Source organism: Nesoenas mayeri (assembly GCF_963082525.1).
Source record: "Nesoenas mayeri genome assembly, chromosome: 14".
In the NCBI taxonomy this organism is placed as follows: Eukaryota; Metazoa; Chordata; class Aves; order Columbiformes; family Columbidae; genus Nesoenas; species Nesoenas mayeri.
In genome coordinates, this window is record NC_137556.1 from 7,369,713 (window position 1) to 7,428,699 (window position 58,987).

Genomic DNA, 58,987 nt, shown 5'->3' on the forward strand with positions numbered 1-58,987 from the left:
GGGGACAGGCTCTGCGCCCAGGCCAGCGGCAGAGGGAGCTCGGTGCACGGCTCAGGACCCACCGCAGCCCAGGGACTGCAGCGCTGTTTCCCCTATGCTTAATCACCATTAAAGCTCATTAGAAAGACCACTGCCTGCTGGACCTGCTCGTGGCTTGTGGGCTGGGTGGCATCTACTGTGCTGGGGTGTAGCACAGCCGGGGGGCACAGAGCAGCCCTCCCAACCCCTGCTCCAGCCCTGGCCACCTTCTCCCTGCGCTTTCACTCAGCCCATCCCTTGGAGCGTTCCCTGCACATCTTGCTGTGGCTCTTGGGCTTTTGCATTTTACCCCTGTGTCAGGCTGTTTGGCAACAAGGTGAGGCTGAGGGGGATTGTCTTGAGCCACCTTCTGCGTTTTAAGATTCAGTCTCCTCTGCCCTGCTTGGCTCTTAAGGATTTGTGTATGTGAAAAATGCCAAGTCCTGTTTCTGGACAATTTCACGAAAGCTTTGGCAGCCTGTGCTGCCAGAAGCAGGCAGTGCCAGCACAGCTCTTTGTCCATTAGCCCCCTGGCAGCACCCTCCCTGCAGGAGGGCAGCTTGGGGCTCCTGGGGGACCAAATGGAGTGGATTAGGCTGCTGTGGGTCATGCCGGGGGTGCTGGCAACATTCCCCAGCTTGCTTGGACTAACTTTTGAGCCCGGAGGTGCTGGGGTGGGTTGGGGCTGGGCTGGTGGGGGCCATGTGTGGGAGGGAGGATGGCAGTGCTGGGGTGGATGGGATCGTTGTGTTTATTCCACTCAAGTCCACTCCAGGGTCAAGGCAGAGGCTGGAGATACCCTGATCTTGCGTAGCCCCCGGTGCTGGCTGGAACCTGTGTATTCCATCTATGGAGGCTCAGCTCTCTGGGCCTTGGAAAGGGCCAGGCACAAGGGCTTTCCAGCTGCCACAGCCGGGCACGGGAACACTTACAAAGCAAGTCCTTTACTGGTCATACCCCTCCACAGTGGGGACAGGACCGGGCACCTTGTCCTCCCACGGGTCCATGAAGGACGTTCCCCCTTAGGGTGTCAGCACCACTGCAGCATGCCAGAGCTGGGCTTTGCTTTACCACCCAGTTTTGGGGTTGTGAAATGCCTGTGCCAGGGCAGGAGAGGACTTTGGGGTCAGCCGGAGGGGAGGATGGTCCTCAGTTGGGCTTTAGCTGATGAGTTCTGCCCCCTCCCTGCTGAGCCCCTGGGCCAGACTTGGCCTCCTCAGCCACCTCCTGCCGTGTCCTCTCGCTGCGCCCCAGCCTCCCTGAAATAAAGAGTGCAGAAAAAAGAGCTGTTGGCTTGGAAAAGCTGCTGTGAGAAGGGCTGTAACCCCCTGCCAGGGCTGGCAGCCTCTGCGGGAAGGTCAGGCTGGTTTGATCACTGCAGGGGGGGCTGAAATCCATCGCCTCCCTGACCTGCCCTGAAACCACAGGCAAATAAGGCTGGGCAGCAGCAGGCAGCTGTCCCCGAGGTGTGATGGGGAGCGGATCTGCCAGGTGCTGGCACACAGTGAGCATGGCCAAGCTCCAGCACTGCCGTGTGCCGCGGGGGCCGCTGCAGCGGCACGGGCTGCTGGCGTTTTGCTGCCGCGCGTGCCAGTGCCATTGCCACCACCTCCTACACCTTCTCCTTGCCAAAGGCAGAGCTGGAGAGTGATGAAATCTGCTTATCCCAAATCCCTAGGCTGAGCAAGCTTGCGAGGAAGCGCGTCCTTCCTCCTCCTCCTCACCAGGCTGTGTGGGGTGGCTGTGGCGTGCCGTTCCCAGGCAGAGCCACAATTTGGGGTATAGTGTCCTCACCTGGCCCTGTCTGCGGGAAGGACTGTGGCAGGAAGGCTGGGGCAGCAGAGTCCCTGCCCGCAGCGTGTACGGCAGCTCCTGCGAGTGGGGAAAAAGTTGCTCTGAGGTGCTGTACATGCAGCGTTAGGTGGGCAAGGAAATACCACTGCTGTTAAATGCTGTCTGGAAAACGCGTTTCACTAATAAATGCAGACTAGAAGCCACAGGCATGGTGTGATTGCAGTGACCAACTGGGCCTGGCCCTGGGTTCGGGCAGGAGGGACGGGGATGAGAGAGCTGGCACCATGGGGGCAAAGCACCCATCTCTGCTCCAGCACCCAGGCTCTACCATCACAGGGCTGCTCTCACCACCTGCTCCCAGGCTGTATTTTCCTTGCAGGTTACCTTGTCATTTTATCCCCGGGTGTTCTCGGAACCACCCCAGTGCGCTTTTCCCATAGTGTGCCTGGGGCTGCGCAGCGTCCAGCAGCTCCTGCCCTGCGCCCCTGCTGCAACGTGTCTGTGTCTTTTTGCTATGCTTTGGGGAAGCCTTTGCTTCCTCGGGTCCCCCCACGTGCTGGAAGAGGGACAAGATTTTAAAATAAGATCCTTTTGTTTCCCAGGGCGGAAACAATGGAAAGGTCCCATCAGTCCCACAGTCACCCTGTGTTTGTGATGGAAAATTCCCCGTCGTCGTGGGGCGAGTCCTTCCCAGTGTCCTGCCGTTAGATGGCAGCATGGACAGGTTGGTCCCGGCCACCACCCCCTGCACAATGCCACATTTGGACTGCAATGGATGGACGATGCCAAGTTCCCTTGATTTTTGGGGTGCCAGGGGATCTCATTTCCCACAACCCCAGACCAGACCCTCTGCTCTTCTCGCACTCAGCCTCTCCAGGCAGCCCTCGGGCTGTGCATTTTGTCCAGCATCTCAGCAGTGCGGTGTGGTTTATCCCTCCGTCACTGTTCGCATCTCACCGCCTCACCTCTCATCTCAGGTGCGTGATGACCCTGGATGCTCGCAGTGGTCCCCAGCACGGGTACACTGCGATGGCGGGGAGCCCCACGGCTGCCCCATCTCTGCTCGTGGCCCCGGCACAGCCTCAGCTCCCTGTGGCACTGTGCCGTCCTGCCCCTCTGTGCGGTCCCCAGCTCTGCCTATCACCACGGCAAGTTTTAAAATTCTCCCTCCAGAAAGCTGCAGGGGTTTGAGCACCCACCAGGGATGGAAGGACACCATTGCTTTCTGTTCATTCTGCATGGAGGAGGGAGGTGGTCCAAGATGAGTGTGCTGAAGAGCGATGCATCTGGCACTCTCATGGTTAAAAGCTCGCTAATTGGGCCCAAGTGAGTTGAGTAAAATAACTTACATGGCTTTGAGCCCCACTGCCGGCTCTGAGAGGGGCAGGGTGACTTCTTCCACGGGTTTGGCAATGAGACCACTTGAGCTCACAAGAAGTTTTCGTGTCTTTTCGAAGCCATGAGCACATGGTTCTCATTCAAGCTCCCTCTTCACTGTCTGCCAGCATGCATAATTAATAAACCCCCGGGGTGCAGCGTGGGGCTGTGTTAATTTATCTGTTCAGCGCCCCTCGGGTGCGCAGGCAGCCGGCCGGGGCTGTGCTCACCGAGCTGCCGCTCTCCCCAAGCTTTGCCACCACCTCCATCTGCAGCGCCTTCACAGTCATTTGGCACTGAGCAGGAGCTGCTGTTGCTGGCAGTGGCAGCGGTGTGGGGGCAGCACCACTGGCACACGTGGAGTGGCACTGGCACCGTCCTGCTGCCAGTGCTGCAGTCGTGTGTGTCAGTTTCGGTGTACACCTGCCAGAGCAGGGGGTGTGCCACATGTAACAATCCTCGGGGGCAATGTGGCTGCTTCATGCTGCTGGCAGTGTGCATGGGTGGAAGGCATGAGTGGGAGCCCCAGGTGCTCCCCCAAATGAGTAGGGGTGCAAGCGTGTGCACACAGGAGTGAGGAAGTGCATGTGCTTTTTTGTGTGCCTGGGGCGTGCAGGAGGAGCGGGGCTGCAGGGAGTGCATGCAGGACTGTGTGCCTGAGTGTGTGCATACAGGTGTGAGGTATGGGCTTGGAAGGGCATGCAGGCATGAAGGTGCATGTGCAGGCAGATGTGAGATGTGCATGTACAAATGAGGTGTGTGCACAGCGGTGTGAGAGGGTATTTGTGTGCATTCCCTCTGGTCCCAGAGGTCGGGGTGTGCACCCGGGACATTTGCACACAGGGATGATGTGCGTGCACACAGATGTGATTGGAAGGTACAGAACTGCACGCAGGCATGCAGAGTGTGTGCTCACATGAGTGTGCGCACAGGTGTGGGGGTGCTTGTGTGTGCGTGGGGCAGGGATGATGCACACGCACGCACACAGGTGGGGGACACCCTTGCACCCAGCTGCCGGGATGATGCACACCATGCACGCAGGTGCGGGACACCCACGTAGGTGCGGGGGTGCAGACAGACACCCCACCGGTGCCCCGCGCCGCAGGTGCGCCCCCCGCCCCGCCCGCCGCCCCGCCCCGGCCCGGCCCGCCCCGCCCCGCCGCCCGCCCGGCGCCCCGCGGGTTCGGCGAAGGGCGGCGGGCGGCCCGAGGAAAAGGAAGCGGCCCCGGTGCTCCCCGCCCGCCGCCGCAGCTGGGGCGCGGCGGGAGCAGAGCTCGGGAGCGGGGCGTTCCGCTCCGCATCGCTCCGCGCCGCCCCGCACGGACCTGCCCGCAGCCCCGGAGATGAAGAGAGTTTGCACCCTGTCCCTCTGGCTCTGGCTCGGCTTTGTCTCGGAGGCAGGTGAGCGCTGCGGGCTGCCCGCTCTGCCGCCCGCCCCGCACCTGCGGGCGCGCTGGGGATGGGGCTGCTCCGGCGGGACGGACCGGGCGCTGCCGCCCGCATGTCCCCGCGACCCCGCACTGGCCGCCGCGTTGTCCCGCATCCCGGACAGGGACGTGCCGTGTCCCGGCACTCCACGCTCCGGGGTCCCCCATCCCCGACGGGGACCCCCATCCCCGACGGGGACCGGCGCTCCGCGGCCCGAGGTCCCCTATCCCCGACGGGGACCGACACAGCCCGTCGCGGCATCCGCCAAGACCGGCACAGTCTGCCCTGGGCTCCTCTATCCCCGACGGGGACACGCCGTGGTGTCCGCCCGGGTGTCCCCGACGGCTGTGACAGTGTCTGTGCAACGAGAGGACAGGACGGGAGGACCCTGCTGCCGTCCCTGTGGGGTCCGGGGCCGCGGGGGTAAGGCTGTGGGGAACCCACAGCGTGCCCATGTCACGAGTGTGCTTGCTGCAAGCCAGGAGAAACAGCACTGGGCTCTTGCAGGAGGAATTTCTCTGGGCAGGGAAGTGCCTGCCTGGGAGGGACAGATTGAAGGCCGGCTCGCTGCTCTGTTTATTTATTTTTTCATGCAGACAGTCATTAATTTGTGAGTGCCGGGCAGTGCGCTGGGGAGGAAGGCACGAGGAGGCGGTGGTCCCTGCGATGCTGTCCAGCCTGCCTCTCCCAGCCAGTCGCTGGTAGCTCTGGTCTGCCTGGGAAGTCACCCAAGGCAAGTCCTGGTGAAACGGCTTTTCCTCTCCGTGATGTTTCTGGGGCAAAAGGGTGTTGGGCAGTGAATCAAACCCCTTGGCCATGTCTTGGGTCAGGTGGATGAGGGGCCATGGCAGAGATGGGGCTGCAATGCGCTTCCAGAGACCGCAGGGCAGAGCAGAGCTGGGTGGGTGCTGCTAGGGTGGTGGGAATGGGGCACTGGCCCCACCAACTTCCCCCAGGGAAGCTCCTGCTTGCAGAAGTAAAGCGTTTACAGCCCAGATCAGAGTGAGACCGACAGAAAGTTAGTAACGCTGGAAGCTCGCAACGTGGGGAGATGAATTTTGGGAGCATAAATAGAATTTTCTGTAGCCTCAGCTCAGTGACTCACTGTCATCGGCAGCATTTGCTGCCGTCGTTGAAGTGAGCTCGCAGGAGGGCTGCAGGTCTGTCCGCTGAGGTGCAGTATGAACAGCATCACCGGCAGCAGCACCGTCAATCCGCTGTGCCCAAAATGCTGCTGACAGGGCTCTAGTGCTGTGGGGATGAAGGACCCACCGGGCTGCCAGACCTCAGGGGGAGCTCTGGGAGGCAGAGCAGAAAGTGACCTGCTGCCGGTGGCATCGCAGCGGGAGCTACAGCTGTTCAAAGCTCTCTTGTTAGCAATTTGCAAAGCATCATGTAGCTGTTCTCGGGTTCTTTCATCTCCTGGAGGTGCAGGGAGCTGTGCCTGGGAGGCTGTGGCCAGCGCGGCTGCGTGATGTGTGGGTCTCGTCAGCGCGGGGCTGGGCCGAGCTTTGAAGCTCTCCAGCACTGCCTGATTAGCGCAGCGATGAAGGGCAATGTGGAGCTCATCTGGGGGATTGTACCCTGGTGATTTGCTTCCTCTTCTTCCATTCTACCCGAGACCAATTTGTCCATGCATAAAGGACCCGCAAATTCCTCATTAACTATAATACCAACTGTGTGTAAATGTTTGCTCCCCTTGGAAGCAGGAATGGGAGCGTGAGGCTATTCTACCTGGGAAGGGTGAAATACTCATCTCAGGATCATGAAAGGTCTGTTCTGGCTGTGCATCCTGCTTGTTCTGCACCTGGTCCAATGTGTCAGCACTAAGCGGGGATGCCGTATGTAAGAGCACACAGGCTCTCCCTGCGTTCCAGCTCCACAGTGCTCCCAGGATGGAGTTGGGTAGCTGTCCTTTGCAGGCTGTGAGATGAGGGGAGAACGTGGAGATTCATCCCCAGCATCCCAGGCCAACTCGATTTAACCCTTTTTGGGTGGTGACGAGAGCATGCGCTCCCTGAGCCACCACACTCTGGGTGCAGAGCAGCACTGACTGCCCCACAGCCAAATAATCCCCTTGGGGACTCCAGCTTGCTGCTTTCAAGAGCACATGCACTCTGTGTGAGGGAAGGGTCTGTGCTTGTGTAGGACCTGAGCCGATTACGTTGGCTGCCGCTGCCTGCCCTCCTCTAAGATCAGACAGACCTCCCCGGCCGGGTGCTTGAACAGCCCCGTGCTGACCATGCCAGCAGCAACATTCGCCTCTGCAGCTGGGGAACTGAAGCAGTTGCTTTATTGCAAGTAATAAATGTGGCCCTATTCAGCAACACCCTTTCATGCAAAAGCCTGCAAGTGCACAACAAACCCCATTCTGGCTCAACCCAGTCACTTGTTAGTGATGAGGTAGAGCCAGGGCCCCCGAGGAGGAGGTGGGCGATGAGAGGGATGCAGCCCATGGTCCCTGGGGGCTGCCAGGCAGCAGGTAGCCATGGCCCTTGTGCCCAGCCGTCTGCCTGGGGACGATTTCACATTAATGGGCTGCAACTACCACCCCGGGATTTGGCTTGGGCACGCAAGCCCGTGGCTTACTGCCTGCACAAACAGTTTGTTGCTAAGCTCAATTTGACGTGTTGTTCAGAGGGACACTCCACCAGCAGCACAATGTCCCTGGCCAGCACGGGCCGGGCGGGAGGGGGTTTCCTCCGGCATGTCGCCCCCCACACTCCGCTGCCTTTTTCCAGCAGGCTTGCTCCATGTGGGATCGCTGTCCCCAGGGTGTCCCTTGGCCCCGCGTTGGTGCGGTGTTTTCCAGGGCAGGCGTGGGAAGGGCAGGTGCTCCCGATCGGGAACCGGCTGTTCCCAGCGTCCCAGGGCAGTTCCTGGGGAGCGAAAGGGAGAGCGGGATCCCACGGGAACAGCGGCAGGAGGGGACTGTGGCCAGGCAGCAGTTTTATCTGGTGCTGTACAGGGCATCTGTGGAGCAGAGGAGATTGCTTTGCAGAGTGGCTGCTGAGATGAAGTTGGGTCTTGATGGCCCTCCGGGTCTGCCCAGCTCTCAGCAGCTCTGGGGAGCACTATGGGCCTTGGAGACAGTGCCTATCTCACCCACCTTCTCCCCAATCACTTAAGCAGGTGCGGCAGAAGCATTTCCAAATGATCGTGGCATCTTTGCGTTCAGCCTGCTGGACTGCAACAGCCCCAAGCAACGTGGGCAGGGTAGGGGGCTCACTCACCTCTGTTTTGGGTAGAGTCTGTGTATTTAAACCCAGTGATGGGGGAAAGCTGTAGTAAGCCCGAGGTGGTGGGAATCCCGAGGGGTCCCACAGGTGTCGGGGGAAGCAGAAAGCCCTGTGAGGGCCGGACGCCGCAGGCTGCGCTGGGACGGGGAGCTGCAGCGGAGGAGCAGCGGTTGTGGTGGTTTCCGTGTGAGGAATGACTAAATGTCGCAGGGCTCTTCCGCTGGGGAAGACGGACTGGGGCATTGTGACCGAGGGCTGCAAAATCACAGCTCGCCCGGAGAAGGCAGTTCCTGGCGGGTTCCCGTGCTGGGAGGATGCGGAGCGTGGCAGGGGGCTGTGGGTTGTTGCACACCACTGTGCAGTGCTGGAGCTCATCGCCACAGGGCCTTGTGGGTGTCAGACCTTTGCCTGGGTCCAAAGGCAGCTGTGCACGGGAAAATATGTGGGTTTGCAAGGAAAAAATCCACAGGTGGTTAGTTAAAGCTGAAGGTCCCCTTTCCCACCGCAGACTGTGAGCCAGAGGTGCTCAGCACCGTGTTTCACCTTGACCTGCCCCAGGCAGCTCCTGCCAATCTCCACCCAGGCAAGGGGCAGCGGGGAGCCGGGCACGTGGCCCTGAGAGGGTCCCATGCCAGCTGGGTGCCGTGGTGGGGGACAGCAACCTGTCTGGTGTGTGCCAGTGTCTGCTGGGGGGGCAGAGGTGAGCCTTGCCCTGGGCCAGAGCTGGAATTATCTTTTGTCCTTCGTTAGGAAAAGAAATACTACTGCAGCTGCACTGGCATCTAGTGACTAGTTAAATTAATTCCAGGGTTTTTATTGCCGCTGGCTATCCCAGACCTTTGTTTCTTGTTTCATGTTGTTAAAAGCGAGGGTTAGCCCGGTCCCAGGGGGGCTTTTTCTCTCTGTTCAAAACAGTTGTGATGTTTTCAGCACACAGTATTATTGCCCATCTGTGGTGCCTCATTATTAACGCAAAATAGTGGCAGTGGGGTGGTGGCTTGTGGTCAACTTGGCAAGGAGGTGTGAGGCCTTGAGCCCAGCGTGACCACTTGTTTTGTTGAGTGGCCACGGGCAAATCGCTCCATCTCTAGGTGCAAGTTCAGCAAAAGGAGGGTGAAAACCTGGCCCCACGGCAGCCGGTGGCAACGCTCCCACTAAGTTTTATACGCTGAGGATATTAAGCTGGGAGTCTCTCCTGGAGTGATTTCCCTGCTGAGGTAGCAGAAACAGGTTTCAGCCAGTGACTTGTATTTCACCTTACAACTTCTCCCACGTGTGAACTGTTTTTCTTGCTGCTTTTCTGCCCCTTTCTTCCAGGGTGAGGATCTCCAGCGCAGGCTTTGCGGGCCAAGCCTGGAGGTGCCGTGGGACAGATGTCATGTGCTAATGAGGGAGGATTGGTTTCGGAGGTCAGGAAAATACTGCAAACTGGGGAAGCAGAGAACAGGGTGGTGGGGAAAGGCAGGAGCTGTGGTCTCCTCTTCTCTGAGCATGTAAGAACCTGGCAGCTGCCATTCCCCTGCTCTGCTTCTGTGCAGTGAAAGGCAGCAAGGACCCTGGGGCTGTTCCCAGGAAGGACCAAGAGAAAGGGCTGAGTAGGTTGCTGACGCTCTTGGTCTTTATCCCCCATTACTGATGGGCAGAGCTCTGGAGAAAGCAGAGAGAAAAAGGAGGTAAGATTTTACCTGCCTGCAGCAGCCAGTCTGCTGTTGGTTACAACTCTCAGCAGAGCCTGGAAAAGCCCAGATCCAGTTGCAGAGGGCTTAGTGAGAGGATAAGCTCAACCCTGCTCCCCGGTCTCAGCACATGCAGAGTGCGAAGTGCTCAGAGTAGTTCAGTGATGCTTTTGGGACCCATTGCTGCCCTGTGAGGTGCAGCCACTCACCGGCGTGCGGGCACAGAGGGGTTAAGCCTTCTCCTGGCTACAGCTCCACTCATTTGGGTGAACGCCAGCTGGTGCACTGAGTCCTCCAACCTCGCTCTGCGGTGCTGGTGCCAGTGGCACAGCAGCCATGTGCCATCCCACCACGGTGTCACTGCACGGCATGGCAAAGCCACCCACCTGGGCAGGCTCTGGGGGCTGGGGCAGCCCCCTGGGGAAGGGTTAAGCAAAGACGAGCGGTGCCAATGCCAGACTGGGTGTCCAGGTTCTCCCTTGGCGAAGGTCAGCGGTGGTTCATGGGAAAGGAAAAATTGGCAGCTGGGCCGGATGTCCCTGCATTTCCCCTCTTCCTGCAGCCGCCTGAACGACGTTCCTTATTTAGCTTTCCTGACGGACAGGAGGAATCTGATGGCGGAAACTGTCACTGCCTGATAACAGCTCAGGGACCCCTTTATGATGGGCGGCATGGCAGGGAACGGAGCAGCGCTCCTCTTTGCCGGGAGGGGATTGCCAGGCAGCCGGGGCTGCCCTTTGCACCGGGTTTTCAGGGGCGACCGCGGTAGGGCGGGAATGGCACTGGCAGCCCTTCCCTTTGTGCTGGTTTGTGTACAAATGCCCTCGGTACTATTTAAAAGACTCCTAAGGCCAAGAAACTATGGCATATATATATATATTACGCTAGCATTTTTTTTCTTACTTCTGGTGAGGCATGTGAGCTGGTGGAAAGGGCCATGGATGGGGAGCGGGGAGGCATGGAGCAAAGCTGCCCTGGTGAGGTTTAAGAGCAGGCGAGGTTTCCACTCACTGGCAGTGAGGACACGAAGGGCAGCTGAGCCTGGGATGCATCAGCAGGAGCTGGGAGTGATGACCAGTGCACACATCAGCACTGGCACTGACTCCCATACCAGGATGCTCCGACGGAGCAGATAAACGCTGCAAAAGGGATGTTATTTCATGGTTTATTGTCCCCAGCTTTCTCTCCATAGTAGATGGCATCTTGCTAGTGTCTGAGCCATTCTCATATATGTGCCTATGGTGACCAGCCCCAAAACCACAAAAGGTCCTGAAATACAGCTTATATTTCAATATATCCATTGATTTTTATCTTGCATCTGTGGAGGCCACCAGGCTGCTCCCATGCCAATAAGAGCATTGTTTCCATGGCAATTAATGTATTTTAAAAGGGCAGAATGTACGTCGAGACTGTATTTTTTAAAGAGCAAGCCCTAAGCAAGGCAGCCCTTACCGCTGGACACTCAGTTTTCCTCTGTGCAATGCACTATGCTTTACATTGGGATGCAAAGGCTGTGCTACAGCCTCACAGCCCTGACATCACCGGTCCTCTGCTGCTCAGAGAACCTTGTGTTCCCTGGGCTGGTTAGGGCTGTGTGCTCCAAGGTGCGTGTCCAACCGTGTCAGTTTTGTCTGAGCAATATTAAAACTCTTCCTGCAAGACTGAAGACCTCAGCAGGAACTCTCATGGGTTGTTTCTGTGCTCTCTGAGCAATCTCCTGTACAACCAGGTCACCTACCTCAGTATCCGTGAGTTGCAGGATTGGGGTTTAGGTCATCAAGCTATGCTGGTAGCTCAGGACCAAAAGCTTCTCATTTCAGCTAAGTTCGAACTCCTTTGTGTTTGCTTTCTGTCATAAAGCGGCAGAGGCAGGGAGAGTGGGAAGAAAGGAATTGTGTTTATTTACTGCTCTATCAGTACCATAGGTGTGTGCTGGACTGGTGGGCATGGCAAGGAAGTGGGAGTTCCTGCCCCAAACCTCAGTGCACATTTCAAATGACCATGCTGGGGTTTGGGTACCCATGGGGGATAACAGGGTTTGGTGTCCTCCTGGCTATTTGGAGACAGGAAAAACAGGAAAATTCATATTGCAAGTTATTTGTTTAAAATTAAGTGTGTTTCTTATGGTGTCACTTCCTAGTGTGACACACAGTCACCATTGCAGTGAGGTGAATTAACTTCCTGCTGTACCTTCCTGGACAGGATTCATCTTGCCCAGTCCCCATCACACAGAACTTTAGTGTATAGCATAAGGCACTTGCTCCATGGTCAGTGGGGGCAGAAAGGCTTTTTTGGAGACACTCCATCCCATTCTCAAAGAGATGCCAAAAGAGTTGCCTTTGGGGAGGTCCCCAAGTGATGGCAGAGACAGCTCCCAACCCACCCAGTGTCTGCACCCGTACATGTCCCCAGGGCTGGCAATGCCCCTCTGACAGGTTGCATTTCACCCCCCAATCCATCCTCTTCCTCACTGGCCACCCTGGCTCCCTCTGTCATGGCAGCTGTGTCAGGGGACGGGCACAGTCCTGCAGAGGGTAAAATGAAAGAACAGCATCAACCAAAACAACTGATGGCCCCAGTCTCGGGAGACGTGGCCAGGAGGCAGTGGGATCATGTGGAATGAGCAGCAGACAAAGGAAGGAAGTTTTTATTACTGGGCCAAATCCTGAAGTCCTTCAGTTGTATTTAGGCAAATGTCTCAATGACTTCAGTGAAGACTGGTCTGAGGAAAGAGAGAAAAAAGGGCTTCAGCATCTGGCCCCGGGTAATTGTGTCACGTGAGCAGCTTATAAAGAATTTCCAAGCTCGTGATGGCTTCCTGAGCAGTCAGCACTGGCCAGCAAGCAGCACATACAGCAGCCAGGCCTCCTGCCTGGGTCACCGTCCCCTTCCTTCCAGGTGAAGCAAAGCACCCGTCCCACCAGTGGGTTCACCATTCTGGCTGCTGTCAGAGCTTCATGGAGCTTGGCAGAGCCCACAGTGCCCGCCAGGTGCACCAAGTTGGGTAGTGGTTCCACAAGTTTGTGAAGGTCTGTCTGCATGTTCATGAGACCCAAGAGACCCACAGAGGGTTTTGAGGTCCTCCATCAGCCATTTGAGTTACAGAGGTACATGGACCCTTCATGTAGCAAAGAAGTCTATAAAATATTTGCTGGTTTCATGTATTCCTCTCCAAAAGCTACAAAAAGCACAAAGCTGCATCACAGAGCCTGGAAAAATTCTCCATCATTTTTCCCGTGTGTGAAAGGTCCCTGTTGGCTGGGGGATGTGTGTACATGTGTGCACAGACACACACGTGTGTGCTGACAGTCAGGCTCAGCTCTGGGCTTGCCTCTCTATCTGTGACTGTTGTTTGCCCATTTCTGAATTACTGGTGTCTGCTGAGATTAATGTTACATATAGTGACCTAAAAAAATAAATAGTGACAAAAGTAAGGGTCAAGTCAATATTTTCCATGGACAACAGTAATTCTTGATATTTACTAAGGCAAGAAGGTTGGGCACAAATTGTGGCTTATACTCAGATTTGGAAACTGCCAGCTCAGAATGGTGGCAGAAGCAAAATTGCATCCAGCAGAGGTGACAGCATCCAGCGCCCACAGAAATCCATCACTTGTATGTTGGGTTGTCCTAGCCTGAGCAGAGTCCCCAGTGAGGTGTAATCCGGTCTAAGTGGCCATCATCGCTTCATCACACTGCAGTGCCTGGCCCTTGGGAAGGAAAGGGCAGAAGTTTAACGGCGTGTCCCAAAAGCATGGTGGCCAGCTGTGGCGCAGGATGCTCCTGTGGGACGCACGTGATTCACAACAAGCCGCTGGATGGGCAGTGTGTGGTCCTCATGCTGGAATGAGACATGGGAGAAGCAACCACCTTGCCTGCAAACAGATTTACCCAGTGATGCCTTTGTAAAGCAATTTAGCTAATGTAGCTTGCATCTGGGCCTGATGACTCCTCATTTGGTTTCTTGGTTGTTGCCAAACTTATCAGGCTCAGCAGGTCCTGGGCTGCTGTAAATGCTGGCTCTGATGGTACTGCTGGTGCTGGGATGGGGTCAGGGCATACCCTGGCCTTCATCTCCTCTCTGTGCCATGATGTCCCAGTGCACAATGAAGGGGAGCCACAGCGTACCCCGTACTGCCCTGTTCTGGGCAAACAGGCTCAGACGCCAGTATGTGTCCACTTGGGTGACAGTATTGTGGTAGCATTTTGCTATTTGGTGCGGTAGATCTACCACATTTTCTTGCTCGTGTGCTATAAGGTTAAAGGAGGCAACCAGAAGGTATGGGTGGTAGTTTAATGTCCCCAGTTTGAACACATGAGCATGGGTTTTGATGTCCCCAAACCTCCTGTGTTGTAGGGACAGGAAACTTTCCAATGACACTGGTCACACCAGAATTGTGCTCATCCCAAGACATGATGCCCAACACTGTGGTGCCTATGTTGCATAATTTTGCCGCTCCACAACACTCATCATTTCACAACACCAGGTGTTTCAAAAAGATGGACATCATTTCAAAGCAAAATGATTTCAAATTGGGTCCATCTTTTTGAAACACGCTGTCTTTATGGCCTCTCCTCACTCTTGGCTGCTTAGACAAACAAAGTTTAATGCAGCCTGAGGCAGTTAATCCCTGGTTCTCAGCCTCCCAGCAATAACAAGGCCTGGGTGGCATTTCAAAGAATGCACTGGGGCAGAGGGGGAGCGCTGGGGTCTCTCTTTTATATGGTGGTGGAAATACAAGCCTGCCTTCACCGAAGATAAGTGGTGTTGGCCCCACTAAGCTCCTGCTCAGAGGTTGTAGCAGTGATGGAAGGCAAGAAACTCTGAACAGCATTGGCCCTGCAGTAACCTTTGCCAAAGAAAAACACTTCTTAACACAATAGTAGATTTAAAAATAAAAAAAAATAAACAGGGCCCCATGTGAACTTAGGAAACCTGTGCTGGCATGAAGAGAGATGCGTGCGGTGAAATGGCCTGAAGAGCACCTGGGAGGGTTCTGGCCCCGTACCCACGTTACTGGGAATGGCCCGGTGTCTGCCTTTGGCCCAGCGTGGTGCCGAACGGCCCCACTGCCAGGAGGCTTCTCCTGCCTTTGCGGTCCGAGCCAGCACATCTTCCCTTGGTTCATGCCTTGGCTTCCCCATGAGGCTGGGAAGGGTGTCCCCAGCCTCATCCACAGCTCTGAGCACTGAGTACCTTGCAGTGACCGAACAGGGACAGCCGAGGAAGCGGTGTGTTGTCTCTTTAGCACTATTTCCCTTTTAGTACTTGTGCTTCTTGAGTGGAAGTCATTAGCATGTGTAAACGCTTCCTTCCCATTGCGTCTGCTTGCGTGCTCTCCCCGCTGAGCTGCGTGGCAAGGGAAGCACCTTTGAATGGGAAAACAACAGTCAGCCTCTGAGTGTTAACAGGAGAGTATCTGGGTGTTTATGAAACTTGGTAACCCTCTTGTAAGCTATTTTTAAAAAGCAGCATAAGGTGTTTTAACTTACTGACCTTCAAATAGCACCAGAGTCCAATACTGCCATTTGGGCTTGGTGTTTCATTGTAGGAATTGTGCTATAATATACAAAGTGTGACATTTCCAACTCAGACTTTCTTGGAAGGGAATTAAATGAGTTTCATAGCTGTGTGAGGGGTGTTACGTGGAGGTGGAGAGAGAAATCAGTGCAGATGTTAAACAGCCAGCTAATCTCAAGTGACGTGAATGCCCTGATACACTCTGGCTCTCACAGATGATGATCATCATCTCCTGCTGCAGCGGGTACTGGCTTGCGGTCACAGCGCTGTGCCAAGAGAAACTGAGAGCGTGTGCGTTTGTAATTTGCCATCGATGCCCCGGGCAGCCCCATGGGGCCAACTTTCCTCACAGTGCCCCGAGTGTCTCCATCTTCAAGTCTCTTTGCCCAGCTGGGAGCAGATGGGGTCACTGACCCAGGGGTGAGAAGCAACCCAGCAAAGCCCTATGTGGGGGGACAGCTTAGCTGTGTTCTCTAGAGCCTGTCCCTCTTGAGGATCCTGCAGAGAGCAAAGTAAGATTTTTTTATTAACCACATCAGAGAAGAGTCTGGGTTTGGCCAGCTCTGGCTGCTTTCAAGGATGGCAGAAAGCCAAGCTGTGCAGTGTTTTCCAGGAGGGCTGAAATTTCTTATCTCCTACATTGCTGTAAATGTGTTTACCTCAGGGAACTGCACCTCCTCTCCTGCTCATGTGGATGCCAGGAGGGCTCTTAGATCTGCGGCGAGCACTCAGAGCTCTTCCAGCAGCCCGCTCTGCTTGCGCACGTCTGACCTCGTACCTGAGGTTTCCTTCCTCTGCCGCTACCTCTGATGACTAATTCTTCTTTGAAGAGCGTGTGCCTGTGATCTTCCTGCCTCCCCCTGTGCCCACCCCGTCAGAGGCAGCAGAAGGGGTCGTGCAGATGCGGGTGTGCACGTGCGGGTGTGCATGCGAGACGCTGCGCCGCGGAGGAGCGTCCGTGCTCTCCCGCTCCCCAGGCAGCCGCTCTCTCTCTCATGCCCAGGATCACTCTTCCCTTTGCTTTTTTTGGTTGTTATTATTATTAGGTTATACTTGGTGCTGTGACGATCATGAAGTTTAAATTCCTTCTGCACTGTGCTTGTGCTTTCTACTTTCTGGACCCACCCTCGTTTAATGTAGCTTTTTCATGTCACCGTGGTTCTGAGAGAAATCCATTTTCTTTGTTCCTTGTTATCTTTCATTAGAAGGAATAGAGATTCCTCCTTTCTTGCTGGAGTATTATTTTTCCAAGCTAAAGCAGCCCTGTTGCTGCTGCCCTACCCTCTGTGGCTCAGGCAGGGATGGAAATACAAAGAGGCTGCATGGTGCGCTCACAGGGAGCCTGGAGCAGATGGGGAATTGAATCCAGGTTTTCCAAGGCCAAGATCTAATTGCAAAACTCTTTTCCCCACTTACCCTGTTCATCAGCTTCTTTCTCACTCAGCAGCTGCAGATCAGCTTGAGGATGGGTTGTGCTGCGGGGAACAGGCACTGCCAGCCCCAGGGCAGCTGTTTGGTTTGAGGGCTCTGAGTTGATTACAAATCACAGCTAAGTAGCAAACATCTGGATGCAAATTCCAGGGACACGAGGATGGAGGAGCAGGTCTTTTCTGCTTGGCACAGTGCTTCCCAGTCCAGCTGCACGGCTCACAGACCCCTGAAGAAGCCCAGCATGGTCAGCTTGGCTGCAGCAACCTGGGCGGGAGGCAGGCAGGGTCCGAGGGTTTGCTCACACGGGGGAAACCTGCCCTGAATGGGGCACAGGAATTTCTTCAGTCTCCTGCTCAGCCTGTCCATAAGCCAGCGGTCTTGGGAAGAGCTAAACTTCAAAGGCCGGCAATTAAGCCCACACACATCAAGTAAAAAAACAAACCTGCTACTTGCTGCTTGCTTTCCAAATGCTGCTGCCCTTTCCTCTCCGTGCTCAGTGCCGACCCTCGGGCTCTGTCTGACTTCCCAGCCAGCTGCCTCTGCCTCCCCATCTCCCAGCGAGTGTTGGATGCTGAGGCCTCGCTTAGCTTGAACTCCATCTTCCCCAACAGCACATCTGTGGCTTGCTTTGACAGGAGCTTCACCTGAGCACAGCCTCTGGGAACAGCCCGTGGTGGAGATGTAGTTAATGATGTCCAAACTGAGAGTGTGCAGAGACATTGGTTTCCTCTCCACAGCTTCTTGGGCTTTTTCCTTCCTCTGTCTCCATGCAGCAAAGCCCTGGTGCTGTGGATGGAAGCCCCTGCTCAGGTGCTGGGGCTGGTCCTGGCTCTGCCCAGGCTGTCACTGGCCTTGGCTTGGGCAGCTTGAGATCTGAAAAAGGGGATGATGCCCTGGTGTGGGCAGGATGCTCCTGGCCTGATGCACCCACTCTGTTTTGGCAATTAGAAGTTTAGTGACTCCAAGACCTGGATGTCTCACTTGGATCACTGTAAGAGCTGGTGATGACTTGTGCTCTGGCTGCTTGTCCCTCTCTTTGGGAATCTCTCTGTGGTTATCCCACAGCGGCAAAGCCCACAGTTTAGCTGAGTTGCATGTAAAGGTGCTTTGTCATCTGCCTCAACCTTATCAGGTACAGCGTGAGAAGCAATGGATAATAATTTCCTTTAGTGGTTTACCTTGTGTCATTTCATAGGCTCTCACTTCTTCTCAGTGGCCAAAGATGTCTCTTCAGTGTCCCGTGGGTTTGTACCCTCTGCTGACACAGGAACTTCAGCACACTGAAGCCCCTGTGATTACACCTGGATATACACGGGGTAGGATTATACTCTGAATCCTGCAATGGTCAGGCAGCTTCTGAGCAGTTCCAAATAGGTTAACTGGAGGTAGCAGCAGTACAAGCTTTCCCCAAGCCACCTTCCGAGAGATCCCAGACACCCAGGTCCCAAGTGAGGGATCTCCCGGGTCCATTCTGGCCATCCCTTTGGATGGCAATGCCTGTTTGCCAGCTACCAGATTTGGTCCCACACTAATTTCACTCAAGCTGTGGACCATCCATTGCATCCCTTCAGGTTAGAGACGTGATGAACGGTGCTAATTTCTGTTACTGGCCCCCTAAAGCCATCCAATCCCTCTGCTCTTTCTACGCCACGTTAATCACATCCTGCAGGGGCAGAGAATGTGAGCAGGGCAAGATTTTGAGAGAAGTAAATTAAAATGGGAAGAGAAGCAACCTGACAGTCCTTAAGATGTGGGAGGATAATTTTAATTGAGTTTTGCAAGGGTTTAGCCATGCAGTTAATAGCGGACCCTGACAGAGGGGTGGCTGTGTATGCTAAGCAGGGCAGCTCACCCTGGGCTCCTGCAGAGCCGCGGCAGTGACAGAGCAGGAGCTGCCACAGGCATTTTGACAGATCTGAGGATTTCTGTTCCTTGGGAAGTGAATCCTGTGGACAGAATAGGTCCTATTCCTGTCTGAAGGCACTGGGCTCCCCCCTCCCTGTGCATCCCGCTGAGCCGGAGCTGTCCTCCGAAATGTCAGGGAGAGGAAGCAATCCTTGGCTTGTTAGTTTCTACAAGGAAATAAAACGCACAGATGGCTCGAGCATCCTCTATCTCAAAGGCAGGAAAAGGATTCTCCGGGCAAGATCAGGCAGCCAACAAACCCGGAGTGATTCAGGCAATGGGGGACCAAACAAAGCAGTGTCTGGCCAGCCCCTGGCCAACAGCAGAAGGTCTGGGAGGGTGTCCCAAAGAGGGGAAACGAGCTCTCTGATGTGTGGGAGCATCCCTCACCCCAGCGAGAGCAGCAAACAGCCAACTCCCCCGGGCCCAGGGAGGCTGCTGACAGCAGAGATCCTGGAGGAGGTCTGCAGGGTGGCCCCGGCTGACCCGCTGCCCCGGGCCGGACATGTGGCTACCTGACAGAGGCTAACTTTGGCTCAGGACTGAGCCTCTCGGGGAGGATGGAGTAGGGAGCGAGCACGGGGGGGTGTAGGGAGAGGAAAGACGGCAGGAGACAGAAATGCAAACATGGTCTGACAGCCGTGGGGCAGGGGGAGGGGAGGAGGAAAAAGCAGGGTAAACCTGGCAGGATGGAGCAGGAAACCGGGCTGGAGCAAGGCAGGGCGATGGTGAGATAGTGCTTCCTGTGCAGGGAGAAAGGCAGACAGATAAACACTCCCAGACAGGCGCTCGTTGACCCCTCTTTGGGATGCTTTGGGATGACGTGGTGGCAGGTCCCAAGGACATGGGTTGTCTGTGCCCAGTGCAGACCAGAGTCCCAAAAGCAGGGACTCTGCTGCTTCAGGGCAGCTGGCTTGTGAAATACCTTGATTTAAATCCCTCTCTGGAGGCACTAAGGGACTGGGACTGAAGGACATGAGGGTCACTTTGCTCCTCAGGACAGCCCAGCTCTCTTAAAAGTGGCTCCAGCTTTCACATTTGTGTCCCCTGATTAGGCTGCCGGCTAGAAGTCCAAAAGCTGAAGTAGCCCAGAGGGCTCATGACTTTCTTTGCCTCATTCCCCATCAGTGGGGGTGGTTATGAGATTTTTGTGCCTTGTCAGAAAATAACTAGTTAATAAAAGTTTATGAGCACTGGGAGGCTAAATGGACCTGTTGGTGTGCGTGCATTTTGACTCGACAAACCTTTTGGACCGAGGCTGTGGGGCTGTTTGGCCAGACCCACGGACGCTGGATACACGGACATGGTGCCACAAAGTGCCAGGGGCTGGGAGAGCGGAGCAGGTCACCTGTTCTCATGGTGCTGCCACTCTGGCTGTGGCTTCTTCTGCTTGTGTCAGGACCATGCTGCTGTTGCAGGGTTCACTGCTCATGCCTCTGCCCACCCCATCCCACTCCCCACATGGGTGGCCGGTAGGAGATGCTTTGGCTGGGGTCTTCCTTGGCCACAGGTGCTGAGCTGAAGGAGAGCCCTGATTTTTCTGTGTCCTTCAAATGCCCTGTCCCTTTGGACACGCATCCTTCCCCCCTACCTGGCATTGCTGCAGACCCGTGGCGTTTGAGGTGTCTCTGAGGCAGGTGCCAAGAAAACAGCATTTCCACCAGCTCTGGTAGCCCCTTCGTCAGCCCTCAGATTGGTCCCTGCCCAGGGGTCTCCTGCTTCCAGGCACCGACAAACCCACAAGTGTCTTGGGGCATAGTTAATGTCTCGTTAGGCTTTTGCTATTGGGCAGCAGGGATCAGACACCTCTGTGTTTGTGAGTATTGACTGAGTTGCTATATAATTATTATTCCCTTGCATTACCTGAAGGAGGACAGCTGGTTAGAGGAGCATCTGATGCTTTGGAAATATCCTCAGAAAATGGCGAAGGCACACTTTGATTTGATGACATAACAGGGCTTTGAGGTTCATGGATGAAATTCTCCAGACCAGGGGAGTGTTGTCTCACCATCAGCACTGCCTGTTGTGAGAGAGGAAAGGTGCTGCCTGGGCCTGAGTGAGCTGCTGCTGCGTGGGGCTCTGCTGTATGGCTGGGACAGCGATGCTGCCATAGTGTAAGGCAGGGTGCAGAGGAGCTCATCCTGCACGGGGGAGCACAACCCCCATGTTGAACCTCTTCTGGGTGAGGTTTGAAGCGATAGGCAACCCTGAGTTGAAGAAAAAGGAATATCTTTCATGAACCCCATAGAAGAAGGGACCTATTTCTTTTGCCCTTGTGCAAATGCATAGATTGTGGGGGGATTTCCAGCTTTCCATCATTATAAGTTTTAATTTATTCATCGCTTGCACCTCAGTCTGTTTCCATCTTGCCCACAGAGCCCTTTATCATACCACCTCTCTGTTTTTACCCTAGCCCCAGAGTGAGCATGGCCGGCTGTCACTCTGCCCTCGCAGCCCTCATCCCATGCAGAATCTGCTCCATTTCGGTGTGAATTCCCTGCGTGGTTTGGGGTTCGCCCTGCCCGCTGTCAGGCTGGAGAGAAAACACCCAGTTTTTCATCTCACCGTGGCCAGAGCCTGCCATTCATTTCTCAGCCTCGTGTGATATCTCACCTCTCTACGAAACAAGCCTTTTTGTGTGCTGGCGAGTACCAGGAGGAGGAAGAGGAGGAGCTGACAGCCTCGCGTTCAAATTCCCCCTGCTGTTCTGCCAGCTGCCTGCTTCTTGCATGACGTGACACTCGTGACATTCACACTTTGTCACTCCAGCCCACAGCTGGATGCTTGCCCCATGTGTGAGGATGAGTCGCTCTGCGGGAGAACTTCAGCCCCGTAGGTGGGAAGCTGGCCCAGCTCTGCCTCTGGTACATGGACCTCCCGTGTATCTGCGGGCAACTGGGGGTCCTGCAGCACCTGGCACTAGGGCAGGCAGGGAAGAGGTGACTGCAGCAGAGGGGGTAGATATCACCTGCAGTGCCTGGGTTAGTTCCTGCAGAGCAAGATGTAATGGTATACACGCAGTTTCACCAAGCAAATGCTGCTAATTCAGACAGACCCAACCTGGAAAGCGGGAGGAGAGGTCTGCAGAAAGGGCAGAGCAATGTTTGTCATCCCTCTCCCCCCGGTGCCAGCTATTGCTGCTTTTTTGCTTCAAAAGGGGTCATTCAGTGCCTGCTTCCCCAATAGTGAGGTACCGGAATTTTATTGTTAGCTGTCCAAGGGCAGGTTTTTCTCAAACAGTGACTATGGTGTGTGACTGCATCTCTAAGTGCATGCCCTGCCCCACTTGCAATGGCAGGGCCCCCCTACTGGCTTTCCAGCCTGCTGGGGCACCTTGGGGCAGCCAAAGCTTTGGGCTGGGGATAAAACCCAAAGGAAATGGGACACGTTTTGCAAGATGAGCCACATCAGGCTATATGGTAGCACTGGGTGCTGATCAATTCCAGGGCATTCAGAGTTGTGTCAAGCTCTGGCCAGGGACAGGCTCATCTGAGGTGCTTTGTGTTGCAGCCTCAGGATGTGGGTAAATTCAGGGGCTCCATTCTGGAGCCTTGGTCTGGGAATACAGTTATGCGGTAGAAATCTGCTAGAAATCACTCTGTAGAAAGTGTTCTCGAGTTCCTGCCTTGTTTTGTCAGGATGCTCATTGACTGGGAATCTTTGCCTGAACATGGCAAAATAGAGATGGGGAGGTTGCAGGGTCAGAGTAGCTTTGCTGGGGGAAAGGACAGGTTTTTTTCCCCTTCCAGCCTGTTTTTTGCCCCAGTATAGCACTGGCGTGAGCAGGCTGGACTGGGCTGGGTGTGCAAGGTGCAGGGAGACAAGCAGGAGTGTGCAGCCTCATCTGGACCAGGTTTGCTCTGTGCATGTTATTTTGCAGCTCTGGCCATAAAATCCCAAAGCAGTAAGTTTGGTGGCAGGAGCCTGAGCTGTGCCGGTTGGCTGGGGACACATGGTGGCCGTGGCCAGAGCGGTCCAGTCCAGTGCCAGGGAAGGAAGTCAGCAAGAAGGACAGAGTGTGAACAAAATCCCTCTCCGGAAAGGTGCCCCGTTAATCAGTCAGCAGGGCCAGCTCAGCAGAGAGGGAGGGAAGGGGAAGCGGAGAGGGGCTGAGGTGGTGTGTGGGGGCTCAGAGGGAGGATCCAGTGCAGGCTTTCCTGCGAGTGGGAGCAGACAGAGAGCGGGAGCCGTGCCATGCCATGCCATGCCATGCCATGCCATGCCATACCATACCATGCTTGCACCTCCACCCACACACAGCCTTTGCACGGGTTTTCAAAGCCACTGCTTGCTGTGGCGGTGCTGGCTCTGGCACAGGCGTTGCTCTGCAGTGGTTTAGCCGTCTGCAGCCACCACAAGGGAAAACCAGGCCCATGGTGAGACTTTCCCACAGCATGCTCAAGGTTGGGCACAAGGCTAGAGCCTGCGGGCTGCTCGGTCTCTGTGAGACACCCTGGGGTGGGTAGCGCGTTTTGGGGTGAGTGTGGCTTCCCCGCCATGCAGGGAGAGCCGTGGGATGTGGAACCCTAGCAGGCAGCTCTGCCGTGATGATAGCAGCAGTGATTTCGGGGTGCAGAAAGAGGTGGAGGGGGCTGGAGAAAATGAAGGAGCCGCCAGTGATAAGACCCTCGGTGCACCCTGTCCACTTTCAGAGCCACATGTTGAGAGATCAAGGCTAGGAAAACTGCTGGGAAACGCACTTCTCTGAAAATGGACAAGGTGTGAGTGGCTGTGGGATCCTGCTTCCTCTCCCCGCATCCCATCAATCCCCCTCTGTTTATTTTAATATCCTGCTGCCAACTTGCTTGGAAACCATCTTGAAAAAACAAAGCTCGCCGGGGCTGCCGCATGCCTTTTTAATTACATTAATGCTCTCCCCTCGCAAGGGCACAGTGTGGTGTGCACAAGAGGGTGAGGTCTGCTTGGAGGGCTGAGGAGATAAAGCATCCGTGGGGTTGGAGGTGGGGAAGGAGGCACTCAGAAGAGAGGAGACACTCTGTGCTCTGGAGACATCTCCCTCGCACCCTGGGATTTGCCAGAGACACAAACCATCTGTATGTCGGTTAGCAGAGATTTAATGGCCAAACCCAGCACCAAGTTGAGTGTTGGGGAGAGTAAGACACAGGAAAGAACCATAGAAAGGCATGTGCTGCCTCAGAGAGCGGAAGGGTAGGGGCAGCAATGGGGTGGATCTGGCTGGCAGGCACAGAGGGACAGAGGATATTTTGGGGAAAATCTGATGGCCTTGAAGATGCTTTCGCAGGCTGGGAATAGTGCTGTGCATCCCTTTGTTTGTCCTGAGTGCCATGGCTGGCTGTGAGCACCAGCACCCAGAGTGCCAGCCCCAGAATGAGGTGTCAGGGTGAGCAGTGGGTCCCCAGCATGAGCTAGCGCCTGACGCAGGGAGTCCCCGAAGTGCTGGCACGGAGGCTGGACGTCTGTGAGGGCCGGCCCGGTGCTGGCTGCCGGCAGCAGGAGCATCCCCAGCCCCGCAGCGCTTTCGGAGGCAGCAGTGGTTCCTTTTCCTGTTGTACTCGCGGCGGGCCATGGACAGGATGCATCTGCAGGAATCCCACAGCCTCAACCTGCACAGACCGTACTTTTTCTTTCTTCCCCTCCACCCCCCTGGTGTTGTTTGCTCACAGGTCACCAAGCAGCACGTGAAGGGAGGCAGGGAATTATTTCTGTGGCTGTCCTGCTCCCCCATTAGACCCAGTGGTGGGGCAAATGTGGTACATGGCAATGGCTGATAGGCTCCCGCCAGCCCAGACCACTTTTATTTAATGGTTAAAGCAAAAGGGACGGTTTTGGTTTGAGACCCACTTGGGCGCCTGTCACAGCCAGCCCTGGGGATTGCCGTGCCAGGGTTTTGGGGCCCTATGGCAAGCTGTACCTTTCACATTTTGGGCTGAGTTCTGTGGTGGTGGCGGGTGCCCTGGCCACTTGCCAGAGCAATGGACCGTCGGGCTATGGCCATCTGGAGAGCAGTGTTTGCACTGGGATAAGTGTGTCCGGCATTAATAGGAAATACAGCTTAGCGGTCAGATTCCTTTCCCCTCCGCCTTTTTTTTTTTTTTTTAATAAACCTTGTTACATTTTGAAGGGATTTTACCAAAAATGTGCTCATTTATTTTCACAGCCCAGGGGCACATTTTTGTATGTGACGTCTGACGTCCCCTTCCTCGGGGAAGGGGAGGTTGGAGGTGCGAGGCGGGGTGTCCTCCATAGGGGCCAAAAGCCACTTGGTCCCTGGTGCCGCTGACCCAACCGGCGTGTTGGATGATGAAAAATGGCTGCTGTTGCCGTTGTCATTGAGAGAGGGGAGTCTGTGGGACAGGCCACGGGGAGCGGGACCCCCGCGCAGGTGGAGGTGGGCTGGGACAGCCCCTGGTCTGGCACCGCCTCGCGCGGGTGAGGGAAGAGGAGGCGGGGGATGGCGGGAGGAGGTGGCCGGCACCCCGCCGTTGCCATGGGGGCAGCCGCGGGGACAGCCACCTCGGAGCCACGCGCGGGCGGGAAGGAAGTGGAGAACAATCGGGGAGAACAAGGCCGGCAGCCCTGGCCTGGCCGTGCTGGCGGTGCCGCTCGGCACGTCCCTCCACCGCCGTATCCCCCTTGGCAGCCTCTCCTGGTGGCGCTGGACCCCGGGCACTGCATCGTACCCGCAGGCCTGGCTCCCCATGCCACCGCTCAGAGGCTTCGTGTCAGAGGGCCTGGCAGCCATTTGGCACCTCCTGGGGCAGGTCTCCCCATACAGAAACATTCATCACTTGGCTCTACCATGGGGCTTCCGAGGCCCAAGTCCTCAGGACACAGCTTTGGGAGAGGCAGCACATGGCATTCCTGCTGCTTGTGAAACCTGTGGAAACACCACGTCCTCGAGGCCTCTCCCTCCCTGCCAGATCTCTCTGATAAATGGGTTTGAATGCTACGAGGGACACAGACAGACATACACAGAACACAGCTGCAAAAAATCTCATGTTTCTGTAGAAAATTGAGCTAGCAATGTATTTTTGCATTCTTTTCTTCCGTAGCATTTAGCATCTACCTGAGTCACAGCTTCACATTTTGCAACATCTTTTTTTTCTATTTTTGGTTGCTCTCTTTTGCAGTCACTGAGACTTTTCTTTTGAATTATCTCCTGTCTCCAGAAGCTGGAGTTTTAAGATAAAGATCATGAAGTAATGACAGAAACACTGTGCTAATGAAAAACGACAGCTACCTCTCTGAGGGCAACCGGTACTTCGAGATGCTTTGTCCACGAGGAACTCGCTTAGGGTGTGTGTCTGGCATGCCAGAGATGCGAGCACACACGTGGGACTCTCCCAGAAAAACCTGGGAGAAGTGTGCGATAATCTGTTTACCTGCCCATCCTTGAGCCTGGATAATTTCACTTCTGTCCCCTTGATTACAGAAAACTACGTGTATATAGAAAAATCTCCAACCAGACTCTCTCCTCTTATCAGATAACATCATTTCAGAGCAGTAGTCTAAGTGAGCTCAATCTCAGTCACCTGGTGAGGAATGGCCACACCTGGATTCCTTGATTTCTTGTCTTCCACTCTTTTTCTAGCCCTTCTCTGTGCTGGTCTGAGCCCAGGGGCTCTCTGGCCCCAGCCATAGAGCTGTCATTGAAGAGCAGATTCCTACAGGATGTTTCCTTCAAGAGGTTTTGTCCCTTGCTGGGCTTGTGATGCCAAGCTAGGGGCTGCCCACAGTGGTGGGTCCAGACTAGCAGAAGTCTGCATCACCCCCCGTCTCCTTTCTCTCCACAGATCTGGTGAGCGGCTATTCTATGACCCCCCCTACTCTCAGCATCACCGAGGAGGAACACGTCATCAACGCCAAGGACACACTGACCATCACCTGCAGGTAAGGCGCACGGCTCTGCCTAGACTGCTCTTACCTGGTGGGTGTTGGAGGACCAGGCAGGAAGAGCCCACTGGGGACATCTTGGCTGTGGTATACCTGCAAAGTAGCATGGCCAACCAGAAATCTGCCACAGTCACCAAGTGTGAATTCATCTAATTAATTAATCGAAAACCTGAAGGTGTCTCAGAGGAGATGGTGATAACCTCTGCTGTAGTCTTGCAGGCAGAAGGAAGACAGAGAAGCATTTGTATGATCTGATAGCTTCCACATAAGCTCTTCAGGGAAACTGCTTTCCTGACTCTTGTGTCTCTCTCTGATGTTGTTTATTCTCACCTCATCAGGGGCTGCTAGGGTTGTAGTTCTGGTTTCTGAATCTGGCAGGTCATTTTGGGGGACAGTGAGAAATATCCACGGCAGAAGACAAGGCTGCACTTAGGAGTAGCTGTGAGAGGCTTCCAGCTGGGATTGAACACTCTTACTTGGACACACGGAGGTGAAGAGAAACCTCAGCCAGGCCAGGTTAATAACTCCGTGAGAGGAGCTGGGGAATCCCTGGTCATTTTGGAGATTGTGGCTCTGATAGGTGATATGCCTGAACTGATTTATCCCATACTGGGACACTCAGCTGTACATGTTCTCAGCACTACCCCCTATCTCAGGAAAAAAAACCCACACAAGTGGGAGAACGGACGAAGGTCAATTTTCCTGACAAAGCTGGAGTTTCCCTTCAGCAGCTGAAAGCAGATCTGTGCTCAGGATCTGAGTGCTAGGGCCCAATGGGGGTATAAATTCAGTGTGGGCCTCAAATGGGTGTTTCTCAGTGTTATATATAACCATGGAGCAATTACGGCAAACACTTGGCTGGCACTGTGTTCATGTCTTGTCATAAACATATTTAACTTTTCCTGGAACAGATGGCATTGCTTTTACTTTGTGAATCGATTCGTAGCCAGGGAACAGGAACAAAGAAGAGGTGGTTGAAGGTTGTACTGAACCGATTTCACTTGGTCTGGGAAGCTAAGTGGTTGTGGGCTCGTTCATAAGGTGACCTGAGGAGCTGTGGTGTGTGCTTGGTTGTAGGAAATGCATGAGGTGGAGGACTGTGGTCAACCATATAGCTGCTGTGGGGGCATAGAAGAAGAGGAGGGAGTCTGGGGACTCCAGGGCTCTGCAATGGCAGTTCTTTCCACAGAGGGATGTGGGAGCAACACTCCGTTAAAACCTTGGAAGAGAGGAGAGATTCAGTGAGATTATTCCAAATGAGCTTGTAATCAGGCCAGACTCTTTCTCAGCAGTGGCCCAGGGAAGGACACAGAAAGTGTCTTCAAGACTGTGCTGCTTGCAGATTAAGCCAAGACTAAAGCACATACTGAAGGTAGAGGAGTGCTTAAAGAAAGTGTCTTCTGCAGTCAAGCATGAACACACCTGCTTAGAGCCATGAAGTAGAAAGCTTTTGCTTTCTAACCCTTCTGGACTGTGAACGACAAGATTGCCCTTTCCATGTGCATTTGTTGTGTATTGATTAATATGAAGGAAACTCACATTAAGTGGAAAAAAAATAATCTTATTTCCAACACAGACTCGGCATGGCCTGCCCTTGCAGGGACTGTTGTACAAGCTATAGAGTCACTCCAAGTGTCAGCAACCTCCCTCTTTCCTGCTGCAGTGCCAAGGCTTGTCTTTCAGGCTCGCTGCACAGCATCCTACAGCGTGCTGGCATGGACACAGCTGAGATAAGGAACATCTCTACCCCTGGCTCCCAGGTGCTGTGCAAAACTGAACTGGCCAGGCGAAGTGCAGAAAGGCCATCTGCAAACAGTACTAAAACCCAGGCACCCTCTGCCCCTGCTGCTCTCTGGCTGACCCCTGCCTCTGCACCCTGCTATCCCAGATGTGCTCCTCAGGGGCTGTGCACTGTCCTTTGCACCATCTGCAGGTAGATAAGTCTCAGCATCTTCTGTGTGGCCCAGAGTTTCCCCTTTTCCCTCCGAGATCTCAAGCTTGTGTTTGTCTAATATCTTGAGGAAAGGATTTTGACTGTGGGACACTATTACTTCATTTCAATGAAAAGTAAATCTTTCCTGGTCGCTGGATCTCTAATTACACCCAGCTGCTTCTCCAACCTCTTCTCTGGACCATGGCCCACCCTGGGAAGACCTGGCTTGTGTTAATGGAAGCTGAAGGGAAAAACATGCAGACCACCAAGAGAACAGGCAAAGGAGAGGGTGGTGGGGCAGGGTAGGGCAGAAACACATATGAAATCAAATCCAGGATCCAGGGATTCCCTGCTGAGCGTTGTGTTGGAGGTGGCTTCAGTTTGACCCTTGTCTTCCCTTGAGAACAATGTCCTCTGGCTGCTCTTCGAGCTGCCCTGGCGCCAGGAGTACAGGCCTGCTTGAAGCAGTGCTGCAGCAGAAAGCTGAGCTCAAAAACCCCATGTGAGACTCCCTGGAGACCTTTCAAGCTTCACCCACCGAGCGTGAGAGTCCCGCAGCTGACTGAGCTCTCAGGCTCCCTCACAGCAGCCTGGATCTCACCCACCGCAGCTCTGCAGCCCCCCTCCTGCTCCACAGCCCGCCTCGCCTCATCGGTGACCAGAGTCCGTGCCCGGCCATGGGATGAGCGATGCCTCTGGAGCTGGGTGTGCTTAACAGAGATGCAAAACCACGGCACACCTGCAAAGAGCCAGCAGATGCTGCAGCTCTGCTTTTGCAAATGGCATCACATACAGGCACGTTCCCCTGTCACCCTTGAGAGGTCCAGACAGAGTGAGGGATCAGCATAGGAGCATTCCTGAAATTACAGATCATGCCAGGGCTGGCTGAGAGCCCCAGTGATGTTTTGATCTCAGCATATGGCAGAGTAGGGCAAAGGGGCTGATGCCTACATGGACAGTTCGTCTTTTATTAGCTCCCATCTCAAGAAGGAAGAATATTGTGAATCTCTGCATTCATTCCCTCAGCAGCCTGTGCTCAGGGAAAGCAAAGAGCTTGTGCTGTTCCAGTTCATGAACATTGGAGCAGAGCCCACAGAAGCCAGCTGCACAACAGCAGAAACCTCTGGAGGGATCAGCTCGATCCTGGCTGTGCCATCCCATCCTATCCTTTCCCATCCCATCCTATCCTTTCCCATCCTATCCTTTCCCATCCCATCCTATCCTTTCCCATCCCATCCTGCAGGTGCTGGGCACTCAAGTGAAGAGAGACCATCACCCAGCCATGGTATATAGAAAAATAAGGGCAAGGTTGCCCTTCGCTGCCCAGCGACTCATTCACAGAGCTGACTCACAAGTGCCTGTGGATGCGCAAACCCTACTCTGTCAGAAAGGAAGAATTTGACCCTGGAGCCCTCTTGACTCCTATGGGGGAGATGAGCACTGTGGCAGGGCTGAAGGAGCCCGAGGACAAGGCAATGCCCTGCCATGGCTGCTCTGGAGCAGCATCTGGGGACACACAACACCTGCTGCTCTTTCCTACATGTGTGTGACTGCTGTGAACAACCTCTGTGGTGCTGAAATAGGATCTGTCTTATCCCAGCTAAGCCACACAGCCACAGCCAGCTTTGCCCATCACATTCCACACTTGGTAGCTTCAAAGAGGATTGAAGAAAAGTGGTGCCAATTGCAACATCTCCCTTGAAGAGCATCTGTCCTAACAAGATTTAGGAAAACAGCTGTGGAGAAGCCTACAGAGCATCTGTTTCCAGCTGGCATCAGCAGAATCTGTCACCCAGAGGCACATTATCACAGAGCTGAAAGAAAACAACTTGCTAACAAATCTTCAAAGGTGACACATAAGAGGGAGGGAACCATCCAAAACTGCTGCCTGGACCTTTCCCCAAATGTAGAGTGTAGATTTAGAAATAAACCCAAGTGAGCCTGGCATGCCCTCATCCCTGTGTTCTTCTGGTCCTCAACACACTGGTGATTCTAACTTGGATTCACTAATGCCTACACCTTTGTGTCCCCACTGGATCTGGTTGCACAGCACATGATGCAAGGAATGCCTTAGTTTAGAGCTGCCTGTGGGCTGGTCTGTGGGTCTGTTTGTACTGGCCCATCTGTGTTTATATAAATACGTGTCACTCAGCTACTGCTAGCCTTGATGGTTAATAAAACAAGTGGATCTGATAATGCGTGAAAATCCCAGTGAGTAAACAAACAGAAAGCGGAAACGCTGGAGACTTGCACAATTACCCTGCTCCACGTGAAGTGCCAAAAATGCCTGAGCAAATGCAGAGGGCTTTGGGGCTCCTTTGCACAGTCGGGGTCTGAAGCTCTTGGCTCTGGGCTGAGAGCAGGGCCAGCCCCAGAGTGGGTGCAGCAGCAGTGGGCATGGCAGAGGGCACCAAGTGTTAGCGGTTTGGTGATCCAATTCATTATTATTTTCCCTGTGCATATATAGGATGGGAAAAACTCAAAGTTCAAGAGTCTTATTTTTATCAAAGTGTTTGTGAGACTCTGATCCTTTGGAAAAGCCTGCTGTGAACCATGGACACAAGCCACCAGAGCTGTACTTCCAGTCTTGCCTCAGGCACTGATGACACTTTTAGTGAACGCAGAAGTTTGAGCTGGATCAGAGGGGCTGCATGGCTGTCCCTGAGGGCACGTCACTGCCTCTGGAGCCCTTGTGCCTAGTGACACAGGGAGAGCACAGCATACTGCCTCCAAATTCATCCTTGGAGAGCTGGGCAGTGGGAGCTGGAAGAGAGCAAAGTCTGCAGGAAGATAAATCAGCTGCTGAATACAAATACAAAGGGGCAGCTCTTTTCCCCGCGCTTGGACAGAAATCCTATCCTCATTGCATCTGAGCCATTGTGATCTCCGATGGCACCTTATCTCACTTCCACTGGCTGTCCCTTGCTGGCTGGATCAAGCTATTGGTGACAGCCACAGTCTGGCTGTGCTTAAAAGCATCTGCCCGCAGAGCTGCCTTGGCAGAGGGAGCTGCGTGTGCCAACACACCAATTCCCAACTTGAATAATAGATGAACCCGGTTTCTCCTAATAGAGCAAACGGTGCTGACAAAAGGCCATTTTTACCCCCACAGCTGTCTCTTGCCATGTCTTTTTTTTTTTCCACATTCTTAAGTGACTTTCAGCTACACTGGCAAACTTTCAAGGGGAACTAGGCCTTCCTCTGAAAAGGGCTCTGATTTCAAAGAAGGAAACTTCCAGCATGGAAGAAAAGCTTGTTTTGTTTGTAGTAAACAAGTGCAGTTATAGCAAGGGATGGCGGCATGTGCATACATGTGCATATGCAAGCATCCCGCTCCGGAGATCCTCAGCTATATATAAATGCACACGTGCAAGCTCTGTCTGGGGGTTTCTTGCAGTTCCTGGAGTTTTCCGCTTGTCTTCGGACTGCTGGTGAACAGGCTCTGCGGTCATGCCCTCGAAGGGGTGTCTGTAGCTCCGTGTCTCTGCAGAGCGGGAAGGGGCAGCAGCCCCAGTGCTGGGGGGTGAGGGGGCTGCAGGGGGCTGTGCAAAGCAAGGGAACCCCCTCCCACAGCAGCGGGGAAGGAAATACAGCTGGCAGCTGGAGAGAAGGCGATCAGCTGAGCCTCTCCTTGTTTTCTGCTCTCTGTGTTTTATCCCTGACTCCCTCCTGCTTTTTTCTTTAGCATTTTTTTTCCAGTCTGCTCTCCTTCCCTCATTCTCCTTCCCACTCCATTCATCACATCACAAGCCCCAGCCAGCAGCTGCACTGAGCCAAAGGAACTCATCACATCCATGTGTTTTTTTAATAGCTCTGAACCCTTCTTATAATGAGAGGGAATAGAAAATAAATAGAGCCTTTCCCTGAGGACCCCTGTGTGACTCCCTATCCTGGCATCAACAGTCAAGGGAGGGGGAATGTCTTTGTGAGTGGGCTGATATCTTACAGCTTAGCATGGCTGGAGAGGTGGCCTGGGGAAAGGGATGAGCCTCTGCTTGCCCAGCGATTAGTGAAGCTGCCTGTCATCTCCTCGTGCCTGTTTTCCACCTGGCAGGATGGCCGTTCCTCCTTAGCACAGCCCAAGAGCAGTGCCTGGATGGGCCACAGGGCAGTGAAATCCCCATCACATTCACCCTGCTCCCCCCAAAGCTAACTCTCCTCTTTGCCCATGTCTAGAGGACAGCACCCCTTGGAGTGGTCGTGGCCTGGGGTCAAGGTGGACCCTGCTGGGAAGGAGAAGGAGACTGAGTTGGTGGCCTCAGCAGCCCCCATCAGCGGCCGGGCAATCCGAGAAGAAGACTGTGAGGGGACTGGCATGAAGCCGTACTGCAAGGTCCTGGTGCTGACAGAGACCCAGGCGAACGACACGGGTTACTACCGCTGCTACTACAAGTACATTGATGCCAAAATCGAGGGCACCACAGCAGTCAGCACCTATGTGTTTGTGAGAGGTAAGAGCCATCTGTCGGTGTGCACCTTCAGGCTGGGGGAACTCAGGGGTAGTCTATGCACCAGTATAATATCAGGAAGATTAAAAAACCCATCTGCCCCCTGGCCTCCTAAAGCAGAGCGTGGCTGCTGCTGGCTCAGGGAAGGGGCCAAGGGCTTGCTCCCTGCACTTTGAGGGAACCAATATCCGTCCATTTCTGGGGGATGGCAGCAGTGCCTGGGATTCAATTATGTCCCAGCCTGGGGGCATCACTCCAGCTGGGCTGGAATGCAGGAATTTAAGGAGTGAGAGCTGGGCCTCAGGGACTCTCAACTGCTAAAAAAAGCACAAGAGTTAGCTTTTGGGCAGCTGGGGGCTCTCGGAGATGTTAGTAACTAGGGATGACAACGTTCTGTAAAGCTGAGTTGAGAGGGAGAGAGGAGGAGTCGCACAGACACACCATGTGCAGCTTCCTGCTGTCCCCAGGCTGGATGGCCCTGGAGCCACCCCACCGTGGCAGACCCACATGCTCCTCTCCACACTGTCTGAGCAGAGGCTGCCCATGCACCAGGGTCGTAAGAGGAGTTTTGGAGGAGGAGGGCTGGTCCACCAGGCTTGGAGCTGGAACCGCAAGTGGCTGCAGGGCCAATACTCAGCTTCCCCATGCCCCAGGGGCTCCTCTGCCATCTCCCCCACTGCTCACAGCCTGCTCTAGCAAGATAAATGAGCACTGTCCCCTGGAAACAGTTGGCTGAACTATTTCTCTTTCCGCCCCCATTTATTAGTTGGTGCAGTTGTCATGAGCCAGGCAGGTCATGACATACAAGATGCATTTTTCAGAAGTCCCAGGGCAAAGCCAAATTTGCCTCTGCAGCTATGCAGAGAAAAATGCAGAGGCAAATCAGAAAAGCTGGGCAGCTGCTGGAGAGGAACTGGGATCAGTTTGGGCAATTGCCTCCTCTTCCCATAGGCTCTGCTGCCCATCCTAACACAGGACAGAGCTTCCCTAGATCCCAGACATGTTGGACAAGGCGGGTTCAGACAGTATTGTATCAGGATGGAGGCAGAAAGCTTCTTACACGTGCTAAAAAGAAGTACAACCTGACAGGCTTACATGCAGGGAATGCATTTGCAAGAGGCTGATTTTCTGTGTGATCCTGAAAATGTAACTTACTTCACTCTGTTGTCCACCTTTTCTCACCTCCAGCCTCATCTGCAGCTCAGTAATGACTCTCTTGTTTACCAGACAGCAGCACGCATGCACATGTAGTTTAGGGGCAATAAATCCCCCATTGTCAGGGCCCATGGGACTCACAGTGCCTGTGGACAGTGCGTGTGCAACAGATCCAGCCAACACCTTGCAGTGTTGCTGTGCGCATGGCTGCACAGCACATGTTCATACTCATTCCAATCAAGCTGTCCCCTGTTACGGCTATCAAACATGCAGGAAACCCCAGAATCCGCCTTTCCAGACAGGACAGGGACATGTCAGGAAAACCCAGGCATACGGTAACTGTAGCCATTGCAGAGCATCCAGATAAAGCTCTGCCTGTTCCTGCTGAACTGGGCTGTAATGTGGAACTGTCCCTTGAGAGCTTGGAAGGGCTGATGTAAGTGTCAGGGATGTTTGGAGACAGCATGATCAGACCACAGATTTATCCATCAACCTCATTTCTCATGTTGAGAGCTTAGTGGAATTGCCAGAAACAAAATATCTGTGCTTGGCTGGAAAATTGGGTTTTCTGTATTTTACCTGCAGCTCAGTTCTCAAGTGAACTCCCCACTCATATGTCTCATTTCCCATGTGTCCGGTTAGGTGTGTGTTTTATTACAGCTACAGATAGCACTGTAAACATACAGAATGCCTCATCAGGGTGGAATAGGATATGTACAGCCCTCATCTCATAAAGCTTAGCATATATTAATGAAGAAGATGCTAAATTATTCCCATCCTAGTCATTAAGACAGCCTTACAGAAAATATGTGATGTGGTCAGAGAGGGGAGTTAGTGCATGAATCACAAGCTCATTGGCAGCAAGACCAGCCCAGTAAATCAGTTCGTTCTTGGCTGCCATCTGAGCTTGGAGGGGCCCTCGTAGTCTCTTACCTCTGGCAATTGTGTACCTCCTCCCTCTCATGTGCCCAGGTCTCAGGAGAGGAATGAGGAACATGTTCATACTCGGAAACAAATCTGTGATTTCAGAAGACAGCAATCCTGTGGTAGCACAAAATCCCAGGAAATAAAGATAAGAATTCTCTGGGAAATCAATATTTTCATAGGACCTGACCAACATGTTTCCTGTGCATGGCTTGTTTCACCCAAGCTGTAGAAAAAAGTGCTTCACCAAGAGTAAGTCTTTGCAACATGACACTCACTGAAGCAACAGCTTTATAGATCAAAAATTAAAGGAATTCCCTTATACACTTAACACAGTGAGCACTGGGTTGGGCCCAATGTGATTTGAAAATCAGGATCCCCAAATGGGGATCATTGCCAAATTCATCTCTGACTTGTCATTTTACCCCAGCCAGCCATGGCTTGGGGTACAAGTGTCTTTTGCATCTTGATCTCACCAGCTCTTTCCAGTGTATCTGAGAGAGAATCAGAAGTGGGGTCTGTGCTGCCCTGGTAGCTTGCCAGCTCTTTGGGACTGGGCTGGACTTTGTGCTCTGTGACTGGATGGTGCCTGGCATGACGGGTCAGGGCCACAACAAATCTCCTTTATATGCTGCCATTAACTCCCTTCCACCACAAAGCCCTACTTGGGCTTTTCTCATTTGACACAAGCAACACACTGAGCAGGACGGGGCAGCCCCTTCTGCAGACACTTTGCTTCTTGGTGTTCTCTCCACGTTGAGTTTAGAGTAACACCCCTGGCCTTGCTAAGTCATTTCGCTGATTAATTTTGGGTGGTTTTGCTCTTCCTGTCAATATTTGTGCTTGCAGCAGTTGGGAGGCAGTGGGGTGGCAGCCCTGGAAAGCTCAGCTCATCTGTTTATCTGCCGGCCGGGATGGCTGCAGGATGACATCTGCATACCATTCTGTTGCGGATCATTTCCTCGCCCTGGAAGGTCATGCTGCCACTGCTGCACCAGGGCAGCACAGCCTCACGCTGTCCCCGCCATGGGTGCGCACACTGTCACCAGCTGGGCAGGCGCTGAGCCCAGGACTGAGATGTGCCAGTTTCACAAAGGGTCAGACCCAGGCAGAGACCCTGAGGGGGCCAGGAAATGGGAGGTCATTTCCAGCACTGCCCAAACGTCACACAAGTGCCGCTCCACCCGTACAGTGTTTGGTGCGGAGGCGACTGCCTCGGCTGCTCCCTTTGCATTCCCGAGCTCCAGGTGTCTCCTCCAACTGTCACACGTTGCAGACGGGCTGTCCAGCTCAGCACTGCTCCCTCTGGCAAACTCATGCTGTATTGAAGAAAGCCAGAAAGCCTCCTTTTCTTCTGGCTGGTCCCTCTTCCCAGTTCTTGTCTGTTTAGTTGTTCTTCTTCTTCTATGTCTTCATCAGATTTTGAACAGCCATTTATCAACAAGCCAGAGACCCTCCTCATTAGCAAGAAGGAGAACACTTGGGTACCATGCCTCGTGTCCGTCCCAGATCTTAACGTCACACTGATTTCGGTGAGAGCTCGGCCAGTGGAAGACTCCAGACTGAGTTGTGTTGCATTTGTTCTGCCTTTGTAATCACCTGAGTGGAAGCAGGATAGGCACTGCCAGGAATGGAAAATGCATGGGATACATTTTCCATGGAAAGTACAAGCCACTGGCTTCCTCGTTTTATTTACTGGTTGAAGCTGTGCTGTCCAGTTCCCTTGGGCAGACCCCACGGGTTTCCTGCCAACCTTACTTCTCTTCCCTGGAGCTCTATGTAACAAAACAAGACTTTGTTTTAATCCCATTTCCCCACAGCATCCCCTCTTTGCTCTGATCTCTGTGATCTACAAGCCCCCTAGGTGGTCAGCATCCCCACAAGGGAGGAGGCTGCAGCCCTGGGGTTGATGACTAAAAACAACTCTGTTATCAGTTTGTTTGTGCCTTTTTTTTTTTTTACAACACAAATACATCCTTCCAGGATGAGTGTTACTATTGTACAAAGCCCTCCAGGGACACTCTGGGGGACGAGGACCTTTCCCTTGCCCGGGAAGGACACTACCCAAGGTCAGCACTCATCCCAGTGGGGCTGATGTTTGGGACAGTTTCCTTAGCTATCACTACAAGTTTCCATTCCTGGAAGTCTCTGGCCCACTCTGCAGATGGGGAGGCTCATGGTGCAAGACACAGCTACTCGACTGCTCAGGGTGTAGGGGATTCCTAGATGACAAACCCTCAGGGGGAGTGGGCGAGAGGCCAGCACAGCATGATGCTGCATCGTTTCTTCCCACAAAGGGGATGTGTTAGTCAGTGCAAAGCCTGGAAGGGGCGGGAATGTTGTTATCTTCTTATTTCAGTTGGTAATACGTTGATTTCTTCCAGCAAAATTCCCTCATCTACCCTGATGGGAAAAATACTTTCTGGGACAACAAGAAGGGGGTGCAGGTACCCACACACTTGATCAGAGACTCCTTGTTCGTCCAGTGTGAGACTGTCATTGATAAGAAGGTCTTCAAATCCAATTTCTTCGTCATCCATATAGCAGGTGAATATTTGGGAGGGTGCGAGGGGGCAGTTTGGATGACTCTAAAGTCCATCAGTGTGGTTCATAGGGTTGTTGTGGTCCTCCTTAGCAACACATACTCTGCATGGTGCTTATATCTCCTTCACTGCGTGCCAGACAAAGATACACCAAGCAGCAGGACGTCATGCCCAAGCCTGCTGTAACTGCATAATCTGAGTCAAAGAGTTAACAGATCAGAAATGTCTTTTCTTTGCCTCTTCTGCACCAGGGAGCGAGCTGTACGACATCCAGCTGTATCCCAAGAAAGCCATGGAGCTGCTAGTGGGAGAGAAGCTGGTCTTGAACTGCACAGTGTGGGCTGAGTTCAACTCTGGTGTCCGCTTCCAGTGGACTTACCCTGGCAAACAGGTACCAGCAAACATAGCAGCTCCCCGTGCACTAAACCACTTCCCTCTGAATTGTCCCCTCCTACCTCTTTGTTGTTCCTCTTCACACCATTGGCAGGGCTCTTCTTCATGATCCCTAACCATGTTGTGCCCCGGACATCTCGGTCAGAGTGCTTTCCCATTTTTCTCTCTTGCAGCAGAAGGCTGGCAGAGGGAAAACGCCTTTTCCCAGCAGAAAGCACGCTCCTTGCTGAGGTGTTATTGCTCTGGGGCTCTCCTGAGCAAACACTGGCCTCACTTCCACCAGTGCAAATCCAAAGCAAATATTGTTGGCTTAAAAGGAGCTATTCTAGCCACACAGCCCTGGTTACCAAGAACCTGTGAGGGGGTCCATTCCCTGCTGTGTTTTCCCCCCATGGTAGACTCTGGCTCTTGTGAACAGTGAGATAGAGGAGTCCCCTGAGGGCATCACTCTGTTCATGTACCTATAGGGCTCCCAGCCTGACTACTGGGCTGCAGACCAGAGCAAACCATGTGCTAAACTCTGGCCCCAGCCTCACATGGTCAGTCACGCAGGGCTTGTTGCCTTTCCTTCCCTTTCTTTCAACTCCTTCTTTCTGCCATCTCCCACAGACGCAGCGGGCAGTGATGGAGCCTGAGCGCCGGTCCCTGCAGACGCACACGGAGCTCTCTAGTATCCTGACCCTCCACAATGTCAGCCAGCAGGACCTGGGCAAGTACACATGCACCGCCACCAACGGTGCCCAGATGCTGGAGGAGAGCACAGACGTCATTGTGCACGGTACGGCACCTTCCGATCCCTCACAGAGCCGCAGCCAGAGCCGAGCTGCAAAAGAAGCAGTCCCCAGACTGCTTAGGCAGCGCTTGGCCCAAGGCTCCCGCACCTCCATCTCACTTTGCTTTAGTGAGACCCAGCCTTCCTCCAGTCCCTCAGCCCTCCCGCGCCCCAGCACCACACTGGGAGCGCGATCACGTTCAGCAAGGTGCCAGAACAACGAAAGAGAGATGCAAACACCAAATTGGCCAAAATGCCAGTGGGATGGCAGGACACACGAGTCTCGTGGCCCTGTGGCATGGCTGGCCTGGGAGACGTGCAGCTGCAGCACTGGGCAGCTGTCTCCTGCAGCGGAAAGTCACGGGGCAGCACAGCCTCCCTGTGTCCCCAGTAGCTCCCAACCTGTGCTTGGTCCTTTCTGTCAGGCCCTGTGGAGCCTGGTAACAGCCTGTCCCTTTGTGTTCTCCTCTCCTCCATGCTCCCTGTTTTTCTTGCAGAAAAGCCCTTTATCAACGTGGAGTGGAGAAAGGGCCCGGTGATTGAAGCCACTGCAGGAGATGAAGCCGTGAAACTGCCAGTGAAAGTTGTGGCTTATCCCCCACCAGACTTCCAGTGGTAACGCATCTATCTTAGACTGAGCCATCTTCTCTCCTCTGTCCCTCTGCCAAGTAGGAAAGCCTAGCCTGGCCTTCTTGCTAGGTCCCTCTGTGGCCAAGATAGTATCAAACATCACTTTTTTCCACCCATGGGGGTAATTTCTCCCACCTGCCCTGGCTCTCAGCTGCATAGCTTGAGACTGGAGGAGGTGAGGTCTCAGAGAGAAGCAGCAAAGGTCCTGCCCTGGCTTGACAGCTGTGCACTGTCTGGAAGGACCAAGTGAGGCTCCCACAGGAGCTGCCCCTCCTCCCCCTGCAGCAGGGATCACGGCTGCCCAGAGGGGAAAGAGGGTCAGGTTGTGCACCACATTGTGCTGCACTTTCACCAGAGCTGGCTGGGAGCTGAGAGCTTTGCACCCGCACACTGCTCAGGGCAGAGCTGCGACATCCCCAACCCCACACACCAGCTGTACAAGATAACGTGCAGACCTGTAACTCAGGTCCAGGGAAAGCCCAGGGGCCTCTCTGAAGAGGTTCCCAGCATCAGCAAGGGACACCCTGACTGTGCTCTATTGGGGATGAGCAAACCCCCGCCCAGCTGCCAGTGGGACAGTTCCTCCCCATGGCTGCATTTTCTCTCTGCCTCCCCACAGGTACAAGGACGGGAAGCTAATTCCCAAGCAATCTCAATCTTCAATGCAGATCAAGGATGTGTCAGAGCAGCACGCTGGGACGTACACACTGGTTCTGCGAAACAGGCTGGCAGGACTGGAGAAGCGCATCAGCCTCCAGTTAATTGTCAACGGTAAGGGAGGGGGACAGGGCTGGGGCTGAGGGGAGAGCGCTGAGCCCATGGGCCCAGCCTTGGGGCTGCTCCAAGACCAAGTCCCCATTGATGTTCTAAAGCACTTGGTACCTACATCATCTCCCTCTCCTGCTTTGTTGAGGGATGCTCTGTTTACAGTGAGGCTGGTTCCTTGCGGCCCGGGTGACATGGCACAGTTTTGTTCCTGGCTCCATCACTCTGGGCAGGATAAGTCCTTGCTTAGGGGCCATTTCCCATCTGCAGTTGGAGACACTGCTGAGGGTGACCCTGACTGATGTGGACTTGAGGGCAGGGCAGCTGCAACGCACATGGAGCCTGGAGCTGAAGCAGTTCGTCTGGGTGGGAAGCTCCCAGGGAGTTTTCTCCAGGCAGAAACTGGTCCCTGTCATGCAGGAACCAGGTGCCAGCACAGAAAGTACTGAAAGGGTGCTGCTGCTTGGAGATTTGTCTCCAGCAAGCTCTGTAGACCTGTGCTGGGGGCTGCCAGGCAGTGCTCTGAGCCCTGCAGCATCCAGTCACATCCTGCAGAGGAAGGAGAAAGGAGATCACTTAAATCTGCCTGAGTATAACCTGCTCTGCCTTGCAGGTTTGAGCTTCCCAGGAGCTGCCCTGAGAGCTATGGTGCTTTAGTGCCCAGACTCTATAAATGAGCCTCAGGAGGGTTGTGTCTGGCCTGGGGATGCAGCAGATGAGCCTGCAGCCACTCACAGTGTCACTCTGACCCTTGCAGTTCCTCCACGCATCCATGAGAAGGAAGCCTCTTCCCCGAGCATCTACTCCCGGAGGAGCCCCCAGGCCCTCACCTGCACAGTCTATGGCATCCCAGCACCGGAGGTGATCCAGTGGCAGTGGAGGCCATGGATGCCCTGTCGGATGTTCTCTCGACGCAGCCTGTAAGTGCAATTTCTTCCAACACCCTTGTCTTACCAGGCCACCAGCCTGGCATTCTGGGCTCCTTGTGACCATGGTTGTGTCCCAGATCCTGTCTTGCTTGTGCTCGCCAATAGAGAAGCTCCTCCCAGCCACAATGTGGCAAGAGGAGGACAGCATGAACTGATAGCTCAGAGCACTATGTACCCACTCACCCTGTAAAGAGACAGAGTGGAATCCACCAGAGACACTTGTGCTCCATGTAGGCATTTTGCCCAGCCTGGCTGGTCCCAAGGGCTTCCAGAGCGTCCCCTGCATCCTTGGCTCTCTGCATTTGGCAAGGGGTGTCCATGGCCTGGCCACACCTCACAGCACCTGCAATAAAACCGCTGACAACTGTGCAAATGGGGAAATTAAGGCAGATTGCAGGAAAAATTGTCACAGCCCCTTGGTGAGACCCTGAGAGAGCAGCTAGGGTTCACCCCATTCCTGCACCAAGGTCCCTGTGGGTTTTTGGTCCTTCATCTTCTGCTGGGTGACAATGGAAACAAAAGCATTTGTAGGCAGAGGAACAGAGCTGCTGTGTGTGAGGAAGAGTTGCTGAATCCAAGGGAAGTGCCAGATTCCTGCCAGCTTCCAGGATGCTTTGCCAGGAGGGTGTTTGTGCAGGCAGCACTGACAGGTAGGCAGGAAGAGCGCTTGCCCACTGCCTGTGCCCCGGGAAGCTGGGCCAGCAGCAGCCAGGGCTGCAGTGGCATTTTTTAGCAGCAGCCTTGCAGGAAGAAGGAAGAGGGATGCTGGGGAGTTGTAGCCAGAACAGGCAGGGTGGAGGACATCAGGGTGCCTGGAGGAAGCCAGGTCCTGCAGCCCTGTGCGGGCTGTTGCCAAGCCAGGAACACCAGAGAGCTCTCCATTGCATGCAAGCGCACTGTGGCCCTGTCAGGAAGCAGAGGGGCCCGTGACTTATGAGCACTGTCTCCCAAGGCCACCGTATTTCTGCCTAGCACAGCTCCAGAGGATGCAGGAGGCTACTTTTGAGCTTCCTGTTGTTTACACAGCTCACCAATGTGCTTGCCCCACTGAGCACTCTGCCCTGCACTGCCAGCACGCACCCTTGCCACTTTTTTTGGGTGCTCAGCTTCCCCTTGACGCTCAGTCACAGCAGGGGTTTAAGGCCTTGTTGTAGAGCAAAGTGGCATCAAGAACTGCCCCAGGCACACATGAATGGATTTCACCCCTTCCTTTCTCCAGCCCTAGTAGGGAAAGATGAAATCACAGATCTGGGGGTGAAGACACTGCCTGGGACACCAGTATCCATTCCCTGCCTCAATTTTCACATCCATAGATAATGTTTGCCTCACTAGTGATTGCAGAGCACCCTTATAAAACACATTAAGACTGTGTAACCAAGATATGCAGAAAATTTTGCAGAGTCAAAGGACGGGGTCATCAGTTCTCAGACACAATGCTATTTTTGATGCCTCTTTCCCAGCTGACCTTCTCTCCATCTCTCTCCTCTTTCTTCTGCTCCCCTCCCCGGCTGCTGGATTAGCAACAGCAGGCACCGGGCAGCAAGGCGCCATCAGCGGGACCGGATGCCAGAGTGCAAGGACTGGAAAGATGTGTCTCAGCAGGACGCGGTGAACCCCATCGAGAGCATCGACACCTGGGTGGAGTTTGTGGAGGGGCGGAACAAGGTGAGGCTGTAGCCCCAAAGCCGTCCTGGAGACAGGCAGCCTCGAAAAGGTCATTTGTGATCAGCCAGCAAAAGTGGCTTGGAAATGAGCCTGGCAGAACCAGGTTTGGGGAGGGCTTCACACCTCTGCTTCTAAAGTAAACCATCAGCAGCCGTTCCCAGCTCTGGGGCTCTGCAGTACCAGGCAGCCCCAGGGCGAGGGAGAGCTGTCATCTTTGAGAAATTACCCTGTGTCCAGAGAGGCTCCTGCTGGGGATGACTGCGCAGGAGGGTTTACACCGATCGCTGCTGAACACAGGGCACCCAGCTAGGGAGGCACGGGGGAGCACGTGCTTTGGGGGCTCCCAGGGCCGTTTCTGAGCCCTCTTGCATGAGCTGTTCTGGGAGAGCCAAACCCCGCAGGGCAGCCTCAGCAGCTGGGATAGAAGAGCAGGAGTCACAGACTGACCAGGAAATCTCTGACCTTGGGAATATGGATGTGTGTGGGGGAGCTTTTAATCCAGCTGTCCCCATCCCAGTGGGGCGAGGGTGGTACGGAGAAGCTGGCGTCCATCCGCTGCGTATTTGTGACTGAGAGCACGTGTGCCCCGCAGAACCCACTTCTCCATCACAGCATTTCCTCTCTGGAAGGAACATCTCTCCCTCATTGCAGCGTGTGACCTGCAAACTACCAAACGCTGCTCGCCGCCTGTTTCTTTCTGTCTCTCTGGTAGCCATGAGTGTCAGGTCTGCGCCATGACGGGGTTCCTGTTCCTGCCAGTGTCGGGCACCAGCCGCTCGCAGAGGGATGCAGAACAAACAAACAGGCCCCCGTTTCCGAAAGTCACTTCCTGTTTTCCTACACACCTCCAAAGGCACTTCCCGTCCCCTGGCCTGGCCGGCAGTTCGTCACTCTGCCAGAAAGGTGGCAGGGGCAGATGCTGCTCCTCCCAGAGCAGCCAAAGGGAGAGGCAGGGACCTGTGTCCCCCAGGGAGGCAAGCAGGGGTGGTGGGAGCTCCTGGATGAAAAGCCCTTGTGTCCCCCTCCAGATGTGACTCTCGTCTTGGTCCCTTTTGATCTTTCCCCTTTTTTCTTCCTGTTCCTCCTGCTGCTCAGCTGTGTCCTTCTCATTCCATCGATTGGTTATAACTGTCCTGGAGATCCACCTTAGGTTGTGCAGGCCAGGGATGTGCAAGAGCTCTGGGAGAAGAGAGCTGTTCCACTTGTGGTGGGATGCTATTTCCTCAAATCTTCTTATGCTCCCCCCCTTCTCCTTTCTGCTTGTCTTCTCTTACCTCCTCTGTTTTTTGTTTTGTCTGGAAAGGCCAGAGTGAGGCATAGGGTGTATAGTGCACAGCCACGCACTGCAGACAGCAGGGTGATGTCAAATCCAGAAACCCTAACCCAAACGTAACAGCGCAGACTAGAAGGAAAATCCCCCAGAAACAGGAAAGGCAGCACACAAAGGTGCCAGCAATATTTCAGCTGTATTGAATAACCCCAAGAAATAGAAAGGCAATGCACAAAAGTACTAATCATAATGGCATTTCAGCTGTATTGAATATGCACTGAATGAATGACCATTCCTTCTGATTGACACAAGCTAAAACATTGCCACTTAGAACAGAAATGCTTCTCAAAGTCCATGGGATGAATGGTAAAGGCAAAGTAGTAGTTTAGGGAAACTACTAAGAGCACATTTTCTTTAGCATTTAAAAATTATTAGATTTTTGCATGTGGTTAACTTGTCATTTAAACTGGGAGGGAGGAGAAACCTGCGCTTCAAACTGCAGATGTCCTCTAAGGGGAGTGCTTGTAGCACATTTGGCAGCTCACACGTGTGCAGCGTGAGCCGGCAGGAGGAGGGCAGCCGCACTCCCCAGCTGCCTTTCCTGGCTCATTTGGTGGCAGCATCTCCTGGGTCAGTGCTCCCACAGGACAGCAGCCTGGCTGTTCACCCAGTCTTAGACATGTCTCGCTGGGAGGAGGGAGGAGGAAGCTTTTAGGACCTTGTCTATGTACACTTGGAATTTAAAGGGAGAAGATGACAGCTCTTCCTGAAGTGATGAGAGCTGGGAGACTTCCACAGGTTTTATTTGCCCTTATGGATAAAAGGAGCGCTTTAAGGTCTGTAAGTACCTACAAATGCCACTGAATTCTGTTGGACACTAAGTAGCCACTTAGCTGCAGAGGGCTCAGGGAATCAAAGCCTCGGTGGCCCTTCCCCTTCTCCCCAATGCTTGGCAGGAGCTTAGCCACTCCCTCGGTCCTGCATCATGTTCATGTCCTCCTTGCTGGGCACAGGCCTATTCCCACAGTGACCCAAGGGGCTTAGCAAGAAGTTTGCTCACATGGAGAGGCATCTGTGCTGGCTAGGATCCATAAAAATGAGCAGAGATCAGGAATAAAACCATGTTGCTGTTGCTAGAGCCAGTCAATGAGTCTTGACATGCACAAAGGGCTATTGAATAAGGGGCTATTTTTGCATAACCTTTTCCCAGGTACAGCTGCTGCCTGGGGTCATTGTGCAGTGGGGCCTGTGTGCATTGCTGGCTGGCAGAGAGTAGCACTGATGCTACTTCCCTTCACTCTCGCCTTTCCTAACTCCTTCGTTTGTTCTCTTCCCTCATCAGACAGTCAGCAAACTGGCCATCCAAGAGGCCAACGTTTCAGTTATGTACAAGTGTATCGCCTCTAATAAAGTGGGTCGAGACAAGCGGCTGATCTACTTCTACGTGACCAGTGAGTACTGCAGACATCCATCCCCTCCACCTGCACCAGCCAAGCTCTCTGCTTGAAACAGGCAGGACCCTACAACCGCCGGGTTCTGTCATTCACAGTTAGCACCCTGAACAGTGACAGGGAAGCCAGTGGGAAAGCAGGGCCACCCCAGAGCTCTGCTGAGTGGCAGAAGCCTGGAGCCATGGCAGAAGATTGTGCAGGCAGAGTTTGGCAGGCAGACCTGGGGACGAGCCAGCGCTGCCCTGGAGCAGGTCCTGGAGCAGTCCTGGCAGGTCCTGGGAGGGGGACCTCTTGCTGGCGCAGGCCCAGGCAGCTCTCTGGGCGGGGGATGTGCCTGGTCCAAGAGCATCCTCTAGTGGCACTGCCCGACCCGCGCCAGGCAGGGTCCTGCTGGCCTGAGTCCCTCGGCTGGGTCCCCAGGGGATTTTGGTGGCAGGAGGAAGCTGGGAGCCCTGCAGCGTGAGCTGGAGTCGTGGCTTATATGGGGCTGCATAAGATTCCTGCCAGCGGTAACCAGTGCTGGCAGGATTCTGACCCTGTTCACTGAGGACATGGACCCCACCAATAGCACAGCAGAGATTTACCTTCGTCCCTCTGTGGGCAGACCCCAGAAGCCTGGGCTCATGGCCCCTGTAGGCACTACCTGTGCTGTCAGAGCCACCAGCTTTTATGGAGACAGATGAACATCTTCAGTTGCTGTTCCAGTAATTCTCTGCGTGTGCAGTAGTCTGGCCTGGCTGTGTAGCTGCTTGCATGCGTAAAAACAGGCATGTGTGCAATACAGAATGCTTCAGCTGAGCCAAGAGCTGTAACAGCCTAATTCAGACCTCCCAGACTTGTGTTTCTCTTGTGACCCCATCTTAATTTGACCCTGGGAATTCAGCATATCCCTTAGCACTCACTGGGCTTAAAGCCATTGGTTGCTGGCAGACCGCATCTCACAGTTCTGTTCTAGATTGGTTTCCTTTACCCTCAATGAAGACAGAGAGGTCTCGGAGAGCTGAGTCCAAAGAGACCATTTCATTGTGTCTGGCAGCTCAGCCATGAAACCTCATTCACATGTTCATTTCCTTCCTGAAAGCCATTCCAGATGGGTTTGAGATTGAGTCCCAGCCTTCAGAGGAGCCCATAGAGGGGCAGGACCTACAGCTGAGCTGCAACGCAGACAACTACACCTATGAGAACCTGCAATGGTATCGGCTGAACCTCTCCAAGCTCCACGACGAGGAGGGCAACCCCCTTGTGCTGGACTGCAAGAACGTCCACCACTATGCCACCAAGATGCAGGGGGAGCTGCGCTTCCAGCCTGACTCCAACGATGCAACCTTGCTGCTCACCATCCCAAACATCTCCCTGGGCGAGGAGGGAGACTACGTGTGTGAGGTGCAGAACAGGAAGACCCGGGAGAAGCACTGCCACAAGAAATACATCTCTGTGCAGGGTGAGGGTCCGCAGGGCAGGTGGGAGTGACGGAGGAGAGGTGGTGCTCTTGTTGCCATCAGCTTCCCAGTCCATCCCCAGGGAAAGCCATGCAAGCAAGCTAAATTCAAGGTGGCAAAGGCAGGGTACCTGGGTTCTCAATACACCCTTCAGCAGGGTTCAGAGACCCAAAGCCTCCCAGGAACACAGATATTCTTTTGATCAATCAGTTTCCCGTTTTCCCCTCCTCCTCTTTGTGCTGCTCCTCCAGCCCTGGAGATCCCCCGCCTCAAGCAGAACCTGACAGACATTTGGGTGAACGTCAGTGACTCCATAGAGATGCGCTGTAAGGTGGACGGCAACCATGTTCCTGAAATCAGCTGGTACAAAGACGAGAAACTGGTGGAAGAAGTGTCAGGTACAGAGGGCTGGGGGGTGAATCAAAGGCAGGGTATCATGTCCAGCAGCTAGAGATTCGAACACTGCTGGGTTCTGGGAGTTGCTGTGCCCAGGCAAAGGGGCCCATTCTCTGAATTGGCTGAACTCTGTTTTTGATCATGTTCTATCCCAGTTTGATGCAGTCTTGCCAGCCAAGTCTATGCCCTGGGGCCTGGCTCAGCTCTTTCTGTGCATGTGCACATTCAGCTGGAGAGCAGAGAGAGATAAACCATTTACCTTCTTACTCCCAGCCCAGTGCCTGGCATCTCTGCGGGTGCAGGAACAAACCCAGATCCCATGGTAGGAACACGGGAAGGATCCAGGTTAATTGCAGAGGGAAAGGAAAAGATCCTGGAGCTGAAGCAGAGCTTGACACACCAGCTGGACTCCCTGGGCACAGTCCCCATCCAGCATTGTCTGCAGGGTTTCATCTCCTCCAAACACTTCCTGGGGAAGGACCCTCCAGGATATTTCTGGGGCTATTATCAGTCCGCAGAAGAGAGCCTCTACCAGCTGGTGCAATTTCACTTTGCTCTCTAAAATGTACCAGCTGAAAAATAGGAGCCTTATTTTGAGCGTGAATGAGTCCAGTATACTAATCCCCTCTCGTTGTGAGTGACCACAACCTTCTGTGCTTTACAGGAATCGACCTGGCAGACTTCAACCAGAGACTGAGCATTCAGAGGGTGAGGGAGGAGGATGCTGGGCTCTACCTGTGCAGCGTCTGCAACGCTAAGGGCTGTGTGAACTCCTCAGCCAGCGTCTCTGTGGAAGGTACCAGCAGCCACAACATCCCTGGGGATGAAAGGGTGGAGTAGGAGAGTGGCCAAGGTCCCATGCCTCTTCCCTGTGACACCAGGCAGCAGGAGGCAGTGAAAGCCCCTTGGCCTTGCTGGTGGCATGGTGTTGTCACAGCAGCTGCTGTAGTCCAGAGCATGTTTAGCTCAGGCAAACACACCTCCTCGGTCTCCCCACATCCTGAACCAGGCCACAAGGGACAGCTGAGCTGGGGCATGGAATGGGAATCTCCAAAGCTACAATTTCCTTTCTGTCCCACAGGGTCTGATGACAGGACAAATGTGGAGATTGTCATCCTGATTGGGACTGGGGTTATTGCTGTTTTCTTCTGGATCCTCCTTATCCTCATCTTCTGTAACATCAAAAGGGTACGTGACTGTCTCTGTCCCAGAGCAGGGGAGGTGGCTTAGCAGGACTTGGGGCTGTATGTGGTGTGGGGCTGTATGAGGGGGTCATTGAGTGCTGCTTCAAGCACTCTCATTGCCAAAAACAAGGTGCATAAGGGCTGTGGTAAAGGACGTGACAGGAATGCCAGGGGGAAGCAGGTAAAGGCAGGCAAAGGAACCAAATCCCTCTGGGAGTCAGCACCCAGAGCAGGGAAGGCATCTCCTCACCATCTGTGTTGGCTGATTCCTGCAGCCTGCCCATGCAGACATCAAGACGGGCTACCTCTCCATCATCATGGACCCCGGCGAGGTGCCCTTGGAGGATCAGTGCGAGTATCTGCCCTATGATTCCAGCAAGTGGGAGTTCCCACGGGACCGCCTGCGCCTAGGTGAGCCGGACCCCCTCCCTGCCATTGCGTGCTGCAGCCAGGGCTTCCCACCAACCCTGCAAACTCACCCTCCAGCTTTGTTACACACCTCTTCATATTTAATACCTTCTCTCAGCCTCAGATGTTCCATCTTCTTCTCCACACTGTCCCTGAAACCCAGCTGTGCCTGGAAGATCTCTTTGTGTCTGACTGTGGATAGATCTGAGCCAACTGTAAGCCCAGACTCTACCAGTGTACCTTCACAGGCATCACTGAGACCAGGAGACCTCTAGGCATGCTTCCATACCTATCCCCATATTCTCTAACTGGCCATCTTGGACAGAACAGTCCAGTCCACAGCAGGTAGCCTAAATTCAGGACCAGGACTGCATCCATGATCCTCACGATGAGACATCCACTTTCAGTCTCTTCTCTCTATCTGGGAGAGTTAAAAGGGCTGCAGACTACCTTTGAGGCACAAAGCAGTGACATTAGCCCTAACTGCTCTGCTGCAAGGTGTCACATTTACCTTTCCCACACACTCTGCATGAGGGCAACAAACAGCTCCTCATTTCTGCAGGGCCATTTCCTTCCTCAGCTTTGTCCATGCCAGCTCTATCTCAGTTCCTCCCATCATCCTTTCTCTTATTCTCACCACCAGAGCAAGCAGCCACCTGGGAAGGGCACACGTTCCACTCCTTCCTTTTCCTTTATGACCTTTTTTCTCTCTTGTTCCCATGGTTTCCTGTTGGGGTTTTTTGGTTTTTTTATTCCATTCTGCATCTGCTGCACCTGCCTTCCTTCACACTACCTCTCTCCTTGCTCATAGGTAAAGTCCTGGGTCACGGTGCCTTTGGGAAGGTGGTGGAAGCATCAGCATTTGGGATCAATAAAAGTAACAGCTGTGAGACCGTAGCAGTCAAAATGCTGAAAGGTATGTGGAGAGAGAAACCGAATATAGAGTCCATGGGGACAGCAAAGGATGAGGCATCTGCTAGGGCATGTCCACCTTATAAATGCCCATCTTTCATATAAAGCATTTGTTAAGGCACTGGAAAATGTTTTATCTCCCACAAGCACTCCGGGGTGCTTCTGCCTGGGCCAGTCTTGAATTAGGGGAGAGGCTGGAGCCAGCATTTTAATTTATGGCCTCATGGCCTCAATACAGTTGGTCATCTTGTTCTCCCCACATCGGTGCTTTCACCCCATTCAGCTGCACTGAAAAGCAAGTGGCAGAGCAGACAGCCAGGACTTAGGGAACCCATCTTTCAAGGAAATTTAGCTGTCTAGAAAGGCAAAGAATGAGATTTGTCTCAAAGGAAGAACAAGAATCCAGAGCCCCTCTTTGGCAGGTCACTGAAGGAAGTGTTGCTCCCAATTGCCTTCTTCCAAATATGCCTGTATTTCATGTTTACAGGCCAGGTTCAGAGTTGGGTAAGGAAGCAGATGGCAGTTCTTACCCAGCTTTGAGGGTTGAATTGGCTTTGCACCCAAAGCCTAGTCAATCCAGAGTGAGATTTTAAGCTTTTATAGCCACTTTTTCAGACATCCAAAACATTATTCTGTAGTTTGGCACCCAATAAAATACCAAGACAGTGTCTGGCCAGCAGTGGCCTGTATGTGGAAACCAAGTCATGGTTCATCTTAGCAGCACTTAGCACTGCAAGTGCACAGATGATCTGCACAGCATATGTGGAGAGAAGCCCGGCCAGGCAAGGTTGCTTTGCAGTCCTTTGAGGCATGGCTCTCACCTGGCCCATCAGCTGCAGTTCAAGAGGATGCTTCTCTCTCTCAGACTAAATTTACAAACTCCCAAGTAAGGCAAAATGCATATAGGGAAGCAGAGAAGTATGAAAAAGACACAAAAAACCAGAGAACAAGCCCTGAGGGTAAAAACAGAGGATCAAGAGTTAGTGCGAATTAGGCACTCTGGGAGAAAACGCAGTACAGAGAACTGGCAGGGGCACAACACTGTGTTTGCTGCTGGAGAGCAATCATAAAAAGATATTCTCTGTTTGAGCTGTGACAGTTCTTATCTTCTGTCATGATCAAAAGACTCAGATGTCTTTTGTTTTTAATTTTCTTTCAAATTGTTTTACGGCTTGTTATCTCTATTTGGAGGCTGAAAGGGCAGAGATTCAAACGTGTGCATCTCTATGTAAGCCTCAAGTGATCTTTTTCCCTGCACAACTATCACAAGGAAAAATCTGTTGGACACAGTTGTCTTGTCCTTTGCTCTGGGAGCACTATAAGCATTACAGAATGGAGCTCCAGAGAAGGCTCTGACATTTCATAAGGAAATATGCAGTAACAAAATGTACCAAGGCTTTGGGGTCACAGCCTCCTCAGCAAGACTTGCATCAACAGTCTGCTAAGAGAAGGGTGGTGAGGGGGAGTGAAAAGCCATGAGAAGGCATCATGACATGGTCTGTGTGTTTCCAGAGGGAGCTACTGCAAGCGAGCACAAGGCACTGATGTCAGAGCTGAAGATCCTCATTCACATCGGGAATCACCTCAACGTAGTGAATTTGCTGGGTGCCTGTACCAAACCCAATGGTAAATATCCCAGGGCAACAGTCTGTGTCTGCTTCCAGAGGTCAGTGCTTGTCCCATGTCCTTTCTGCTGGCCACATGTGTGACTGCAGGGACATGTGGGGATGTTATTGGTGTGTTTGTGCACTTAGGACAGGTGCCACAGCTCAGCAGGACTGCACATAACATGCGTTGGGGCAAATTCTGCCTATCCCAAGCCCCTACCTCTTCCCCTGACCTTTGGCATCTTCTCTCCAGGTCCACTCATGGTTATTGTTGAGTTCTGCAAGTATGGAAACCTCTCGAACTACCTGCGGGCCAAGCGGGAAGGATTCAGTCCTTACAGGGTAAGTAGCTTCCTTTGCCGCTAGGGACATTTCTTGTGGCTAGAGAAGGAAGATGCATAGCCTGGAAGGTGACAATGGGACAAAGACACCCTCTAGCAGCAGGTCAACTTTACACAGTGATCCTGATTCACGGACACATTCAGGATGTAATTTCTGCAATGGAAGATAGGTGCTTCCAGGCCAGAATTACAATCTACCGACAGGAAAAGATTGTGCAGCTCAAGCGTGCAGGGGTTACAGTGTTTGTTCCTGCTGACGTTTTTGTTCTCCTTGCCAGGAGAAGTCTCCCAGGCTGCGTATTCAGGTCCAGTCCATCGTGGAGGCAGTGAGAGCAGACAGAAGGAGTCGTTCTGGGACTAGCGACAGCGCGATCTTCAACCGCTTTCTGATGCACAAGAGCCAGACAGCACAGCAGATCCAGGAAGGTAATACTCCAGCCCTGCAGCAGCCCCTCACCTGGCCCACCAGAAACATGCCAGACTCGGCTAACCTGGGGAATGGGCATGACATGGGGAACTGGGACCCAGCCTTGGAGCTGATCACCCCACTGTTCTGTGGCAATTCCCTGGACAGACATCTCTTATCTCTTGTAATAGACTCTCGAAACCCAAAAGGGGGAATTAAACCATTTTGAATTTTTTTAGCTAAAAGAAAGGAGAATTTAGGGGGACATCATTGGGTCCTCCCTAGGATGGGAACAATGAGCTGACCTTCAGAGTCCCTTCCAGCCCTGTTACCCCCAACTCTGCCTAACTGAAACGTGCTGGAGGCTGGCCTAATTTTCCTCACACTTCAGCAGGTTCCTGCCATGTGCTCTTTGCCACCCAACCAGAAAATCCTAGAGAGGAGCTGTTTACTCCAGTTAGCACTGAGGACTAACTTTATCTCATAAAAGGGCTAGTTATATCCCACAGCCCCGGAGCAATTCAAGGAGGACAAGAGACCGTTCACTGTCTATTTATTTTCTTGTACTCCTGGACAGTGGATGACTTGTGGCAAAGTCCCTTGACTATGGAAGACCTGATCTGCTACAGCTTCCAGGTTGCACGTGGCATGGAGTTCCTGGCATCCCGAAAGGTGAGTTTACCCTTCTCTTCCTTCGCCTCTTCTTTTGTGCATGCCTGACCAGAGAAGACCTGCCTACAGCTACTTTACAGGTGACACACAGAGGGATTCAGTGATCTGCCTCACACTTCTCAGGAAGTCTGATGCAGTTTGGTGTACACAAAGTTGGGAATTTAGTTATCTTGCATTTCATCCTCCCTTTTAAATTTTTGGTTTTAGCTCCTTCCCATCTCCATCACTCTCACTTTACACCTCAGGTTCACAAGGGAAGGAAAGAGGAGGGGGTGTTTTGCACTTCTGATGGTGGTTCCCATCCCTCTGATTTTGTTCCTTCCTCTTCATGTGCCCTCAGTGCATCCACAGAGACCTGGCAGCTCGGAATATCCTGCTGTCAGAGAACAACGTGGTAAAGATCTGTGACTTCGGCCTGGCCCGGGACATCTACAAGGACCCTGACTACGTCAGGAAAGGCAGTGTGAGTGCCATCTTCTCAAACTCTATACAGATTACCCCTCCTTCGGGTGTTCATAAACTGCTCTGGGGCTGGAATAAACTGAGGAAAAGTTGAAAAAGGAGGAGTGGAACCACTTGTGTGGCTAGGACCAGGAACCACTGGCCCAACGATGTATATGCTGTCCTCCTCCTCCACCACCAGGCCTATGTCTCCTTTCTTCTGCCTTCCAGCTTGTCATTAATTTACTTTTTTTCTTTATACTCTTTCCTCCTCCTTTCAGTGTCTTCACCCCTCCTTCTGACCTCACCAAACCTCCATTCCCCCAGGGAGAGAGGAGCAGGGCTATCGGCTCTAGTTTCCTTTCATACCATTGCTACTAGAAGGGCTGTCCTGGAACATGTCCCCAGCTGAACGCTTGTGCCTTGACTCTCCCTCTTGCAGGCCCGTCTCCCACTAAAGTGGATGGCTCCAGAGAGCATCTTCGACAAGGTCTACACTACCCAGAGTGACGTCTGGTCCTTTGGGGTCCTCCTCTGGGAAATCTTCTCGCTAGGTGAGTGCTAAGGAGGGTCACACACTGCAGAGGGAGGCAGGACCTCTCATTCCACATAGCAGCTTGGTGGGTGAGTCTGTGCAGGAGGCCCTGACGCTCTGCAGCATGTCTAATGAGTGATGTGAAGAGACATCAGAATAGGTAAAAAAATATGGAGGCCATACCCGTCCATGAACAGGGTGATGGGAGACAGGCCTGCAGAGGTGGCCTCCTGCTCACTGAGGCAGAGGAGCCTGTCTCGGGCAGCACCAAGGACTTGGGCCGTGTGTAAGTGACCGCATCTCCCAGTGGTTTGGGAGCAAGGGCTGTCTCATAGGAAGGACTGGTTTCTGATGGCACATTTCATGTTCCCACCCCTCTTTGAACCTCCTTTAGGGGCATCTCCATACCCTGGAGTCCAGATCAACGAGGAGTTCTGCCAGAGGCTCAAAGACGGTACCAGAATGAGAGCCCCAGAGTACGCCACAGCAGAAATGTGAGTCAGAAACCTCCCATATCCCCAGCATAGGACACGAAAGGCCCCTCCATGGGATGCAAAGACCTTTCAGTCAGGATAGGGGATGAGACAATACTCCCTTCACACCAGGCAGCTGCCTGGAGAGCAAGCCAGATGGGTCGAGTGCAGATCAGAGCTATCTAGGAACATCACTTCCCTTGCATACCCACACTGGGATGGGTCTGTAAGTGGACAATATGCTTTCCTGCTCTGAAGGGTATCAGAGGTGTCCAAATTAGCTCCTTGTGCACTGTTACATTCAGTGCATAATGAACTACACCCCTTCCTGTAGGTCCACATGGCCAATGTGCTGGGGGGTGCCAAGCTTTCCTTCACAGTGTAGGTACCTGCTGTCCCAGTGGGCACCACATGGGTGGGAGCTGCAAAGTGGGGTAGGAACGAGTTTCTGTGGCATAAAACCAGTATCTCTTCTTGGCAGCTACCGCATAATGCTGAGCTGCTGGCATGGCGATCCCAAGGAGAGACCAACTTTCTCCGACCTGGTGGAGATACTGGGGAACCTTCTTCAGGAAAATGTCCAGCAGGTGAAAACCTCTCTGTGTCCTTGCTCAGCTCCAGACAGGTCTTTCTTCTCCTATCGCCAGCTCCCTCGCTGTGCCCTCCTCTGACTCCCTGGCCAGTGCAATACCTTTGTGTAGGCCACAGGAATACACAGTGTTTCCTGGATCAGAGAAGTCTGTTTCCCAGAGCTACTGGTGAGCTCATTTCTGTGTTAGCCCTCTTGCTGGATCCTAATATAGCTCCACTCCTTGCAGGGTGGGTGCCCTCTCAGTCGTCATCCAGTATTTCCATCCTAATCCCCAGACAATTATTTGAAATTTTTCAGCTGAGTCAAGGCCCTGGCACTCCTGACTCCCACACTCTCACATAATGAAAAACAGAACTTCGCCAGGATTTCTGAAACTCTATCGTCAGATCTAAATGTCAGGGCCATGTGAACCAAACAACTGTTGCATTACAGCAGTCAGATATACAAATTTCTCTGAAATTATTACTAATCACTGCCATGCAGTAATTCACTAGGACTTTTAACTGCAATGAGCATGCAGGTCTGATTTTAACATTTCCTTGATGTTCCATTTCAGCTGACGATAGCTAAATGCTTACATACGAGTACTGTCTCATCCTGATGTCCCTGATTTTAACCTTTCAGCCCTGGATCCCAGCACAGGCATGACTAAGCCACAGTGATGTGACCCTGGAGCACAGTGCTCTGTCCATGTATTCTTGCAAATTATAGGTGCCAGAAATTTTCCTGCCCAGCTCTGACAGCTTCTGCTCGTAGAGCACTTTCTTGTGGGAAAGCCCTCCTCATAAGTCCACTCACTGTTCTTTCTACCAGGAAGGGAAGGATTACATCCCACTGAACGACTCTCACAGCTCAGAAGATGATGGTTTCTCCCAGGTGCCTTCCTCTGTCCAGCAAAACTCCGATGAAGAGGACTTTGACATGAGGATACGCTGTCACAGCCTAGCAGCAAGGTGAATCCCCCAGAAAGGGCAGAGAGAGTCCAGCAGGCAGCCAGCAGCCTGAGCTGTAAGGGCACCTGAGGGACACAAGGAGAACCCAATAGCAAGAGGTTGGAAAAATCCCAGGTGATCAGATATGATCCAAGCCTTTAGGCCATAGCATCTTGCTTATAAATACAAAATCGCTTTCCTTTGTTGATGAGAAAGAGCCCTTGACAGGTAAGCCTATGGCATTCCTTCTTCTGCCTCTAGCTATACTGCCCGAGCATCACATCCTACTAAAGGCATCATGACCCATCAGGTACATGAGGAAATAAGGTGTCAGCTGCCCTTCTGCTATTGTGGAAGCTTAATTCCATCTGTTCCTAACTAACCCAAGCAATTAGGCCTCAGCTTCTCATCTCTGGGGAGTTGATGCCTGGGATCTATATGACATTACTCTGCTTATCCAGAGTGGGGAGGCAATCAGGGTCTGATTCAATCAGAAAGTCTGGGTGCTTCCCACTGCAGAAGTAGTATGGGGTTATGAGTCCTAAGGTGACCCTATTTGCCTCCCAAAATCCACCATTTGGGTCATCTGCCTCTCTGTGTACTTTGGTTGCACAGAGAGGAGGCTGGGTTCAGGTCCTGTTTATTCAGGACATTGACCCTGTTGAATTTACTGAATACAGTGTGCTTCTGTCAGCAGATACTACAACTGTGTCTCGTTCCCTGGGTGTTTGACGGGAGGAAATCAGATCAGGTGTCCATCCAGGATAAAGACATTTGAAGAATTTCCCATGACACATACAATGTATAAGACACACCCGGTGAGTAGCATCTGAGTGGGGTTGAGCAAGGGGCAAAGAAACGTTCAGCTGTTTCCTGACATCTTTGCTGTTAAGATCATGGGAGGAAGATTGCTCCTATCTAATGTCAGTCTGTCTGTGTCATTTCTGTTCAGTCCGTCCGGTGCTCTGCACATGCATTTCTCCACCTGGCACAGCATGTACTGCCTAAGTGTGAAATAGGGAGGTTAGATCTACACGCCAGGACTATAAAGGACCTCAGAGAAGAGCCTGCTCTTCACCCTTCTGAAATCTGTGAACATGGTGTGATTAACTATACTGAAATCCAGCCAGGACTAGATAAATCCAGAGGGTATTTCTGGAGCTCCCCTATCCTGACCCACACAGCAGTGTGCAGTAGGGATCCTCCTGGCGTCTCTGAACTGGGCTGGTCCTTATATCTTCTATAGTGGCAAAACTTAAGTCATACCCTTAGTCTCAGAGGAAAATCTTGTCTCTCACAGATTTGATGGTAACACATCTTCCAGGCAGGGAGTACTCTTTTTTTTTCCCCAAAAGCGGCGCTGAACTCCGCACACAAATCCTGCCTTTGTATGTACTGCCTTTAAGAAGGCAGCTAAGAAAATCACTTCCAGCAATTCCAGCAAGACCATGGAATATGCTGGTAAAGTGCCCTTACTCTTTGTTTTTTTCCCATCACAGATACATGTGATCTCATCTCCTAAATAATTCCTCTTCCCTTCCCACTCTGATAAGTCGACAGGGATGTTACTGATAACTCCTGTTGCTTCCTTCCAGGACAATCAGACAGACAGTGGGATGGTTCTGGCATCTGAGGAATTTGAGAGGATAGAAAACCGACACAGAAAAGAAGGTGGATTCAGGTACTCCTTAAGTCTAGCCACTCAGACCTCCCTGCTGCCAAACGCAGACCAGAAGGCAATTCTTGGTGTCTCCCTGTAGGAAATAACTCTTGGGGCTCTCAGCAGCAGCAGCCAGATAAGTCCATGCACACATTAACGAGAGGCAAAATGTAAAAAGAACAGACCTGACTGCTGCTTCCTAGGGTTTAAAAATATGAACTGTCCCCATTCAATGAGAATGTGTCTCTTAAGATAAGGCTGCACAATGGAGTGATGGTGTTATTAAGACTGTTAATGCTTAAGGACATTTTTTGGTGAAATGCATCAGGGCTTGTTCAAGCAGTGGCAGGTGGGAAAGATGGAAACTTATGTGGCTGCCACCTCCCTCACCCAACCCTGACCCATGTGGCACAGGGCCCCAGTGTGGCATTGCAGGGATGGTCCAGGCCTTAGGACTTCCCACATGCCAGTACTGAGCCTGACAGCTTGAGCTGGCACTCTCAGGGCTGAGGATGTTATGGATGGTTATGTCCTTGCTCCAAACTTGGAGACTGGGCAAAAACCTGGCCAACTCATCTCTGCTTGGTGCTAGAGCAGGCTGGGACCTTGTCTCCAAGACAGTGTGTTGAGCGAACCATGTCAGGTCATTTGTAGATAAGACCAATCCCAAGCCTCTTCCTCACCTTCTCTGCTTCCCAACATCAGATCAGACTGGTCATTGTGTTTTCCCTTTGCCATAGCCCTGTGGCCTCTCTGCTGTTGTATCAGACTGTCTCCTGCTTCTTGTCCTTGTCCTTTTATCCCTACGGCATGTTTCTGTTGTTTCCTATGCCATGGGCTACCTGGCATCCCATCTTCTGGAAAACACTTCCCTTAAACCTCTCCTTGAATGTGTCCCTGCCCTCGCTTCTTGGCAGTCACCTGGTATTGGCAGGTGCTGAGATGTGGTTGCTGTTTCCTCCCACATCTTCTTCATCACCTTCTTTCATTTCCTATCAGTTTCTGTTACTCCTGCCAAATCTAGGAGCAACCGAGGCAATGTCTTGTCTCTCCCTGCTCACTGGGGCCCCAACCCTTTCCTGGGCTTCCCAAAGGTATCTAGAAGAGCAGAAATAACTGTCACCAAGTTATGTGCAGATTTTTTGCAAAACATACAGGCTGTGCTTAGGTTTAGAGCCAGGCCTGGTGCTGTGCTTTGAAATGGAGGTGTAGGTCCATTCCTGCCTCTGCCCTGTTCATTAGCAGATGATGTTTCCTGAAGCTGGGATCTCTCTAAGCAGGACAGAGGCTTTCCATGAGTGCTCAGATTGATCTTCTGTGTCTCTCTCCCTCACAGCAGTAAAGGGCCCAGCCGAACTGCAGAGCTGCCACGGGAACAGTCGGACCTGCGGGGCAGATGTCGGCCGTCGTATGGGTCCCAAGTCGGAGGGCAGACTTTTTACAACAGTGAATACGGGGAGCTGTCAGAACACTCTGAGGACGGCAGCTGCACCCCGCCTGGAGAGGGGGCCAGTCCCCCCACTCTCCACGCTTCCTTCTTTTCCGAGCAGTACTAATGGCATCAGGCCCCAGATACGCCTGCCGAGGCGTCACCTCTCACCAGGCAGGCACATCGCTCAGAGCTTCTTCAACCTACGGCCAATCCCAGCAGGGAACCCACCCCGAACACACCAATGTCCTTGGAACCACAGCACGGTGGCCCAAGCAGCACCTCCAGCTGCAGCTTCTACTTGCCGGGACTGGAGAGAGCACCTCACTGATTCCTCACGTTTCTTTTCTTCCTGTGGCTCAGAAAGATGCATTCTGCCAGCGCGTGGGTGCCTGCATTCAGCACTACAGCACCTTCTG

General features: G+C 53.2%; 2 protein-coding genes across 2 annotated transcripts in view; both read left to right on the forward strand.

Moving 5' to 3' along the window:
* Positions 1-116, forward strand: part of LOC308045665 (zinc-binding protein A33-like) — a gene marked incomplete at its 5' end in the record, with an annotated part of 5,938 nt that extends 5,822 nt beyond the window's left edge. The window contains 1 exon segment of the mRNA XM_080353096.1: positions 1-116. This exon segment is cut by the window's left edge and continues 988 nt beyond it.
* Positions 117-4,532: 4,416 nt separating this feature from the next.
* Positions 4,533-58,695, forward strand: FLT4 (fms related receptor tyrosine kinase 4; the record flags this gene model as incomplete). The annotated part of the gene is made up of 30 exons (XM_080353502.1): positions 4,533-4,590; positions 26,164-26,260; positions 32,373-32,647; positions 36,143-36,255; positions 37,108-37,270; positions 37,518-37,657; positions 38,269-38,437; positions 38,929-39,046; positions 39,681-39,832; positions 40,584-40,746; positions 42,282-42,420; positions 45,033-45,141; positions 46,223-46,582; positions 46,832-46,978; positions 47,641-47,772; positions 48,058-48,164; positions 48,436-48,571; positions 49,380-49,484; positions 50,993-51,106; positions 51,341-51,429; positions 51,707-51,854; positions 52,412-52,506; positions 52,847-52,969; positions 53,390-53,501; positions 53,877-53,976; positions 54,437-54,542; positions 55,361-55,500; positions 56,177-56,297; positions 57,075-57,160; positions 58,476-58,695. 30 exons carry the CDS (start codon positions 4,533-4,535, stop codon positions 58,693-58,695), a joined length of 4,137 nt encoding a protein of 1,378 aa, XP_080209628.1.
* Positions 58,696-58,987: the final 292 nt, after the last annotated feature.